Source organism: Somniosus microcephalus, unplaced genomic scaffold (genome assembly GCF_052327205.1).
Source record: "Somniosus microcephalus isolate GS21.2 unplaced genomic scaffold, FLI_Smic_1.0 unresolved_chr4, whole genome shotgun sequence".
NCBI lineage: Eukaryota > Metazoa > Chordata > Chondrichthyes > Squaliformes > Somniosidae > Somniosus > Somniosus microcephalus.
Genome location: NW_028225182.1, coordinates 11051522 through 11123610, shown reverse-complemented (window position 1 = coordinate 11123610; position 72089 = coordinate 11051522). Strand labels below are relative to the sequence as shown.

Sequence of the window (72089 nt, the reverse complement as noted above, 5' to 3'; positions counted from 1 at the left end):
TTATCTCCAATACAAGTTCGAGGTGAAGGGAAACAGTGAAAAAACCTTTGACTTCGTTCAATAAAGTTATAATCAATCAGATACTGAAATATAACCCCTTCCATGCAGTGTATATGAGATATCGGTACCAATAAAACTCACACACCCCAGAGATACCGGCTTTGCTCCTCAAAGAGTCGATTTGAAGAGTTCCCCTTTTTTTATTACTCTGAGCTTCAGATTGCTGTATTCTTATATTTTTCATATTGGGACACGTGTGGGAATCATAAACCATCACTCCCTCCCTGTGTGTATCCTGATGATACAGGGGTTCTCATTTGTTCGGGAAGCCTTGGATGTTTGATCGCTTCCAACCTTTATTACAAAGACAACGTTTGTCTCTTCTCCACACGAGCAGTCGAAATTCCTGCTTCACACTCCCCCCTGCTGTGATAAAAGTCTGTCTCTTTCAGTGTGTGTCTTTCTCTCGTGTGTTTTAAACTTGCTCCATCCGGAGGGACCACCCGGCATCGAACTCGGCACCAGCTAAGAACACGGCAACGGCACACACAGCCCCGTCGACCCTGCAAAGTCCTCCTCACCAACATCTGGGCAATTGTGCCAGAATTGGGAGAGCTGTGACACAGACTAGTCAAGCAACAGCCTGACATAGTCATAGTCACAGAATCTTACCTTTCAGCCAATGCCCCAAACTCCTCCATCACTATCCCTGGGTATGTCCTGTCTCACTGGCAGGACAGACCCACCAGGGGTGGCGGCACTGTGGTATACAGTCGGGAGGGAGTGGCCCTGGGAGTCCTCAACATTGACTCTGGACCCCATAAAAGTCTCGTTGCTTAAGGTCAAGCATGGGCAAGGAAACCTCCTGCTGATTACCACCTCCCTCCCACCCTCAGCTGATGAAACACTGCTCCTCCATGTTGAACACCACTTGGAAGAAGCACTGAGAGTAGCAAGGGCACAGAATGTACTCTGGGTGGGGGACTTCAATGTCCATCACCATGAGTGGTTCGGTAGCACCACTACTGACCGAGCTGGCTGAGTCCGGAAAGACATATCTGCCAGTCTGGGCCTCCGGCAGGTGGTGAGAGAACCAACATGAGGGAAAAACCTACTTGACCTCGTCCTCACCAATCTACCTGTCGCAGATGGATCTTTCCATGACAGCATTGGCAGCAGTGACCACCGCACAGTCACTGAGGAGACGAAGGCCCGTCTTCACACCAAGAACACCCTCCATCATGTTGTGTGGCACTACCACCGTGCTAATTGGGACAGATTCAGAACAGATCTAGCAGCTCAAAACTGGGCATCCATGCGGCGCTGTGGGCCATCAGCAGCAGCAGAATAGTATTCAACCACAATCTGTACCACCAAGGCCTGGCCTGGTTCAATAAGGAGTGCAGAAAACCATGCCAGGAGTAGCAGCAGGCATACCAAAAATGAAGTGCTAAAAAGCGGAAGCAGCATGCTAAAGACAGGGTGAAGTGATCCCACAATCAACGGATCAGATCAAAGCTCTGCAGTCCTGCCACATTCAGTCGCGAATGGTGGTGGACAATTAAACAACTAACGGGAGGAGGAGGCACCATGAATATCCCCATCCTCAATGATGGCGGAGCCCAGCACGTGAGTGCAAAAACACGGCTGAAGCATTTACCACCACGTTTATCACCATCTCACCCCCTCTCACTCTCTCTTCGCCCTCTCTCTCTCCCTCCCCTCTCTCTCCCTCCCCTCTCTCTCCCGCCCCCTCTCTCTCCCGCCCCCTCTCTCTCTCCCGCCCCCTCTCTCTCCCGCCCCCTCTCTCTCCCGCCCCCTCTCTCTCCCGCCCCCCCTCTCTCCCGCCCCCCCTCTGTCCCGCCCCCCCTCTCTCCCGCCCCCCCTCTCTCCCGCCCCCCCTCTCTCCCGCCCCCCCCTCTCTCCCGCCCCCCCCTCTCCCGCCCCCCCCTCTCTCCCGCCCCCCTCTCTCCCGCCACCCCTCTCTCCCGCCCCACCTCTCTCCCGCCCCCCCTCTCTCCCGCCCCCCTCTCTCCCGCCCCCCTCTCTCCCGCCCCCTTCTCTCCCGCCCCCCCTCTCTCCCGCCCCCTCTCCCTCTCTTTCTCTCTCTCCCTCGCTCCCCCCCTCTCCCACCCTACGATTCACACTGTTGGCTCCCTATTAATGTGTCCAGTTTTAGATGTGGCCGTGTAATAATACTGTGTAATGTCGATGTAATGAGTACAGACTCTGAACACAGAGCTTCCTGTGGGGAATTGGGAAGAGGAACACCAGCAGACTCTGCATGAATTCCCACTGGGAGCACAAATTCATAACATCAACTAGTTTATGTCGATTAGATTTGATTGGCTTTCAGGGAAATATTTTTACATCAATTTAAACATCAACCCACAGCTGTACGATGGGGTTAATTATGAGGTCATTGTGATGAAATATTCCATTCATCACTGCCTGTGACTGTGGTTGGTTTCAGGTTCCCCCTTACCATTGTATTGCCTGTGACTGTGGTTGGTTTCAGGTTTCTCCTCACCATTGTATTGTGTATTGGAATGTATTGAATGTGTTGTGTGTAGGGCTCCGCCCATACCTGGCCTCTATGTAAGCCAGCTCAGTCTGGCCTCACAGCCAGTACTGCAGACCTCCAGGTAAGATACCTCTCTCCACTGCGTGTTATCTTCTAAGTTAATAAAAGCCTTGTTTTGTTTCGCTAACATCGAGTCTCGGAATAATTGAGGCACATCAATTTTATTAACTTATTTTTCAACACAATGGATCAACTCCTGAAACCCGAACGTTTGGATTTGGATCAGCATGCTCCGGACGCATCAGCACGCTTCGGACACTGGTTTATGTGTATGGAATTCTTCCTGGACAATTCCGCACCCGTCAAAGACGCTACGGACGCTGCGAGTATGAAACTCGGAATTCTGCGGAATTGGGTAAGCCACCGGGATTACCCCCTCATCCAAGACGCCGACACGTACCTGGCCGCCTGCGACATCTTAAAGGCGCATTACCAGCAGCCTACGAATGAGGTGTATGCTAGGCATCTGCTCGCCACTCGCGCACAGCGACCTGGGGAATCGGTGGAGGAGTTCCTAGGCACCCTGAAAATGCTTGGCAAAGACTGCAAGTGCCGAGATGTAAAAGCCGCAGTGTACACCGACGAGCTTGTTCGTGATGCCTTTATCACAGGCCTCAGCTCCACTTACATCCGGCAAAGACTGCTGGAAAAAACGGGATTGGACCTGAAACAGGCTGCGGACACCGCGCGATCACTGGATGTGGCCCAGAGAAACTCGGACGCCTACTCTTCAGCCCGTGCCGTCCACGCCGCCACGTGTGCGCCAAGGGCGCCGCCATCTTGGAAGGCATCTTCCCCGCCCGGCAGCCCAACACCGTCGGGGCCCCGCTCTCCCCCCCAGAAGCCCTACGACAGCCACGACGCGTCGGGGACCCAACTGCTACTTCTGCGGGCAGCCAAAGCACACCAGAAACCTGTGCCCGGCGAAAGGCATCACCTGCTTTAAGTGCAGTAAGAAGGGGCACTTTGGGAAGGTGTGCAGAGGGAACCCCGCTGGAAAACCAAAACCCGCCACCGCCGCGTGTGCGCCGTGGGAGCGGCCAACTTGGACGCCATCTTGCCCGACCTCGTGGGGTCGCCATCTTGTGAGCAGACAGCGCGGACGCCATCTTGTCTCGATCAGGGCCCTACAGTGGCATCGGTCACAGTGGACCAGACCAGGCCCCACCCGCTATCCAAATCAATGGTGGACATCGAGGTAAATGGGTGCGGGGTTAAATGTTTAATTGACAGTGGAAGCACGGAGAGTTTTATCCACCCGGAACTGGCACGACAACTCTCCCTAAAGGTGGTCCCTACTCGGGGTACCATCTCTATGGCTGATAAAACCCAGACATCGACCATTCTGGGTTACTGCACGGTACAATTGTCCGTTAACGGGACTGTATATGATAATTTTAAAGTATTAATCATGAAGAATCTATGCGCGAGCGTGATCTTGGGCCTGGATTTCCAGTGCAACCACCAAAGCATCACACTCCAGTATGGTGGGTCCCAGCCGCCCCTCACAGTGTGCGGCCTGGCTACCCTGAAGGTAAAGCCGCCTTCGCTATTCGCGAACCTCACCCCTAACTGCCGGCCAATAGCGACCAAAAGCAGGAGGTACAGCTGGGAGGACAGGCGGTTTATCGCAACCGAGGTAGACAGGCTCCTGAAAGAGCGCATTATTGAATGCAGCAATAGCCCGTGGCGCGCCCAAGTGGTGGTGGTAAGGGGTAGCGAGAAGAAATGGATGGTGATCGACTATAGCCAAACGATCAACAGGTACACCCAACTAGACGCCTACCCGCTACCCCGCATATCAGAAATGGTGAACCAAATCGCCCAATACCGGGTGTTCTTCACCATCGACCTCAAGTCAGCGTACCACCAGCTCCCTATCAGACCAGAGGACTGCCCGTACACCGCCTTCGAGGCGAACAGACGCCTCTACCAATTCCTCAGAGTCCCCTTTGGGGTGACGAAAGGGGTCTCGGTCTACCAGAGGGAGATGGATCGCATGGTCGATGACCACCACTTGCAGGCAACCTTCCCCTACCTCGACAACGTCACCATCTGCGGTCACAACCAGCAGGATCACGACTCGAACCTCGAGAGGTTCCTGAAAACCGCACAAAAACTCAACCTCACCTACAACGAGGACAAGTGCGTTTTCAACACCACGCGCCTCTGCATACTAGGCAGCGTGGTGGAGAATGGGGAAATCGGACCAGACCCCGACCGATTGCGCCCCCTACGGGAGCTGCCCCTGCCCAACACTCCCAAAGCCCTGAAAAGGTGCCTGGGGTTATTTTCTTATTATTCCCAATGGGTCCCCAACTACTCCGACAAAGCCCGCCCCCTCTTGAAAGCATCCTCTTTTCCGCTCTCTGCTGATGCCCACGCCGCCTTCAAAAGCATTAAGCAGGATATTGAGCGGGCCACGCTACAGGCAGTGGATGAGAACACTCCATTTCAAGTGGAAAGTGATGCGTCTGACTTTGCCTTGGCGGCCACCCTCAACCAGGCGGGGCGGCCCGTAGCTTTCTTCTCGAGGACCCTGCAAGGGCCCGAGATCAGACACTCCTCCGTGGAAAAGGAGGCCCAAGCCATCGTGGAGGCAGTGCGCCACTGGCGCCACTACCTAGCCGGCAAACGCTTCACCCTACTTACCGACCAGTGGTCGGTAGCGTTTATGTTCAATAACAAACAGAGGGGGAAGATCAAAAATGATAAGATTCTTAGGTGGCGGATCGAGCTCTCCACCTTCGAGTATGACATCATTTACCGGCCAGGGGCCCTTAACGAATCCCCAGATGCCCTCTCACGAGGGATGTGTGCCAGCGCCACCGGGGATCGGCTACAGACCCTCCACAACGACCTCTGCCACCCAGGGGTCACGCGGCTGTTCCACTTCATAAAGTCCCGCAACTTACCCTACTCGATTGAGGAAGTTCGGTCTCTGACCAGGAACTGCCGCACTTGCCCTGAGTGCAAGCCTCGGTTCTACCACCCTGATAGAGCCCACTTAATCAAAGCTACACGGCCCTTTGAGCGGCTCAGCTTAGATTTCAAGGGCCCCCTCCTGTCAGTCGACCGCAATGTTTACTTCCTGAACACTGGACGAATACTCCCGGTTCCCATTCGCCTTCCCCTGCCCAGACATGACCAGCGCCACGGTCATTAAATGCCTCAACAGCCTGTTCTGCCTGTTCGGTATGCCGAGCTACATCCACACGGATAGGGGGGCGTCCTTCATGAGTGAAGAGCTACGCCAGTACATGCTGTCCAGGGGTATCGCCACGAGCCATACCACCAGCTACAACCCCCGGGGTAACGGTCAAGTGGAGCGAGAGAACGGGACAGTATGGAAAGCAGTCACTCTAGCTCTAAGGACCAAGGGCCTCCCTATCTCCCGCTGGCAGGAAGTCCTCTCAGATGTGCTCCATTCGATACGGTCGCTATTGTGTACTGCCACGCCTCATGAACGAATGTTTAGCTTCCCCCGGAAATCCACCTCAGGCGTATCCATGCCGTCATGGCTCTCCACCCCGGGTCCGGTATTCGTGCGAAGGCATGTGAGGGGCCATAAGACGGACCCTCTCGTGGAGCCAGTGCACCTACTCCACACCAACCCCCAATACGCGTATGTCTGGCACGCCGACGGAAGGGAGGACACCGTGTCAATAAAAGATGTCGCCCCAGCCGGTAACGACAACAACCACGGCAATAGCAGCAACAACGACCACAGCAACTCTTACCCACCCACTACTCTTTCATCACCCCCGGAAGAACATCGACCAACGGCACGCCCACCAACTACCCCTTCAACAACCCTGGCGGCACCCCCGGCAGAGACGCAGGAGGCCACCGGGGACACCCAGCCGACACCCGCGACACCACAACAGCCACATCGGTCGCAGAGGACTACCAAACCCCCGAACAGACTAAATCTATAGAAGGGGTGAATGTGATGAAATATTCCATTCATCACTGTCTGTGACTGTGGTTGGTTTCAGGTTCCCCCTTACCATTGTATTGCCTGTGACTGTGGTTTCTTTCAGGTTTCTCCTCACCATTGTATTGTGTATTGGAATGTATGGAATGTGTTGTGTGTAGGGCTCCGCCCATACCTGGCCTCTATGTAAGCCAGCTCAGTCTGGCCTCACAGCCAGTACTGCAGACCTCCAGGGAAGATACCTCTCTCCACTGCGTGTTATCTTCTAAGTTAATAAAAGCCTTGTTTTGTTTCGCTAACATCGAGTCTCGGGATTATTGAGGCACATCAGTCATCATCAGCAGTGAGATCATCAGCTGGCAGGTCAGGTGACCGTTTGAGCCACAAGGCATCACAACCCGATCTGTGACTGGATTCAGAGCCCAAACCCTGTCACAATGGCCTTTTCAAATCAACTTACTGGCTGCTGGAAAACACAGCAGGTAAACTTTGTGTTTGACCGCGAGGAGAGCGAGTGAGAGATTTACAAAACACAATCAACTCTTGTGAAGATCAGTGAGTAAAGGCTGAGAGCTCTGTGCTCGAGCAGACCGTGAGTTTATCAATAGGAGATAGGCCGAGAAATTCCTTTCCCCGAGAATGGGTGCGGGGATCGGGATGGGCTCGCAACACAGGCCCGTTCGGAGGACTGCAGGCTGTTTGCCAACTTCGTGCTGCCGACTCTGCTGAGCACTGAGCACGGGGGGGTGAATAACGCCAAGGGCGCGGGTCCGATCCCCGTACGGGTCATCAGCCTAATTTTATGGTCTTTCCGAAAACATAAAATACACACTTTAGAAGGAAGCCAATGCAGACAGAATCTCACGGGGGATTTATTTGGATTAACATCCACTGCACCTTTGCCACCGGGGCTGAGAGACACATCTTTCTGTTTATTTGTCTTTCTGGGTTTGCTGATGAAAGTTGAACAGGCGGCCTGTTCCCGATAATGGTCACAAGCAGGTAAGAGACAGACAGAGCGGCTCTGACCCCGCGAGATGGGCAAAAGGCTTCAGTTCAGGAGAAATGCATCAATGAATTGTTCGCCCTGCACCGAGAGAGACAACATCCAGAGAAAAACACAGGAGGAAATCGATTTCAAGTGGATGCCTACCCGCACTTGGTGCCGTGCTTTCGCGAACACGTCCTTTCTGTGCTCGTCTAAAAAATGTCATTTTGTCCGAACAGTTTGCCTGTCGCGAAAGGATCTGAATTGCAAAGGAGCAGGCAGGAACAACTGCATTGCTGTGCTTGCTGGCAGGAGGTTTGCTGCAGCTTACCTGGTGGTCTACTGGTTAGGATTCGGCGCTCTCATCGCCGCGGCCCGGGTTCGATTCCCGGTCAGGGAACAGTGCGTTTTGGGGCTGTTTGAATTGCTCGATTTGTAGATCCTCTCAATCGAGCTTGAGCGCACCACAGTCCGGAAGGGTCAGCGCGCTACCTGCTTCCAGCACGATTCGCTGGAACCACAGTCTCTCCCGCAATTCTCCAAACACCGATGGATTCTTTGGCCGGTTGCCCTCGGTCGGCGCCCGTTGCTCAGACTACGACCTTCCTTTCAGGCGAGATCCCCGTGAGATGATGCCACACTTGCAGGTGAGTTCGAACTTACTCGTCGCCACTGTAAAGTCTGCACTTCAATAATACACGCACTTCGGGAGAACGGTTTAACAGGTACTTTACTGAACAAGAGGCAGCTTGAAACTGAAACTACAGAAGCCTGCTAGGGCCTTTTATACAGGGGTGGTCACTGCCAGTACTGCAGTCTAAGACCAGTTATTCCCTTAAAGGTACATACACAACAGAGAACAATAAATCAACCGTCATTGATCCAGGCAGCAAACGGTCCCGTAACCGTGGTTGTTATGAAGATGCCAAGCTTGCATGTCCCAAATTTCCAGCAGCTGGGACAACAAGAATTCAGGTTCCACCGAGATTTGAACTTGGATCGCCGGATTCAGAGTCCAGAGTGCTTACCATTACACCATGGAACCTTTGCTGAACAGTTCCCTAGATTCTTTTCTCAAAATCAACAACATTACCATCTCCACCATTATACTTTGTCTCGGCCTGGTCTCATCCTTAACTTCAGCTTGCCCACTTGTCCCTCTGCAAAGCTTCGGTTCTGAGCAAATCGCACAGCTGCCTTGATGGCTATCGGTTCACAAATCTCAGCTTTTTTTTCACACTGCTCATGGCAGATTGCATTGCAGTCCTGCCAGGTAAAATGAGTATAATCTTTGCAAGGCACTGCTGCACGAAAGATAAGCAATTGTTAACTTTTTTCGAGAATACGAAGTGCAATGCCGACGTTTCAAGAAGCACTGCTTTTAATTTCAACAAGTATGCCAGCCGAATGCAGCTTGCAAAGAAAATGTTGAGCAATCTGCTGTGCAGTCAAACGAAGCACTGGACAACACACATCTTTCTCCCCCGCTTATTTGGAACTGGGAATGAGAGGTTGAGCCTATCATCTGATGTCCAGAACAATAAATCAACCGTCATCGATTCAGGCAGCAAACAGTCCCATAACCGTGGTTGGTATGCAGATGCCAAGTTTGCATATCCCAAATTTCCAGCAGCTGGGACAACAAGAATTCAGGTTCCACCGAAATTTGAACTCGGATCGCTGGATTCAGAGTCCAGAGTGCTTACCATTACACCATGGAACCTTTGCTGATAAATTTATTTGAATCTTTTCTTAAAATCAACAACATTACCGTCTCCACCATTATACTTTGTCTCGGCCAGGTCTCATCCTTAACTTCAGCTTGCCCACTTGCCCCTCTGCTAAGCCTCGGTTCTGAGTAAATCACACAGCTGCCTTGATGGCTATCGGTTCACAAATCTCTGTTTCTTTTTCACACTGCTCATAGCATCTTGTATTGCAGTCCTGCCAGGTAAAATGTGAATAATCTTTGCAAGGCACTGCTGCACGATAGATAAGCAATTGTTAACTTTTTTCGAGAATACGAAGTGCAATGTCTACGTTTCAAGAAGCACTGCTTTCAATTTCAACAAGTATGCCAGCCGAATGCAGCTTGCAAAGAAAATGTTGAGCAATCTGCTGTGCAGTGAAACGAAGCACTGGACAATACACTTCTTTCTCCCCCGCTTATTTGGAACTGGGAATGAGAGGTTGAGCCTATCATCTGATGTCCAGAACAATAAATCAACCGTCATCGATTCAGGCAGCAAACGGTCCAGTAACCGTGGTTGGTATGCAGATGCCAATCTTGTATGTCCCAAATTTCCAGCAGCTGCGACAACAATAATTCAGGTTTCACCGAGATTTGAACTTGGATCGCTGGATTCAGAGTCCAGAGTGCTTACCATTACACCATGGAACCTTTGCTGAACAGTTCCCTAGATTATTTTCTCAAAATCAACAACATTACCATCTCCACCATTATACTTTGTCTCGGCCTGGTCTCATCCTTAACTTCAGCTTGCCCCTCTGCTAAGCTTCGGTTCTGAGCAAATCACACAGCTGCCTTGATGGCTATCGGTTCACAAATCTCAGCTTCTTTTTCACACTGCTCATGGCAGATTGCATTGCAGTCCTGCCAGGTAAAATGAGTATAATCTTTGCAAGGCACAGCTGCACGAAAGATAAGCAATTGTTAAGTTTTTTCAAAGAATACGAAGTGCAATGCCTACCTTTCAAGAAGCACTGCTTTCAATTTCAGCAAGTATGCCAGCCGAATGCAGCTTGCAAAGAAAATGTTGAGCATTCTGCTGTGCAGTCAAACGAAGCACTGGACAACACACATCTTTCTCCCCCTCTTATTTGGAACTGGAAATGAGAGGTTGAGCCTGTCATCTGATGTCGAGAACAATAAATCAACCGTCATTGATTCAGGCAGCAAACGGTCCCGCAATCGTGGTTGGTATGCAGATACCAAGCTTGTATGTCCGAAATGTCAGCAGCTGGGACAACAAGAATGCAGGTTCCACCGAGATTTGAACTCGGATCGCTGGATTCAGAGCCCAGAGTGCTTACCATTACACCATGGAACCTTTGCTGATAAATTTATTTGAATCTTTTCTTAAAATCAACAACATTACCGTCTCCACCATTATACTTTGTCTCGGCCAGGTCTCATCCTTAACTTCAGCTTGCCCACTTGCCCCTCTGCTAAGCTTCGGTTCTGAGTAAATCACACAGCTGCCTTGATGGCTATCGGTTCACAAATCTCTGTTTCTTTTTCACACTGCTCATAGCATCTTGTATTGCAGTCCTGCCAGGTAAAATGTGAATAATCTTTGCAAGGCACTGCTGCACGATAGATAAGCAATTGTTAACTTTTTTCGAGAATACGAAGTGCAATGTCTACGTTTCAAGAAGCACTGCTTTCAATTTCAACAAGTATGTCAGCCGAATGCAGCTTGCAAAGAAAATGTTGAGCAATCTGCTGTGCAGTGAAACGAAGCACTGGACAATACACATCTTTCTCCCCCGCTTATTTGGAACTGGGAATGAGAAATTGAGCCTATCATCTGATGTCCAGAACAATAAATCAACCGTCATCGATTCATGCAGCAAACAGTCCCGTAACCGTGGTTGGTATGCAGATGCCAATCTTGTGTGTCCCAAATTTCAGCAGCTGGGACAACAAGAATTCAGGTTCCACGGGGATTTGAACTCGGATCGCTGGATTCAGAGCCCAGAGTGCTTACCATTACACCATGGAACCTTCGCTGAACAATCCCTAGATTCTTTTCTCAAAATCAACAACATTACCATCTCCACCATTATACTTTGTCTCGGCCTGGTCTCATCCTTAACGTCAGCTTGCCCACTTGCCCCTCTGCTAAGCTTCGGTTCTGAGCAAATCACACAGCTGCCTTGATGGCTATCGGTTCACAAATCTCAGCTTCTTTTTCACACTGCTCATGGCAGATTGCATTGCAGTCCTGCCAGGTAAAATGAGTATAATCTTTGCAAGGCACTGCTGCACGAAAGATAAGCAATTGTTAACTTTTTTCGAGAATACGAAGTGCAATGCCTACGTTTCAAGAAGCACTGCTTTCAATTTCAGCAAGTATGCCAGCCGAATGCAGCTTGGAAAGGAAATGTTGAGCAATCTGCTGTGCAGTCAAACGAAGCACTGGACAACACACATCTTTCTCCTCCTCTTATTTGGAACTGGGAATGAGAGGTTGAGCCTATCATCTGATGTCGAGAACAATAAATCAACCGTCATCGATTCAGGCAGCAAACGGTCCCGTAACCGTGGTTGGTATACAAGATGCCAATCTTGTATGTCCCAAATTTCCAGCAGCTGCGACAACAATAATTCAGGTTTCACCGAGAATTTGAACTTGGATCGCTGGATTCAGAGTCCAGAGTGCTTACCATTACACCATGGAACCTTTGCTGAACAGTTCCCTAGATTCTTTTCTCAAAATCAACAACATTACCATCTCCACCATTATACTTTGTCTCGGCCTGGTCTCATCCTTAACTTCAGCTTGCCCCTCTGCTAAGCTTCGGTTCTGAGCAAATCACACAGCTGCCTTGATGGCTGTCGTTTCACAAATCTCAGCTTCTTTTTCACACTGCTCATGGCAGATTGCATTGCAGTCCTGCCAGGTAAAATGAGTATAATCTTTGCAAGGCACTGCTGCACGAAAGATGAGCAATTGCTAACTTATTCGAGAATATGAAGTGCAATGCCTACGTTTCAAGAAGCACTGCTTTAAATTTCTGCAAGTATGCCAGCCGAATGCAGCTTGCAAAGAAAATGTTGAGCATTCTGCTGTGCAGTCAAACGATGCACTGGACAACACACATCTTTCTCCCCCTCTTATTTGGAACTGGGAATAAGAGGTTGAGCCTATCATCTGATGTCGAGAACAAAAAATCAACCGTCATTGATCCAGGCAGCAAACGGTCCCATAACCGTGGTTGTTATGAAGATGCCAAGCTTGTGTGTCCCAAATTTCCAGCAGCTGGGACAACAAGAATTCAGGTTCCACCGAGATTTGAACTCGGATCGCTGGATTCAGAGTCCAGAGTGCTTACCATTACACCATGGAACCTTTGCTGAGCAGTTCCTTAGATTCTTTTCTCAAAATCAACAACATTACCATCTCCACCATTATACTTTGTCTCGGCCTGGTCTCATCCTTAACTTCAGCTTGCCCACTTGCCCCTCTGCTCAGCTTCGGTTCTGAGCAAATCACACAGCTGCCTTGATGGCTATCGGTTCACAAATCTCAGCTTCTTTTTCACACTGCTCATGGCAGATTGCTTTGCTGTCCTGCCAGGTAAAATGAGTATAATCTTTGCAAGGCACAGCTGCACGAAAGATAAGCAATTGTTAGCTTTTTCGAAGAATACGAAGTGCAATGCCTACCTTTCAAGAAGCACTGCTTTCAATTTCAGCAAGTATGCCAGCCGAATGCAGCTTGCAAAGAAAATGTTGAGCATTCTGCTGTGCAGTCAAACGAAGCACTGGACAACACATATCTTTCTCCCCCTCTTATTTGGAACTGGGAATGAGAGGTTGAGCCGATCATCTGATGTCGATAACAATAAATCAACCGTCATTGATTCAGGCAGCAAACGGTCCCGTAACCGTGGTTGGTATGCAGATACCAAGCTTGTATGTCCCAAATTTCAGCAGTTGGGACAACAAGAATTCAAGTTCCACCGAGATTTGAACTCGGATCGCTGGATTCAAAGCCCAGAGTGCTTACCATTACACCATGGAACCTTTGCTGAACAGTCTTTAGATTCTTTTCTCAAAATCAACAGCATTACCATCTCCACCATTATACTTTGTCTCGGCCTGGTCTCATCCTTAACGTCAGCTTGCCCACTTGCCCCTCTGCTAAGCTTCGGTTCTGAGCAAATCGCACAGCTGCCTTGATGGCTATCGGTTCACAAATCTCAGCTTCTTTTTCACACTGCTCATGGCAGATTGCATTGCAGTTCTGCCAGGTAAAATGAGTATAATCTTTGCAAGGCACTGCTGCACGAAAGATAAGCAATTGTTAACTTTTTTCGAGAATACGAAGTGCAATGCCTACGTTTCAAGAAGCACTGCTTTCAATTTCAGCAAGTATGCCAGCCGAATGCAGCTTGGAAAGGAAATGATGAGCATTCTGCTGTGCAGTCAAACGAAGCACTGGACAACACACATCTTTCTCCTCCTTTTATTTCTGACTGGGAATGACAGGTTGAGCCCATCATCTGATGTCGATAACAATAAATCAACCGTCATTGACCAAGGCAGCAAACGGTCCCGTAACCGTGGTTGTTATGAAGATGCCAAGCTTGTATGTCCCAAATTTCCAGCAGCTGGGACAACAAGAATTCAGGTTTTACCGACATTTGAACTCGGATCGCTGGATTCAAAGTCCAGAGTGCTCACCATTACACCATGGAACCTTTGCTGATAAATTTATTTGAATCTTTTCTTAAAATCAACAACATTACCGTCTCCACCATTATACTTTGTCTCGGCCAGGTCTCATCCTTAACTTCAGCTTGCCCACTTGCCCCTCTGCTAAGCCTCGGTTATGAGTAAATCACACAGCTGCCTTGATGGCTATCGGTTCACAAATCTCTGTTTCTTTTTCACACTGCTCATAGCATCTTGTATTGCAGTCCTGCCAGGTAAAATGTGAATAATCTTTGCAAGGCACTGCTGCACGATAGATAAGCAATTGTTAACTTCTTTCGAGAATACGAAGTGCAATGTCTACGTTTCAAGAAGCACTGCTTTCAATTTCAACAAGTATGCCAGCCGTATGTTGCTTGCAAAGAAAATGTTGAGCAATCTGCTGTGCAGTGAAACGAAGCACTGGACAATACACATATTTCTCCCCCGCTTATTTGGAACTGGGAATGAGAGGTTGAGCCTATCATCTGATGTCCAGAACAATAAATCAACCGTCATTGATCCAGGCAGCAAACGGTCCCATAACCGTGGTTGTTATGAAGATGCCAAGCTTGTATGTCCCAAATTTCCAGCAGCTGGGACAACAAGAATTCAGGTTCTACCGAGATTTGAACTCAGATCGCTGGATTCAAACCCCAGAGTGCTTACCATTACACCATGGAACCTTCGCTGAACAGTCTCTCGATTCTTTTCTCAAAATCAACAACATTACCATCTCCACCATTTTCCTTTGTCTCGGCCTGGTCTCATCCTTAACGTCAGCTTGCCCACTTGCCCCTCTGCGAAGCTTCGGTTCTGAGCAAATCGCACAGCTGCCTTGATGGCTATCGGTTCACAAATCTCAGCTTCTTTTTCACACTGCTCATGGCAGATTGCATTGCAGTCCTGCCAGGTAAAATGAGTATAATCTTTGCAAGGCACTGCTGCACGAAAGATAAGCAATTGTTAACTTTTTTCGAGAATACAAAGTGCAATGCCTACGTTTCAAGAAGCACTGCTTTCAATTTCAGCAAGTATGCCAGCCGAATGCAGCTTGGAAAGGAAATGATGAGCATTCTGCTGTGCATTCAAACGAAGCACTGGACAACACACATCTTTCTCCTCCTCTTATTTGGAACTGGGAATGAGAGGTTGAGCCGATCATCTGATGTCGAGAACAATAAATCAACCGTCATTGACCCAGGCAGCAAACGGTCCCATAACCGTATTTGTTATGAAAATGCCAAGCTTGTCTGTCCCAAATTTCAGCAGCTGGCACAACAAGAATTCAGGTTCCACCGAGATTTGAACTCGGATCGACTTGATTCAGAGCCCAGAGTGCTTACCATTACACCATGGAACCTTTGCTGATAAATTTATTTGAATCTTTTCTTAAAATCAACAACATTACCGTCTCCACCATTATACTTTGTCTCGGCCAGGTCTCATCCTGAACTTCAGCTTGCCCACTTACCCCTCTGCTAAGCATCGGTTCTGAGTAAATCACACAGCTGCCTTGATGGCTATCGGTTCACAAATCTCTGTTTATTTTCACACTGCTCATAGCATCTTGTATTGCAGTCCTGCCAGGTAAAATGTGAATAATCTTTGCAAGGCACTGCTGCACGATAGATAAGCAATTGTTAACTTTTTTCGAGAATACGAAGTGCAATGTCTACGTTTCAAGAAGCACTGCTTTCAATTTCAACAAGTATGCCAGCCGAATGCAGCTTGGAAAGGAAATGATGAGCATTCTGCTGTGCAGTCAAACGAAGCACTGGACAACACACATCTTTCTCCTCCTCTTATTTGGAACTGGGAATGAGAGGTTGAGCCTCTCATCTGATGTCGAGATCAATAAATCAACCGTCATTGACCCAGGCAGCAAACGGTCCCGTAACCGTGGTTGTTATGAAGATGCCAAGCTTGTATGTCCCAAATTTCCAGCAGCTGGGACAACAAGAATTCAGGTTTCACCGACATTTGAACTCGGATTGCTGGATTCAAAGTCCAGAGTGCTCACCATTACACCATGGAACCTTTGCTGATAAATTTATTTGAATCTTCTTAAAATCAACAACATTACCGTCTCCACCATTATACTTTGTCTCGGCCAGGTCTCATCCTTAACTTCAGCTTGCCCACTTGCCCCTCTGCTAAGCCTCGGTTCTGAGTAAATCACACAGCTGCCTTGATGGCTATCGGTTCACAAATCTCTGTTTCTTTTTCACACTGCTCATAGCATCTTGTATTGCAGTCCTGCCAGGTAAAATGTGAATAAACTTTGCAAGGCACTGCTGCACGATAGATAAGCAATTGTTAACTTTTTTCGAGAATACGAAGTGCAATGTCTACGTTTCAAGAAGCACTGCTTTCAATTTCAGCAAGTATGCCAGCCGAATGCAGCTTGCAAAGAAAATGTTGAGCAATCTGCTGTGCAGTGAAACGAAGCACTGGACAATACACATCTTTCTCCCCCGCTTATTTGGAACTGGGAATGAGAGGTTGAGCCTATCATCTGATGTCCAGAACAATAAATCAACCGTCATCGATTCAGGCAGCAAACGGTTCCGTTACCGTGGTTGGTATGCAGATGCCAATCTTGTATGTCCCAAATTTCCAGCAGCTGGGACAACAATAATTCAGGTTCCACCGAGATTTGAACTTGGATCGCTGGATTCAAAGCCCAGAGTGCTTACCATTACACCATGTAACCTTCGCTGAACAGTCCCTAGATTCTTTTCTCAAAATCAACAACATTACCATCTCCACCATTATATTTTGTCTCGGCCTGGTCTCATCCTTACCTTCAGCTTGCCCCTCTGCTAAGCTTCGGTTCTGAGCAAATCACACAGCTGCCTTGATGGTTATCGGTTCACAAATCTCAGCTTATTTTTCACACTGCTCATGGCAGATTGCATTGCAGTCCTGCCAGGTAAAATGAGTATAATCTTTGCAAGGCACTGCTGCACGAAAGATGAGCAATTGTTAACTTTTTTCGAGAATATGAAGTGCAATGCCTACGTTTCAAGAAGCACTGCTTTCAATTTCAGCAAGTATGCCAGCCGAATGCAGCTTGCAAAGAAAATGTTGAGCATTCTGCTGTGCAGTCAAACGATGCACTGGACAACACACATCTTTCTCCCCCTCTTATTTGGAACTGGGAATGAGAGGTTGAGCCTATCATCTGATGTCGAGAACAATAAATCAACCGTCATTGATTCAGGCAGCAAACGGTACCGTAACCATGGTTGGTATGCAGATACCAAGCTTGTGTGTCCCAAATTTCAGCAGCTGGGACAACAAAAATTCAGGTTCCACCGAGATTTGAATTCGGATCGCTGGATTCAAAGCCCAGAGTGCTTACCATTACACCATGTAACCTTCGCTGAACAGTCCCTAGATTCTTTTCTCAAAATCAACAACATTACCATCTCCACCATTATATTTTGTCTCGGCCTGGTCTCATCCTTACCTTCAGCTTGCCCCTCTGCTAAGCTTCGGTTCTGAGCAAATCACACAGCTGCCTTGATGGCTATCGGTTCACAAATCTCAGCTTATTTTTCACACTGCTCATGGCAGATTGCATTGCAGTCCTGCCAGGTAAAATGAGTATAATCTTTGCAAGGCACTGCTGCACGAAAGATGAGCAATTGTTAACTTTTTTCGAGAATATGAAGTGCAATGCCTACGTTTCAAGAAGCACTGCTTTCAATTTCAGCAAGTATGCCAGCCGAATGCAGCTTGCAAAGAAAATGTTGAGCATTCTGCTGTGCAGTCAAACGATGCACTGGACAACACACATCTTTCTCCCCCTCTTATTTGGAACTGGGAATAAGAGGTTGAGCCGATCATCTGATGTCGAGAACAAAAAATCAACCATCATTGATCCAGGCAGCAAACGGTCCCATAACCATGGTTGTTATGAAGATGCCAAGCTTGTGTGTCCCAAATTTCCAGCAGCTGGGACAACAAGAATTCAGGTTCCACCGAGATTTGAACTCGGATCGCTGGACTCAGAGGCCAGAGTGCTTACCATTACACCATGGAACCTTTGCTGAATAGTTCTTTAGATTCTTTTCTCAAAATCAACAACATTACCATCTCCACCATTATACTTTGTCTCTGCCTGGTCTCATCCTTAACTTCAGCTTGCCCACTTGCCCCTCTGCTAAGCTTCGGTTCTGAGCAAATCACACAGCTGCCTTGATGGCTATCGGTTCACAAATCTCAGCTTCTTTTTCACACAGCTCATGGCAGATTGCATTGCAGTCCTGCCAGGTAAAATGAGTATAATCTTTGCAAGGCACTGCTGCACGAAAGATGAGCAATTGTTAACTTTTTTCGAGAATATGAAGTGCAATGCCTACCTTTCAAGAAGCACTGCTTTCAATTTCAGCAAGTATGCCAGCCGAATGCAGCTTGCAAAGAAAATGTTGAGCATTCTGCTGTGCAGTCAAACGAAGCACTGGACAACACACATCTTTCTCCCCCTCTTATTTGGAACTGGGAATGAGAGGTTGAGCCTATCATCTGATGTCGAGAACAATAAATCAACCGTCATTGATTCAGGCAGCAAACGGTCCCGTAACCGTGGTTGGGATGCAGATACCAAGCTTTTATGTCCCAAATTTCAGCAGCTGGGACAACAAGAATTCAGGTTCCACCGAGATTTGAACTCGGATCGGTGGATTCAAAGCCCAGAGTGCTTACCATTACACCATGGAACCTTCGCTGAACAGTCCCTAGATTCTTTTCTCAAAATCAACAACATTACCATCTCCACCATTATACTTTGTCTCGGCCTGGTCTCATCCTTAACGTCAGCTTGCCCACTTGTCCCTCTGCTAAGCTTCGTTTCTGAGCAAATCGCACAGCTGCCTTGATGGCTATAGGTTCACAAATCCCAGCTTCTTTTTCACACTGCTCATGGCAGATTGCATTGCAGTCCTGCCAGGTAAAATGAGTATAATCTTTGCAAGGCACTGCTGCAAGAAAGATAAGCAATTGTTAACTTTTTTCGAGAATACGAAGTGCAATGCCTACGTTTCAAGAAGCACTGCTTTCAATTTCAGCAAGTATGCCAGCCGAATGCAGCATGGAAAGGAAATGATGAGCATTCTGCTGTGCAGTCAAACGAAGCACTGGACAACACACATCTTTCTCCTCCTCTTATTTGGAACTGGGAATGAGAGGTTGAGCCTATCATCTGATGTCGAGAACAATAAATCAACCGTCAATGACCCAGGCAGCAAACGGTCCCGTAACCGTGGTTGTTATGAAGATGCCAAGCTTGTATGTCCCAAATTTGCAGCAGCTGGGACAACAAGAATTCAGTTTTCACCGACATTTGAACTCGGATCGTTGGATTCAAAGTCCAGAGTGCTCACCATTACACCATGGAACCTTTGCTGATAAATTTATTTGAATCTTTTCTTAAAATCAACAACATTACCGTCTCCACCATTATACTTTGTCTCGGCCAGGTCTCATCCTTAACTTCAGCTTGCCCACTTGCCCCTCTGCTAAGCCTCGGTTCTGAGTAAATCACACAGCTGCCTTGATGGCTATCGGTTCACAAATCTCTGTTTCTTTTTCACACTGCTCATAGCATCTTGTATTGCAGTCCTGCCAGGTAAAATGTGAATAATCTTTGCAAGGCACTGCTGCACGATAGATAAGCAATTGTTAACTTTTTTCGAGAATACGAAGTGCAATGTCTACGTTTCAAGAAGCACTGCTTTCAATTTCAACAAGTATGCCAGCCGAATGCAGCTTGCAAAGAAAATGTTGAGCAATCTGCTGTGCAGTGAAACGAAGCACTGGACAACACACATCTTTCTCCCCCGCTTATTTGGAACTGGGAATAAGAGGTTGAGCCTATCATATGATGTCCAGAACAATAAATCAACCGTCATCGATTCAGGCAGCAAACGGTCCCGTAACCGTGGTTGGTATGCAGATGCCAATCTTGTGTGTCCCAAATTTCCAGCAGCTCGGACAACAATAATTCAGGTTTCACCGAGATTTGAACTTGGATCGCTGGATTCAGAGTCCAGAGTGCTTACCATTACACCATAGAACCTTTGCTAAACAGTTCCCTAGATTCTTTTCTCAAAATCAACAACATTACCATCTCCACCATTGTACTTTGTCTCGGCCTGGTCTCATCCTTAACTTCAGCTTGCCCCTCTGCTAAGCTTCGGTTCTGAGCAAATCACACAGCTGCCTTGATGGCTATCGGTTCACAAATCTCAGCTTCTTTTTCACACTGCTCATAGCAGCTTGTATTGCAGTCCTGCCAGGTAAAATGAGTATATTCTTTGCAAGGCACTGCTGCACGAAAGATGAGCAATTGTTAACTTTTTTCGAGAATATGAAGTGCAATGCCTCCGTTTCCAGAAGCACTGCTTTCAATTTCAGCAAGTATGCCAGCCGAATGCAGCTTGCAAAGAAAATGTTGAGCAATCTGCTGTGCAGTCAAACGAAGCACTGGAGAACACACATCTTTCTCCCCCTCTTATTTGGAACTGGGAATAAGAGGTTGAGCCGATCATCTGATGTCGAGAACAATAAATCAACCGTCATTGATTCAGGCAGCAAACGGTCCCGTTATCGTGGTTGGTATGCAGATGCCAAGCTTGTTTGTCCCAAATTTCCAGCAGCTGGGACAACAAGAATTCAGGTTCCACCGAGATTTGATCTCGGGATCGCCTGGATTCAGAGCCCCGAGTGCTTACCATTACACCATGGAACCTTTGCTAAACAGTTCACTAGATTCTTTTCTCAAAATCAACAACATTACCATCTCCACCATTATATTTTGTCTCGGCCTGGTCTCATCCTTAACTTTAGCTTGCCCACTTGCCCCTCTGCTAAGCTTCGGTTCTGAGCAAATCACACAGCTGCCTTGATGGCTATCGGTTCACAAATCTCAGCTTCTTTTTCACACTGCTCATAGCAGTTTGTATTGCAGTACTGCCAGGTAAAATGTGTATAATCTTTGCAAGGCACTGCTGCACGAAAGATAAGCAATTGTTAACTTTTTTCGAGAATACGAAGTGCAATGCCTACGTTTCAAGAAGCACTGCTTTCAATTTCAACAAGTATGCCAGCCGAATGCAGCTTGCAAAGAAAATGTTGAGCAATCTGCTGTGCAGTCAAACGAAGCTGCTGATTCTTATGTAAATTATGTAACAGGTTACGGAGTTGGAGATAATTGGTGTAGGGCTTCCAGACATCATTGGGTCCCCATTTTAAAGTCCCCACATTGTGGTTTACAACAAAGCTTAGAGTAATATGCCAGGTAGCTACAGTGGGTTGAACCAGAGAATGGTGGGCAATGAGAAGCTGGGGCAGGTAAATCTGGACGGCTGCAGTGGCACCAACTGGTGAGATAGAGAGTTGCCTTTATCATTATTATTATTGACAGAGCAATTTATTGCAGAAAAGTTGGCACAGAAGTGTGACAAAATATGGACAGGAGGTTTTGTAATCAGGAACTGGCGCAGATGAAATGTTTTTATTCCATTTTATTGAACCGATACATATATGGAATGAGTGATACAGTAATTTGATACATTTGAACATATATAAAGTGCACGTGGGGATATTGAGAGTATTTGGATATAATCATTCTTGCATATTATGGACATTGTGCCCGGGTACGAGAACTAAATCAAGCAGGTTATCGTTCCTCAACATGTAAAGGAAATCAAATGTAATTAGTCCTGCCTCTCGTCAGAAGTCAATTCAAAGTGGATTTGTGTCATACATATGTGTGTATATATAAATCAATTTAATATTTACTTAATAGTTGTTTCAAGACCAGCAAAACACAGAACACTGGGCATAACGGCATGAGATCATGGGGCAACCGTAACTTACAGGATATAATAGTTAATCCATCCTAGGATCACAGCCATCTAACAACTCTGCCCAGAACTGAATACAATACTCCAACTGAGGCCTAAACAGGGCTTTGTATAGCTGCAGCATAACTTCTGCCCCGTTGTATTCTAGCTTTCTAGATATTAAGGCCAGCATTCCATTTGCCTTTTTGATTATTTTCCATACCTGTTCATGAGATTTTATTGATCTATGTACATGGAACCTCGAGTCTCTTTGGACAGCAAAGGGGTGCAAAAACACTGTAGAAAGGGAATGCAAGAATAAACCTGTGAAAAGTTTTTACTGGTATAGTATGATAAAGAGGGAGGCGAAGGAGAATGTGGGCCCCTTAAAGACAGAGTCCTTTCTACAAAACTTCCTATCACTTTTTTGTCACACTTCTGTGCCAACTTTTCTGCAATAAATTGCTCTGTCCATAAGAATAATGGCAACTCTCTATGTCACCACTTGGTGCCGCTGCAGCAGCACAGATTTACCAGCCCAGCTTCTCAGTGTGCACTCGTCTCTGGTTCAACCCACTGTAGCTACCTTGCATATTACTCTAAGCTTTGTTGCAAACCACAATGTGGGGACTTTAAAATGGAGAACCAATGAAGTCTGGAAGCCCTACTCCAATTAACCCCAACTCCCTAACCCTGTCATGTAAGAAACATAAGAATCAGGAGCAGGATTAGGCCTTTCAGCCCCTCAAGCCTGCTCCGCCATTCAATTAGATCATGGCTGATCTTCGACCTCAACTACACTTTCCCACCCGATCCCCATATTTCCTGATTCCCTCAGGGCCCAAAAGCACTGACAATTGCAGGGATGAGAGACTTACTCCTCACTTTTATATTCCAAACCCCTTGCAATAAAGGCCAAAATGCATCCACCTTCCTAATTTTTTGGTGTACCTTCATATTGTAGGCGGGCATCCTTTACCTGCTTTATGGCAATTTACCTTCCTTTACCTGGTTTACGGTACTTTACCTGGTCAGACAGCCTTTTTGCCACTGCACTTTGACCAGCTCCAAACAGCGGTCTCGAATCGCTATAGACCTCCTTCGAGTTCTGACGGGAGGAACTTATAATTAATGATATATTAAAACGGACAAATGGTCTGGATGCAAGAAAGTCAAACTTTATTAAAACGAATAAACTACACCACACGATTTTGTAATCACGCTAAAATTGCTTAAAGAGGGGAGGAAAAAAACGGACACAACGAGGGAAATCGACTAAAATACAATTATAATGAAATCCCCACTTTACTCCCACCCCTAAGCCTATCCTAAGTTGCCTTGTGGAAGACCAGAAAAATATATGCTCACCACTGCAGTGCCAGCTGCGTGTCCCACGAGATCTTCACTGTCCTGAAGTAAAGAAACACCCCAGTGTTTTAAAAGCAAACTGCTGGTGTTACTTCTTCAGACAGACTGCCACACTGTAGAGAGCACATGGAGGCAAGCCAGAGAGAGAGAGATGCCTCTGAGAAGCTATCTCTTACACCCCAGTTTTGGGGCCGAAATGTTCCCGCCCAGATCCAGAAGTTTCTGGGCTAAAGCAAAAGGGATCCAACTGTCCCCATTGTCCAGAAATGGGTGCTTCAAACCCATTCATTTTAAACTGTTCCCTTCCTCAGTTTAAGTGTTTCTTTTCAAATGTCTGTGCTGAGCCTTTGAACCATCTCCATTCACCCTGATGGGTTTTGAATGGAGTTGTATTACTATGTAAACAGAAACCCATTATCTTGTGGTCACTGCAACCGCAGTCAATTGGTTTAATCCCTTGTGCAAATAGCCTTTTGCAGTTTCTGTAAACAAACATCGATTGTCTCTGCAGGGAGGGAACCTCCCCTTCTGATTGACAGAATTTGACTGCCGTTGCTTCACAGACACAGAAAGCTGCTTCCAGGCCCTTTGTCCTTGGCCACGCAGTCTGACGGCCATTTTATCCCTGGGCAATTTACCAAACTCAAGAGTACCTTTTTTTAATAAAAATGTGCTGTCTTAAGGTGTGCGATTTTTTTACAAAGTTCTTTGATTCCGGTGTTGTCCAAGTGCTGCCTAGCTTAACGCAGACTTCTTGCAGTTCTGGGTATGTTATAAAAAAAATCCAACCCAGAGACAATTTAAATCACGCAAACTCTTCGTCCACGATATGGGTTAATATTTCCCGATCTTCGGGGGCTGAGGGGATTTTGCAAACCCCTGCATTCGCACCTTGGATACTTCCAACTTGCTTGTAGTATCCTCTTGAAGAAGTGAGCAAAGATTTCTGACACCCGACAAACAACCATCCCCTGTATTTACCTATAGCTACCTATCACTGATTCCCCGACCCGTCTATTCCACTCAAATCCGAGAAAACCATGGTACGGTAGGCATCTACAGATACATCAATTACAAAATATTACAATAAGGGTCTCATACCCCTGCACCACTTGTTACATTATAACATGTTACAAAATGTTGCAATCTTGGTTATACAATGTAATCAGAATGATTTCAAGCACGTAGAGTGTCCTACGCCTCTGCAGCACTTGGAACTGTAAAACAAAATACAAAAATCTCCATTAAACATTTGAAACAAAATGCTGAAATAAACCCCGACCATCACGTGCCAATGAAGGGCCACGAAATTCGAGTGAGTATTGCTCCTCCCACCCGGGCAGTAAATGTTCCTTCCACCCCCCCTTTTAATGGTCTTAAACTTTTAAAACATACAGAATGGATTTTACAGAACAGTCTGCTCCGCCAGCCTCAAGCCATTCCCTTCTCCCTTTGTGGAGGCGGGGTACCCCTCATGTTTCACAGACCGAGACCGGGGAGTATGGGATCGCAACTCCCAGTCCCTCCCCCTCCCATCTTCCCTTGACTGGCTGCAGAAAATGATGGGTGCCTGTGTGGCGTCTCTCACTGGCCCCATACTCAAACTTGGATCCCAGACCCTGCCACTCACTCATCCTTCCCAGCCACAGTTAGACTCCAACTTTGCCTGTGGGCCCCAGGTGAGTTCCTCCCATCCCCGAATGCACCCATGCGACTCTTGAGTCTCCCCCTCCCCTTTACAATCTTTCCCGGGCCATCACCACCCAGTCCCCGGGGAACGCGTCCCTATCTGACAAGGCGCCTGTGCTTCCCCACCATGACTCCTCAATAGCGAGGTCTCCAGCAAGTGAAATTCGGTCAGGATAGTGCTGGGTTGCGGCTGTGCCCCACCTAGCTGGGGCCATCCCTACCACGTAGGATGAATCACACACAGAATCTACAGTGCAGATAGAGGCCATTTCAGCCCATCGAGCCTGCACCCACACATATCCCACCCTATCCCCGTAACCCCACGTATTTAATCCCCTAACACTAAGGGTCAATTTATCATAGCCAGATCAACCTAACCTGCACATCTTTGGACTGTGGGAGGAAACCGGAGCACCCAGAGGAAACCCACGCAGACACAGGGAGAATGTGCAAACTCCACACAGACAGTCGCCCGAGGCCAGATTTGAACCCGGGTCCCCAGCGCTGTGACGCAACAGTGCTAACCACTATGCCACCGTGCCCCCCTTGAGTAGGCAGGTTCCTCCGGACTCTGTCCGGTTTCTCCCGAAGGTCACTGTGGGGTCTCCTTCTGGATTTGTCCAATGGCGAGGTGATCACCAGCATTCTGTATAACCATATCTTCATTCGATGCCCAGCTCGGGCTGGGCGAACAGGTCTGCTCCTTTGTCCACTCTCCTGCAAAAGAACTTAAAAGGACATGCAGCCAAGTCTCTCACTGACCTGCTGCCTTAGGTAGAGACATGGTCGGGTCCCTTGACCTCGGACCAAAATACAAATATTTGGCACACTTACAAGCTTAAACTTTAAACTACTAGTTACATTCTAAACTTAAAATTTAAACACCTTAAAAGCAAGCTATAAGCACTGGTAACTTAACACAAAGCTATAATACAAATGCCGCCCGTCTCCGTTCGGCCAGGTTAATCTCTGGTGTCACTGTCACAGATTACTGCTGCCTGCAGTGAAGCTGGACTGCCTCCTGCTTCTGGTTCCTGGCAGCTTATGGCTGCTAGTTGGGGACCTCTGTGATCTGTTTCCTCCCGGCTCGGAAGATTGCTCTTTGTGACAGGTACCCTGGTGACCATCTTATATTAGGCTTGTGGACCCGCTGAGACTTTCTGAGGGTCGTCTCTGCGGGGAAACTTTGGCTGACAGACCCTGAGCCTGGGTCACAGCCCTAGCTGGCTAGGAACTTTCTCCCCCTGATGCAAACAGACCGCACTGTTTAATATACCTGGCAGCCTGCCAGTAATCCGGGTTTGTCTCCTTTTCCCTACCCACTCCTGTACTGGGGGCAGGCATCCCCTCACCACCCGCTGCTGGTGACTGAAAATCTTCCTCTCCAGGTCCAAAACCTGGTACCGGCTCCTTCCATATGTCCCCCACAAGAGGAATTTCAATCCTTTCCTCCCCAGAGTCCCACACCATAGGGGGAACCACTCTAGAAGCGGGCTGGGAAGTTTGTCCCTTGAAACAGGCAACTGCGCCTGCATGAACCTCCTCCCCTGAGTCCCCCGGCAGAGGCTGTGAAATCTCTGTATTCAAACAGGCGACAGCGCCTGCGCGGGAAAACTGAAGAGGAGCCGCTGGGGTCACAGGCTGGGGAACTGCACCTGTGCGAACCTGGAGTTGGGAAACCTCTCCCCGTGAACCTCCTGTTCAAAAGACTGGGGAATTCCTGCCTTCAGACCAGCGACTACACATGTGCGGGCAGTCTCTTCTGGGAATGAACTCGCAGCACCCTGCAGATTTTTACTCTCAGGCGGCTGTTTCTCTGTTTCTGAACTAGATAACTGGTTCAAATTTAAACTTAGGCCAAAACTTAGGTCCCACTGGGGCGGGGAAGTGTCCCAGTTGGTGGGCCGGACAACTTTTCCCTTGGAACAAGCCACAGTGCCTGTCTTTACAGCCTGTGAACTTGAACTTGTTACAATTTACATTGGTTGGCGTGGAACTACTTTGTGCACCGGGGTAGTTTTACTGCATTGACCATGGGGCTGTCCCTATCAACTATAATAGTATAGTTCCATGTAGAGTGGCTCTAAACTTCCCACCTGGGCATTGTATCTTACCATCACTAGGTCTCCTATCTCCCACTGGTGGCTCCTGCTAGGCTCCAGCAGCAGCCGGTTATTCCAATGCTGCTTCCTCATGCTGTCTGCTGCCTGCAGAAAAAATTCCCTTTTCCCATCTATCGCTCCTAGGGCTGCTGCGGTCTGCAGGTCTCCCATTAACTTAACAAATGCTGCCTGGCATCCCTCAACCCAGGACCACTCCACTCCCTTGTGTAGGAGACGGAGCAGAGGGGCCGCTGTGGCTGCATAGTCCTCTATAAATTCCCTGCAGTACCCCGTCAATCCCAGGAACGACCTCAGCCCTCTTACTGATTTGGGAATCGGTAACTCCTGGACCGCTTCCATCCTTGCCTTATCTATCGACCTCTCTCCTGTGCGGACAGTCAGACCCAGGAATTAAACTTCTTGCTGACCCATCTGCGCCTTCTTGGGGTTGACTTTAAACCACTTTCTCTGCAGCAGCTCAGCCAGCAGTGGGCCATGCTCCCCGACCGAGTCGGTAAATAAGAGCAGATCATCCACATACTGCAGTAATTGAGTGGTTTGACTGAACTCCTTTTAACTATCCTTCATGCATTGGTGGAAGATGCCGGGGCTGTTGTAGAAACCCTGTGGCAGACAGGTCCAGGTATACTGCTGTCCCTTAAAGGTGAAGGCAAACTTATATTGCACCTCCCATTTTAAAGGGATGGACCAGAACCCATTCGAAATTTCCAGCACCGTGAATGTGTTCGCGGATTCTGGAATACTGCTAATAATATTAGCCACTGCTTCTACTGTGGGGGCACACATGGGGATATTGCTGTTAAGCACCCGATAGTCCACCGTGGCTCTCCATGAATTATCCGGTTTCCTAACCGGCCAAAGTAGAGAATTAACATGAGTGGCTATGGGCCTCAACACTCCCTGTTTAACTAAGGAGGTGATGGCTGCCTCCATGACGGGTTCTGCCTCCTTGGGGAAATTGTACTGCTTCTGTGGTCGGGTCATGGGTTCCCCATTTATTTTAAACTCAAACCCTGTGATCCTTCCGCAGACGTGTTTATGGGTGGCAAAGGCTGTGAGGTTTGCCTGCACGACTGCCTGCAGTGCCTCCGGGACACCATTTACCATGAGCCTGAGGTCGTAACCTTCTTTGGGCTTCACAGTACACAAGGTCCCCTTACCCTCCTTGGCCGGGATGACCACTACACCTTCTTCCCTGTCTGTGCTAGCCCCCCAAAGGCAACGGTTGCGGAGATCCACGAGGATCCCGTGGCCCACCAGGAAGTCGGCTCCTTGGATCCCGTTTCCTTCCTCCTTATTCCACTTTGCCAGGATGCACGTCCACTTAGTTAGGAGCGTGCCCAGATGGACGGAGAGGGATCTGGAGTATACCCCCGCCTGCTACTGACTGGTAAATTCCGATAGCATGTATGGAACCCCATCAAACAGAGGTGTGGTGGTGGGATTATCCATATGGATCACGATGCATGATGCCCCCGTATCCAATAGATAAGTCCCTGTAACCTTCTCTGTCTCCATCTGTACGAGCGGTCTCTTCCATTCATCTTACCGGAGATTACACAGACGGACAGGCTGCGCGTGCTCCAGTCATTGTGGGGAGGCAAAGGTGGGCAAGGGGTTTGCAGCACCACTGATGGCTGCTACCTTTCCCTGATTGGCCCTGAGGAACGGTTTTATCGACTCCATGATGGACTCGACTGTATCGGGAGGAGTTTCTGTCTCTGCCTTCTGAGTTGGGGCTGCGGGGGTGCTGGCTTTATCGTCTCTCCAGGCTTTTTACAAACCCTGCACTAGTGGCCATCCTCCCCGCTCCTGTAACAAGTGACCTTGTTCTTGGAGGGTCGGCTCCCCTCCTGGCGACGCTATTTCTTGAATTGAGTCCCAGGTTTAACCTCGTGGAACTTACCCTTTTGCTGGGGCTCCCACTATTCCTACTGTTCCTGTATGCTACTGTGAGCTGCCGGATTACAGTCTCTTCGGTTGCTAGGGGGTCTCGGTGGTCAAACCAAGTATCAGCCTTTGCTTTTATCTGGGGCAGACAATTGGACACCAGGCAACAAAGCCATTGGGTCCGCTGCTGCGGGTTCAGGCGTGCCCTATTTTGTCCCCCTGTACATGCACTGTTGTAGACTGGCTACCGCCTGTCTGCAAATGTCTGTGGGGTCTCCCCTTCCTTCTGTGGTGTTTTTCCTATGCGATCGAATGGACTGTCGTCGTTCGCACCCATGGCTTCCAGTATTTCCTCCTTTAGGTCATCAAAACCATTCTACCTTCTCTTAGCCTCATCTGAAAGGGTCTGATAGAGCTTAGTATCTACAGAGAAAAGGAACATTTTGGCTTTCTCTTCATCATCACAGCCATTAACACAGGCTGCCTGTTCTATCCCTTGCAAGTGCACTGAGGGGTCTCTCTTTTCGGAGAGCAGGGGAATATGTTTCACCAGGCCTCTGAGCTGTGGGGTATCATAGGGCACCAGATAGGTATGCTGAGCAGTCCCTGGGTCTTTATCGTTCACGGGCGGCCCGTACCTCCGTTGTGGGAGGGGGTACACTGGTCCTGATCCCCGCCTGCCTAGCGGGACCTGCTGGCGTTCTCCTACCACCCCATTGTCCACCCCTTCTTGCTGCCAGAGCTCCTCAAAACTCGGTGCCGTGGGCTGCTGTCTTGGGATCTCTAATTCCCTCGCAAGCTCTGTTCTGGGTGCTGCCTGTGGGGCGGTTTTATTTGGGCTGCTGGTACTGTCCGATGGACTTCCCTTCGGACTTATGAGACATTCCATCCCTTCAGTCCTTAATAACTCCATACCCAAACTCTCAATCATTCTGTTACATGGGGTATGATCTGCTCCACTAAACCTTTGGTCGCAGGCCAGCTTATAAGCTGCCTTTACCTCCTTAACCTTTTCCTCCTGCTCTGTTACTTCTGAGGTGAGGTGGGTATTCTCTTCCCGCAGTCTCATCTCGTTCCTCCTTGCTTCTGTAATTTGGCACTTTAGGAACTCTATCTTGTGCCTCGCGTGGCTTTTGCCATCACTAGTTTCTTGGGTGAGGTGTGCGTTTTCCTCCTGTAGCTTCATCTCACTGTCCCTAGCCACTGTGGCTTCCTGCACAAGGCGCTCTATCTCAGCCTGGTATTTCATGACCTCTAGTGTAAGGCGTGCATTTTCTTCCCGCACCCTCATCCCACTATCTCTGGCCTTATTCACCTCTCTTATGAGGCATTCTACCTCCGCCTGGCATTTTTCAAACTCTGACTCCCGATTCTTGGCCTCTTTAACCTCCTCCCGCACCCTCATCTCACCCTTCTTAACCCAGCCACCTATACCATAAACGGTGAGCTTACACACTGCCGCTAACTTCTGCAGGGCTACCCACAGACTAAAAGCAAGAAAAGCAAGAGCTGGTGCTTTCTCCAGATCCAGACCACTTATCATATCAAAAACTGCCTCCAGTCCTGCCACGGTCGCAAATTTGAAGGGGGCATTCTTTGCCTGGTTTACGGTAATTTACCTTCCTTTACCTGGTTTACGGTAATTTACCTGGTCAGGCAGCGTTTTTGCCACTGCACTTTTTGCACTGCACAGCGGTTTCAAATCACAAAACCCCTCCTTCCAGTTCTGACTGGAGGAACTTATAATTAATGATATATTAAAATGGACAAATGGTCTGGATGCAAGAAAGTCAAACTTTACTAAAACTAAGAAACTACAACACACGATCTTGTAATCACGGTAAAATTGCTTAAATAGGGAAGGAAAAAAACGGACACAACGAGGGAAATCGACTAAAATACAATTCTAACGAAATCCCCACTTTACTCCCACCCCTAAACCTATCATAAGTTGCCTTGTGGAAGGCCAGAAAAATATATGCTCACCACTGCAGTGCCAGCTCCATGTCCAACGAGATCTTCACTGTCCTGAAGTAAAGAAACACCGCAATGTTTTAAAAGTAAACTGCTGGTGTTCTTACTTCTTCAGACAGACTCCCACGCTGCAGAGGGCACACGGAGGCAAGCCAGGGAGAGAGAGATGCCTCTGAGAAGCAATCTCTTATACCCCAGTTTTGGTGCCGAAATGTGCCCGCCCAGATCCGGAAGTTTCTGGGCTAAAACAAAAGGGATCCAACTGTCCCCATTTTCCAGTAATGGGTGGTTCAAACCCATTCATTTTAAACTGTTCCCTTCCTCAGTTTAAGTGTTTCTTTTCAAATGTCTGTGCTGAGCCTTCGAACCATCTCCATTCAACCTGATGGGTTTTGAATGGAGTTGTATTACTATGTAAACAGAAACCCATTATCTTGTAGTCACTGAAACCGCAGTCAATTGGTTTAATCCCTTGTGCAAATATCCTTGTCGCAGTTTCTGTAAACAAACATCGATTGTCTCTGCAGTGAGGGGAAACTCCCCTTTTGATTGACAGAATTTGACTGCCGTTGCTTCACAGACACAGAAAGCTGCTTCCATGCCCTTTGTCCTTGGCCACGCAGTTTGACAGCCATTTTATCCCTTGGCAATTTACCAAACTCAAGAGTTCCTTTTTTTAATAAAAATGTACTGTCTTAAGGTGTGCGATTTTTTTACAAAGTTCTTTGAATCCGGTGTTGTCCAAGTGCTGCCTAGCTTAACGCAGCCTTCTTGCGGTTCTGGGTATGTTTAAAACATTGTCCAACCCAGAGGCAATTTAAATCACGCAACGTCTTCGTCCACGATGTGGGTTAATATTTCCCGATGTTTGGGGGCTGAGGGGATTTTGCGAACCCCTACAATGTTACCTCTCTGTGTTTCGTGTACAAGGCAGACAAAGCCCTCTGAGCACCAACATTTAACAGTTCCTCGCCGTTTAAAAAAATGTTCTGTTTTCTGATTTTTCCTACCAAAGTGAATAACCTTACATTTCCCCACAGTATACTCCGTCTGCCACCTTATTGCACACTCACTTAACCTGTCTATATCCCTTTGCAGGTTCTTTGTGTCCTCCTCACAGCTTACTGTCCCACCTATCTTTGTATCGTCAGCAACTTGGGCACATTACACTCGCTCCCTTCATCTAACTTATTGCAAAAGAGTGTTTCGCCTTAATACCACACCTAGGGGGGAAATTCAGTTGTTTGCACCTCCCGTTAGCGCTTTAAGAGGGCACTAAATGGGCGTAAAGCAACTAGTGCCCGGGCGCGGCGATGCTTGCGCCACTCGCGAAATTAACTAAACTTTTGCGGTGGCACTAAACACTACCGCCACGATCTCTTGGGCCGGCAGATCGTGACGTCAGTCAAGTGCACAATGCCCCGGTAGTGCCCCGGACCAGATATTTAGTGGCGCCCCCTGCCTTACCGCCTGCCGCTAGCAACAACAGTTTGAGGAGAGCATTATGCAGTCAGAAAGGGACTGGGGGAGCGCTACTTAAAGGCGACCGCTTCCTGCCTTTTTTTGTTGGTGACATTTTTGCACCACGCATTCTGAGAGAGAGAGCGAGAGAGACTTCTGGAGAGATTCAATGCTGTGTGAAGGAGTTTTGGGTATAGAGCAGCACTTTGCAGGTTTATTTTGGTTTGCCCTCCCTTGCTTCGCCAGCGCTCTGAGGTATCGCATCACTCCTCGGACTTTTTGCCTTAAGACTGGTGTGAAGCACCTGATTTAGCGCTCCAATCACCTCCAGGGGCAATAAAAGCCACGTTTGCCGTCGGAGGCGATAATTAGTGCGCCAGGCACTAAATTTTGTGCATGGCCGATAATGCCGCCCCAAACGGGGCGATACTGAACTTTTCCCCCCTAGTCACAGTGCCCCGTGTGTGGCACTAATGGAGATTAACTGATAATAATAGAATGCTATTGAAAGATATAAATATAGTCAGTATCCTAAGGTACTGCACATGGCAAGGTTCCTCTTCGCTGTTTGTGCTATTTCTCTCTGTCTCCTCCTTTGCTTCTTTCTCCCTATTTCCCTTCTCTTCAATCCTCAGTTCCTATGTTCGCTTCTCTTTTTCTCCTTTTCTCCCCTACACTTTTTCTTTTTTCCTTTCGCATGGGAGCTGCTGGTTTGCATTGTGTGGTGGTGCACAATAAGCAGCCGCCAATGTCTTCCCGAAGCAAGTTGTGGGTAGGACTTGGCCGGAATTCCCTCTCGACCCATCCCCAAACACTCACGCCTCCCACCCCTCATTCCTATTGCATCCCCTGTACCATTACCTTCCCACTGACCCCGCCCATTATCTTCCCCTCTCAAGAACATGAGAAATAGTAGCAGGAGTCAGCCATATGGTCCCTCAAGCCAGCTCCGCCATTTAATAAGATCATGGCTGATCTTCGACCTCAACTCCACTTTCCCACCTGATCCCCATATCCCTTGATTCCCCTAGAGTCTAAACAGCTATTGATCTCAGCCTTGAATATACTCAACGATTCAGCATTCACAGCCCTCTGTGGTAGAGAATTCCAAAGATTCACCACCCTCAATGAAGAAATATCTCCTCATCTCAGTCGCCCCCTCCTTCTGGACTCTCCAGCCAGGGGAAACAGCTTCTCAGCATCTACCCTGCCAAGCCCCTTAAGAATTTTACACGTTTCAATGAGATCACCTCTCATTCTTCCAAACCCCAGAGCGCATAGTCCCAATCTACTCAATCTCTCCTCATAGGACAGCCCTCTCACCCCAGGAATCAGTCTGCTGAACCTTCATTGCACTCCCTCTAAGGCAAGTATATCCTGCCTTAGGAAAGGAGACCATAACTCTGCACAGTACTCCAGGTGTGGTCTCAGCAAGGCCCTCTACAATCGCAGCGACACTTTCCTCACTCTTACATTCAAACCCATTGAATTTCGTCTGCCTTGTGCTCGCCCATTCCACCAGCCTGTCAATGACCTCCGTGTACACAGGGAAAAATAAACATAGAAACATAGAAGATAGGAACAGGAGTAGGCCATTCGCCCCCTCGAGCCTACTCCACCATTCAATGAGATCATGGCTGATCATCCAAACGCAGTACCCTGTCCCTGCCCTCTCCCCATATCCCTTGATACCTTTAGCCTTAAGAAATATGTCTAACTCCTTCTTGAATATATTTAATGAATTGGCCTCAACTGCCTTCTGTGGTAGAGAATTCCACAGGTTCACCACTCTCTGGGTGAATAAATTCCTCCTCATCTCAGTCCTAAATGGCTTACCCCTTATCGTTAGACTGTGACACCTGGGCCTGGACCGCCCCGCCATCGGGAACAGCCTTCCTGCATCTAGTCTGTCTAGTCCTGTTAGAATTTTATAAGTTTCAATGAGATCACCTCTCATTCTTCTGAACTCCAGCGAGTATAAGTCCAATATAACTCATACGTCATTCCTGCCATCCCAGGTATCAGTCTGGTGACTCTTCGCTGCACTCCCTCCATGGCAAGAACATCCTTCCTCAGATAAGGCGACCAAAACTGCACACAATACTCAAGGTGTGGTCTCACCAAGGCCCTGTACAACTGCAGCAAGACATCCTTGTTCCTGTACTCAAACCCTCTCGATATGAAGGCTAACATACCATTTGCTTTCTTAACCGCCTGCTGCACCTGCGTGCTTACCTTCAGCGACTGGTGCACAAGGGCACTCAGGTCTCGTTGCACTTACCCTTCTCCTAATCTATTGCCGTTCAGATAATAATCTGCCTTCATGTTTTTGCCAGCAAAGTGGATAACCTCAAATTTATTCACATTATACTGCGTATGCCATGCATCTGCCCAATCAGCCAACCTGTCCAAATCATCCTGGAGTTTCTCGGTATCCTCCTCACAGCACACACACCCACCCAGCTTTGTGTCGTCTGCAGACTTGGAGGTGTTGGTTGAAGGATAAACATTTGTCCAGGAGAATACCCCGGTGTTCTTCCAAATACAACTGTGGAATCTTTTACGTCCACCTGAGATGGAAAACAGAGCCTCGGTTTAACATCTCATCCAAAAGGCGACACCTCCGACAGTGCTGCGCTCCCTCAGTACTATTTCACAGGAATTTGTGCTTCAGTCAAGTGGAGCTTGCACCTACGACTCACGCGAGCACGCGAACAACTGAGCCAAGGCTGACACCCAACTTGAACCAGAAAGCCACCTTAGAACAGAATAACCTAAGAATTAGGAGCAGGAGTCAGCCATATGGCCCCTCGAGCCTGCTCCACTATTCAATGAGATCATAGCTGATCATCGAGCTCAACTCCACTTTTCCGCCCGATCACCATGTCCCTTGATTCCCCTACAGTCCAAAAATTATATCTATCTCAGTCTTGACTATGCACAAAGACTCAGCATCCACAGCCCTCTGGGGCAGAGAATTCCAAAGATTCACCACACTCTGAGTGAAGAAATTCCTTCTCATCTCAGTCTTAAATGGCCGACCCCGTTTCCTGAGACTATGCCGAGTTCTATACACTCCAGCCAGGGGAAACAACCTCTCAGTGTCTACCCTGTCAATCCCCATGGAACATAGGAACAGGAGGAGGCTATTCAGCCCCTCGAGCCTGTTCCGCCATTCAATGAGATTATGGCTGATCTGTGATCTAACTCCATCTATCCGCCTTTGCCCATACCCCTTATTACCTTTGGTTAACAATTATCGATCAATCGCAGATTTAATTTTAACAATGGACCCAGCATCAGTTGCTGTTTGTGGAAGAGAGTTCCAAACTTCTACCACCCTTTGTGTGTAGAAATGTTTCCTAACTACACTCCTGAAAGGCCTGGATCTAATTTTTAAGCTATGTTCCCTAACCCTAGACTCCCCAACTGGGGGAAATAGTTTCTCTCTACCTACCCGATCAGTTCCCCCTTAAATATCAAACCAAACTTGGGGGTGTGGCAAACATTGAGGTTGATACCAATCGACGGCAACAGGAAATAGAAAGGCTAGCAGAATGGGCAGATGGAATTTAATACAGAGAAGTGTGAGGTGATGCATTTTGGCAGAAGGAACAGGGAGAGGCAATATACACTTAATGGCACAGTCTTAAAGAGTTTTCAGGGACAGAGGTACCTGGGAGTTAATGTACATAGGACACTATGGAGGGATTTTCTAGATTTAATATGATAATTTCTAGCAGGCATTTGAGAAGATTTCACACAAGCGACTGTTAGCAAAAATTTAATTCTACGTTAAATTAGTAACTGTTAATAATATATTGCATTGATAACTTTAATTAGGTACATCTTAGTCTTAATATTCTTTAAAGTTAGTTAATAGTCGAATAAATAAAGGCAGGGCAGCTCAGTCCCACGGAATGTGCATCCTGTGCCATGTGGGAAATCCAGGACGTATCCCATGTCCTGGACAACCACGTGTGCAGGTCGTGTCGTCAGCTGGAGGAGCTCGCGGTTTCGGAGCTTGATCAGCAGCTGGCATCACTGCAGTGCATCCGCGAGGCTGAGAGCTACGTGGACAGCACGTTTCAGGAGGTGGTCACCCCGCAGCTAAGGAGTGTACAGGCAGAGAGGGAATGGGTGACCGTTAGACAGACGAGGAGAACAGACATGACTCCAGGATGGGGAGACAGGGACTGAATTTATATGGCTAGAGTTAAGATATAATAGAGGGGCCGTTACACTACTAGATGTATTCTATAGGCCACCAACTAGTGAGAAAATATGGAGAAGCAAATTTGCAGAGAAATTACAGAGAGATTTAAGAACTATTCAAGAAAGGCTGTAAGGATAATTCTAGTAACTGCAGGCTGGTCAGTTTAACATCAATGGTGGGTAAAGTTCTAGAAACAATAATCAAGGAAAATATTAACGGCCAGTTGGAGAGGTTTAAGCTAATTAAGGAGAGCCAACATGGATTTGTAAAAGGCAGATCGTGTTTGACTAATATAATTGAATTTTTTGATGAAGTAACAGGGAACATTGATCAAGAGAATGCAATGGATGTTGTCTGCATGGATTTTAGGAAGGCGTTTGATAAGGTACCACGTAGAAGGCTGGATAACCAAATTGAGGCTCATGGAATAGATGGGTCAGTGGCAGCTTGGAGAAGGAATTGGCTTAAGGATAGAAAACAGCGAGTTCTGGTAAATGTGTGTTTTTTCAGACTGGAGGATGGTAGACAGTGGTGTTCCCCAAGGGACAGTGCTGGGGCCACTGCTTTTTATGATATATATGTAATTGACCTGGATATTGGAATACAGAGTAGAATTTCTAAATTTACCGATGACAACAAACTTTGGGGTGTGGCAAACAGTGAGGATGATACCAGTCAAATACAGCAGGATATAGAAAGGCTAGCAGAATGGGCAGACAAATGGCAGATGGAATTTAATACAGAGATGTGTGAAGTGATGCATTTTGGTAGAAGGAACAGGGTGAGGCAATATACACTTAATGGGACAGTTTTAAAGAGTGTGCAGGGACAGAGGGACCTGGGAGTTAATGTACATAGGTCTCTGAAGGTGGCAGGACATATTGAGAGAGTGGTTAGCAAAGCATATGGGATCTTGGGCTTCATAAATAGAGGTACTGCGTACAAAAGTAGAGAAGTTATGCTGAACCTTTATAAAGTGCTGTTTAGGCCACGACTGGAGTATTGCATCCAGTTCTGTTCACCACACTTTAGGAAGGATGTGAAGGCCCTTGAGAGGGTGCAGAGCAGATTTACCAGAATGGTTCTGGGGATGGGGCATCTTAGCTACAAGGACAGGTTGGAGAAGCTGGATTTGTTTTCATTACCACAACAACAACAACAACAACCTCTATTTATATAGCACCTTTAACGTAGTAAAACGTCCCAAGGCGCTGGACAGGATGATTTTAAGGCAAAGGAGGTTAAGGGGTGATTTGATAGACGTGTACAAGATTATGGCGGGTTTGGATACACGAGACGGGAAAAGGCTGTTCCCACTAGTTCATTGTACAAGGACTGGTGGACACAGATTTAAGGTTTTGGGCAAGAGATACAGGAGGGATGTGAGGAAAACTTTTTTACGCAGTGAGTGGTGAGGACTTGGGACTCGCTGCCAACGGAAGTCGTAGAAGCAGAGACACTCAATGTTTTCAAGGGGAGACTGGATAGAAACTTGAGGGAAATAAACTTGCAGGGCTATGGGGATAGAGTGGGGGAATGGGACTGAATGGATTGCTCCACAGAGAGCTGGAACAGAATCAATGGGCCGAATGACCTCCTTCTGTGCCGTTATGACTCTATGACAATGAAGTATAGATTAGTGATAATGGGGGCTTCAACTATCCTAATATATCTGACTATAGAGAGTTCAGATGAGAAGTGAAAAGGAAAATAAGAGGGGCAAAGAGAGGGTCTGAGAATAGAATGGCAGCTAACATAAAAGGTAATCCCAAAGTCTTCTGTAGGCATATATTACCAAGTTTAATGACACTAAGTTAGTGGCAGAGTAAGTAGTGCGGAAGGGAGCAGAAAATTGCAAAGGGACATTGGCTGAGTGCGCAAAACTAGAGGCATCAGATTCAGAGGGAAGGAAATTCGGGAGTTTAATGAGTTTGAATGGAACTTTTTTGACTTGTGCAGTTCGGTCAGAGAAATGCCAGTGAAAGGAAATCATTGCAGAAAGAGCGATTCTGTTGTGTCCCTTCTGTCTGAACAGTGCTTTGTCGATAGTTAAATAAGCAGAGGTCTCCATAGTGTAGCGGTTATCAGGTTTGCCTCACATGTGAAAAGTCCTGGTTCGAGCCTGTGCGGAAACATTATGTTCCTGATGATTTTTTCTCTGTAATAAATTTAATCGGTTTCTTGTGTCAGGAAAAATGAACAATTTTAAACAGACTCCGAAAATGCAGAGTGCGTAAATTCTGATAGGGTATAAATCTTCGTCAATGAATAAACTTTCACAAATTAATAAAGTTAAATTACTCAACTTTTGACTGTCCCTTACTGTGAGCATTTCTTTCATTCAGCAAAACAACGCTTTCGGTTAATGAATGTTGATTAAAACAATTAAACCACTAAACTGCCAGAACACACATTAAAGAGTTGAACACAATTGCTGATATTTCTTATCTTTTTTCTTGTGTTTTTTCAGCTCTTGGTCCTTTTCAGCTCCTGACTGCGGATATTCCTCTGATTAAACGTGAACAAAATGAAATATCTCGCAGCCCCGGCCTCGGTTAATACCAACAGATGTAAGCCACATTTCAGGCCCGAAAACAAACCCATTAATTATTCGCTCTTCCCCAGCTCCAGAGTTCAGATTGTTACTGCCCATCCCTGGAGCTGCAAGATACCAAGGACCCAGGGCAAACCTCCCCATGCACCGAGCACAGGCTCAGGAAAACCCCGGGGGAGAAGATATCCCGGTCACTGAGCCTTCAACATCATTGAACAAGCACCTGGACTGAAACGTTCTTCATGTGGAAGTGATAAGATGCAAAAGTTAATCCAACAAGTGAGGATGACCGAGCGGTCTAAGGTGCTGCGTTCAGGTCGCAGTCTCCTCTTAGAAGCGTGGGTTCGAATCCCACTTCTGACAGTCTTTACTTTTAATTACGAAGCGGAACTCATTTATTTTCACACCACTGTCAAGCACTTTGGGACATCCCTTAAAAGTGGGATTCAGCGGTTCACCTGCTCCATTCACATAGAAACATAGAAGATAGGAGCAGGAGTAGGCCATTCGGCCCCTCGAGCCTACTCCGCCATTTAATGAGATCATGGCTGATCATCCACATTCAGTACCCTGTCCCTGCTTTCTCCCCATATCCCTTTATCTCTTTAGCCTTAAGAAATATATCTAACTCCTTCTTGAATATATTTAATGAATTGGCCTCAACTGCCTTCTGTGGTACAGAATTCAACAGGTTCACCACTCTCTGGGTGAAGAAATTCCTCCTCATCTCAGCCCTAAATGGCTTACCCCTTATCCTTAGACTGTGACCGCTGGTTCTGGATTCCCGCACCATCGGGATCATTCTTCCTGAATCTCGTGTGTCAAGTCCTGTTAGAATTTTGTAAGTTTCAATTTGATCTCCTCTCGTTCTTCTAAACTCTAGCGAATATAAGCCTAATCATCTCAATCTGTCTTCATACGTCATTCCTGCCATCCCACGTACCAGTCTGGTGAATCTTCGCTGCACTCCCTCCATGGCAAGAACATCCTTCCTCAGATAAGGTGACCAAAGCTGCACACAATACTCAAGTTGTGGTCTCACCAAGGCCTTGTCCAACTGCAGCAAGACATGCTTGCTCCTGTACTCGAATCCGCTCACTATAAAGGCCAACATTTGCCTTCTTAACCACCTGCTGCACTTGCATGCTTACCTTCAGCGATTGGTGCACAAGGACACCCAGGTCTCATTGCAGTGCCCCTTTTCCTAATCTATTGATGTTCTGATAATAAGCTGTCTTCCTGTTTTTGCCACCAAAGTTGATAACCTCACATTTATCCACATTATACTGCATCTGCCATGCATCTGCTAAATCACCTAACCTGTCCATATCATATTGAAGTTTCTCTGCATCCTCCTCACAGCACACATGCCCACCCAGCTTTGTGTCGTCTGCAAACTTGGAGTTATTACATCTAGTTCAACATTCTACATCATTAATATATATTGTGAGTACCTGAGGTCCTAGCACTTATCCCTGCCCTAGCCCACTAGTAACTGCCTGCCACTTGGAAAAAGACCCGTTTAGACATACTCTTTGCTTCCTGTCTGCCAACCAGTTCTCTATCCAAGTCAGTACCTTACTCCCGATCCCATGTGCTTTAACTTTGCACGCCAATCTCTTATCTGGGACCTTATCGAAAACCTTCTGAAAGTCCAAATACACCACACCCACTGGTGCTCCCTTATCTATTCTACCAGTTACATCCTCCAAATTTTTTAACATTTCCATCTCACCTGATGATGCGCTATCAATTACTCAAAAGACTGAGGTTAAGCGAGTAACTAACAGGCTTTTATTAACAAGAGAATGAAGGTGTGCCTCGAGTGGTCGACCAGTCCAGAATACAGAGGGACTGTGGAGCAGTCACCTTTATACCTGGACTCGTGGGAGGAGTCAGCCGAGGCATGTACAGACATGTACACAGTGGAATACAAACACCCACACAGTCAGGTACAACTGTGGTTTACCACATTCACCCCTTGTTTAAGAATGAGTCCGGCGGGGTGAAGTGTACTAAAAGTTTGTGTATTGGAGTCTCTCCGGAGGTCTTGTCTGCCGCTGTGATCGACGTGGCGACGGCAGGGGTAGTGAAGCTTCCGGCGTCGAGTCCCGCGTAGGCTGGGGCAATGGTGTGTAGTCCTCGTGGGTGTCGAGCGGGTCGCGGGGCCCAGGCATGCTATCTGCTGGGGGGGTGGTAGTGGGTAGTGGGTTACTGGGGCGACCGAGGGTGCGAAGTCTCGTATGGAGACTGTGTCTTCCCGCCCGTCCGGGTACGCAATGTATGCATACTAGGGGTTGGCGTGGAGGAGGTCGACCCTCTCGACCAGGGTGTCCGTTTTATGGATCCTCACGTGTCTTCTCAGTAGGACCGGCCCTGGGGACGTCAGCCATGGCGGTCGTGATGTTCCCGATGTGGACTTCCTTGGGAAGACAAACATTTTCTCATGAGGGGTGGCATTAGTGGCAGTGCAGAGCAGTGACCGAATAGAGTGGAGCACATCGGGGAGCACATCCTGCCAGCGGGAGGTCGGAAGGCCCCTAGACTTTAAGGCTAGCAGGGCGGCCTTCCCAACTGTCGCATTCTCTCTTTCCACCTGTCTGTTCCGCCGGGGGTTGTAACTGGTGGTCCTGCTTGTGGCAATACCCCTAGCCAACAGGTACTGGTGGAGTTCGTTGCTCATAAACGATGAGCCCAGGTCGCTATGGATATAGCTGGGGAAACTGAACAGGGTGAAGAGGTCGTTCAGACATTTAATGACCGTGGCACTGGTCATGTCCGGGCAGGGGATGGTGAACGGGAAACTGGAGTGCTCATCAATAATGTTGAGGAAGTACACATTGCAGTCGGAGGAGGTGAGAGGCCCTTTAAAATCAACGCTCAGGCACTCGAAGGGGCGAGTGGCTTTTATTAGGTGAGCCCTGTCTGGTCTATAAAAGTGCGGTTTGCACTCAGCACAGACTTGGCAGTTCCTGGTCATGGTCCTTACCTCCTCAATGGAGTAAGGCAGGTTGCGGGCCTTGATGAAGTGGAAGAACCTGGTGACCCCCGGGTGGCAGATGTCATTGTGGAGGGCCCGCAGTCTATCGATCTGCGTGCTGGCGCAGGTGCCACGCGATAGAGCATCCGAGGGTTCATTGAGCTTCCCGGGCCGGTACAAGATCTCGTAATTGTAGGTGGAAAGTTCGATTCTCCACCTCAAGATCTTGTCGTTTTTGATTTTGCCCCTCTGCTTGTTGTTTAACAGAAAAGCAACTGAACGCTGGTCAGTGAGCAGGGTAAATCGTTTTCCGGCCAGGTAGTGCCTCCAATGATGCACAGCCTCCACAATAGCCTGTGCCTCCTTCTCAACAGCGGAGTGTCTGGTCTCTGGGCCCTGGAGGGTTCGTGAAAAGAAGGCCACGGGTCTCCCCGCCTGATTAAGGGTAGCGGCCAGGGCAAAGTCGGACGCATCGCTTTCCACCTGGAAGGGGATGGATTCATCCACTGCGTGCATGGTGGCTTTGGCAATGTCTTCCTTGATATGGTGGAAGGCTAAGCGGGCCTCTGCCATCAAGGGGAAAGAGGTGGACTTGATCAGCAGACGGGCCTTGTCCACATAGTAGGGCACCCACTGGGCGTAATAGGAGAAAAACCCTAGGCACCTCTTCAGGGCCTTGAGGCAGTGGGGCAGTGGGAGTTCCAGAAGGGGACGCATCCGGTCGGGGTCGGGACCGATGACTCCGTGTTCCACAACACAGCCAAGGATGGCGAGGCGGATTGTGCGGAATATGCACTTCTCCTTGTTATGCATCAGGTTCAGGAGTTCGGCGGTGCAGAGGAATTTTTGGAGGTTTGCGTCATGGTCCTGCAAGTCTTGGCCGCAGATGGTCACATTGTCCAGATATGGGAAAGTGGCCTGCAACGCATTTTGATCGACCATCCGGTCCATCTCCCTTTGGAAGACGGAGACCCCATTGGTGACGCCAAAGGGAACCCTAAGGAAGTGATAGAGGCGGCCGTTTGCCTCAAAGGCAGTATACTGGCGGTCCTCAGGGCGGATAGGGAGCTGGTGGTACGCTGATTTCAGGTCAATGGTCGAGAAGACGTGGTACTGCGCGATCTGGTTGACCATATCAGCTATGTGGGGGAGTGGGTAAGCCTCCAGCAGGGTGTAGCGATTTATTGTCTGGCTGTAGTCGATGACCAGGCGCTGCTTCTCGCCAGTCTTAACGACCACAACCTGGGCTCGCCAGGGGCTGATGTTGCCCTCAATAATCCCCTCCTTCAGGAGCTGCTCCACTTCGGTTTTAATGAAAACCCTGTCCCCGGCACTGTATCGCCTGCTCTTTGTGGCGATGGGCTTACAGTCGGGGGTGAGGTTAGCAAACAGCGGGGGTGGGGGCGACTCTGAGTGTGGAGAGGTTGCACCTGGTGCGCAGCGGGCAGTTTGGAAGCTGCTGGCTGCGGACTGTGAGTGGGGGGAGGGGTCCACCGTACGCCATCGTAACACTTCTAAGGTGGCACTGAAAATCTAGCCCCAGTAGAACGGCAGTGCAGAGGTGGGGCAGGACCAGAAGTTTAAAATGATCATACACAGTCCCGTCTACTAAGAGTGTCACCATGCAGTAGATGCCAATGTCCGCCGACTGGGACTCGGAGGCCATAGAAATCCGCTGGTGCGCAGGCAGGCCTGGGAGAGAGCAACGCCGCACCGTGTCGGGGTGGATGAAGCTCTCCGTGCTCCCAGAGTCAAAAAGGCAGGTTGTTTAGTGACCATTTACCTTAATGTCCATTGTGGGCCGGGCCAGTTGGTGCGGTCTCGCTTGGTCCAGCGTAACGGAGGCCAGCGTAGGGGTCGGTGTGTCGCTGCGGGTATCAGATGAGGCGGTGTTGGGGGCCTGCTGCATCCCGGCTGGCATCCAAGATGGCGGCGTCCATGATCCCCATGTGGCTCGAGGTGTCCAAAATGGCTGCTGTTCTGGTGGTTCGCACATGGCTGGGGAGGCCCAAGATGGTGGCCCGCACGGCCCACACACGGCGCTGCTGGGGTTCGGGGTGGCTTTGGCCCTGCAGACACTGGCGTAGTGTCCCTTCTTCCCGCAGCCCGAGCAGATCGCATTTTTTGTCGGGCAGCGCGCTCTGGGATGTTTGGCCTGGCCACTGAAGTAGCATTTCTGGCCTTGGGACACTGCTGCGGTAGTTGGGCCGTTGCTGGAATGTGGCTGGCGTGGCACGGCGCTATGAGACGGTCCTACCATGTCCCAGACTGTCGTTCCCCGCGGCATCCACGGTGCAGAGGAGTAGGCATCCATGCCCCGTTAGGCTGCGTCCAATGATAGTGCGAGTTCGGAGGCCTTGTTGAGGTCGAGGTCACTCTGCTCCAACAGTCGCTGTCGGGTGTAATTGGACCTGTGGCCCACTACAAAAGCGTCCCGGATACGTTCCTCTGTGTACACGGTGGCCTTTACATCCTTACAACCACAGGCCCGGCCAAGCACAGACGGTGCCTGAAGGTATTCCTCGGTCGATTCCCCAGGTTGTTGTTTACGACTCCCCAAGAGGTGCCTGGCGCACAGCTCGTTCACTGGGCACGTGTACTGGTCCTTGAGGAGCTTGAGAGCAGCCGTGTATGAGGTCGCATCCTGGATGACCGATTACGCTCGGTGGTTCACTTTGGAGGTCAGGACATCCAGTTTGTCCTCATCCGATTTGACCATTGCAGCGGAGACGATCAGGAATCTTTCAAAGCACCTAAGCCAGTGAGCAAACTTGGTGGATGCGTCCGCCTTCCGATGGTCTAAGTCCAGGCATGCGGGTGTGAGGGTCTCCTCCATTATAAAAAATCTTGTTAATAAAATTGATGCGCTATCAATTACACAAAAGACTGAGGTTAAGCGAGTAACTAACAGGCTTTTATTAACAAGAGAATGAAGGTGTGCCTCGAGTGGTCGACCAGTCCAGAATACAGGGGGATTGTGGAGAAGTCACCTTTAAACCTGGACTCGTGGGAGGAATCAGCCGAGGCATGTACAGAGATGTACACAGTGGAATACAAACACCCACACTGGCAGGTATAACAGTGGTTTACCACACCTGGTACTGAAAGTGGAGACGGTTCCACAATGTAGCAGTTATCACGTTTGCAGAATCATTTTGTTGGAACTTGCTCCTTCTGCTTGTCCAGGGGCGAGATTGCTCTCCTGTGTGAGGAAATAACAACTAAGAACAAAAGAATTAGGAGCTGGAGTAGCCCATATATTGTGTAAAATGAGATATGGGTAACAGTTAACAGTTAACATGCAAAGCACAAAACATGCTGACAAGGGTGGTGCTGTTGCTGTTTGGCGAACCGACCTCTACCTAGTGGAAGCTGTACGCCAACTCTCCAACACATCCTCCTACCTCCGCCTGGACCATGACCCCACTACCGAATATCAAGCCACCATTTGCAAGACTGTCACTGACCTCGTATGAGAAGAGATTGAGTAAACTAGGTCTGCAATCTATTGAATTCGGAAGAATGAGAGGGGATCTCATTAAGCATGCAAAATTATTACATGGTTTGATCGGTTGGATGCTGGGAGAATGTTTCCCTTGGCTGGGGAGTCTAGAACCAGGGGCCACAGCCTCAGGATAAAGGTTAGGCCATTCAGGACTGAGAGGAGAATAAATTTCTGCACACAGAGGGTGGTGAATATTTGGAATTCTCTACCCCAGAGGGCTGTGGAGGGGTATGTTCAAAACAGAAGTCGGTAGATTTCTGACTGGTAAGGGCATCAATGGATATGGCGATAGGGCCAGTGAATGGAATTGAGGCAGGAGATCAGCCATGATCTCATAGAATCCCCTACACTTGCTTAAACATCTGTTCCATTACCTCTTTTTTCCAGTTCTGACGAAAGGTTATCGACCTGAAACGTTAACTCTGTTTCTCTCTTCGCAGAAGCTACCTGACCTGCTGAGTACCTCCAGCATTTTCTGTTTCAATTCAGATTTCCAGCATCTGCAGTATTTTCTCAGTTCGCATTTCTTTCATTGTGCAAAACAAGGTTATCGCTCAGTTAATGGGCCAGAAATTCGTGAGCAAATGCGTGAATGCGGTTGGGGTACTCACGCATCTGGCCGTTGGAAATGCTGGCGTTCAGCATGCACAGCGCATGCGGGGAACGCCGGCATTTCCAGTCCTCAGAACGAAGGGGTTGATAGGCACAGCGCGTGCGACTGCACAGGCAGCGCTTGCGCAGTGAATTTCGTAGATTTCATTCATGGATTCAGTGAGGGTAAGTCCTTACAAGTTACACTTGAAAAAAGCAGGTGTAAAGTTGTTCCAAGGCTGCGGAGGAAGATATATTTTATCGTGGAGCTTCTGAAAGGCAATATTTTTGTTTGGGAAAGGGAGGGAAGTTATTTTAAGAAATTTTAAGTAAGTTTCAAAGTTAAAAATTTTTTTTTAAACAGGTTTTCAGAACAGTAGGTAAAAGGAGCAATTGTGGCTGTGTGAATGGAATGTGAAAATGAGTGTTCTAAAATGAGTAATGTGACATTTCCAGCACTTTTAAGAAAGAAACTTTTCATCAGTAATAAGTAATTCTGTATGTATGTCCGCATATATTCCTTTACGTATATGTATGTATGTTTTATATTCCTTTACTTATGTGTATGAATGTATGTTTTTAATTATGATTTTCCAATAAGTTACTTTCTCTGAAAGTCATAATTAAATAATACATTCATACACATAAGTAAAGGAATATATACAAAACACGCAAAGGAATATATACAGACATACATACTTTCAGAAGCTCCACAATAAGAAATATCTTCCTCCGCAGCCTCTGGAGCAACTGTACCCATGCTTTTTTCATGTGTAAGTTGTAAGGACTTGACCTCACTGAAAGCATGAATGAAAGCGGCGAATTTTACTGCGCACGCGTTCTGCCTCTGAACCCCTTCGTTCAGAGGACAGGAAATGCCGGTTTTCCCCGCATGCGCTGTGCATGCTGAAAACCGGCATTTCCTCCGGCCAGACGCGTAAGTACCCCGACCGTACTCGCGCATTTGGAAGGGAATTACTGGGCCAACATTTTACATGTAAATAAAATGAAAAATTTAACAATTGCACGATTTGCCCCCTCGCATCTGCGACTGAGGGTCCAAGGAGGTGCATTGCGCAAGAGGTCATCGTCGTACGTATCCTCACACTGTTCCCTTTCGGGAACTGTATGAAGTGGTGGAAGGATTTATGGCCGTGATTAACGCTCATTCCGTGACCGTAACCATCTTTGAACCAGCCATTAGGGTGGTTAGTCATATGGCGTGAGGGTTTTACAGGCTCCCACAACCCATCTGAGGTGGGGGGGGGACCCACACGCACGGACGCAAGTATCCCGCTGGATGTCCACCCAGAATTTATAGTTGGAGCTCCGACTCCACTTGCCGGGACTGTCTGGAGTGGGGTTCGAAACCCTACTCCTTCTGGCCCAGCGGCGGGGATGCATACTGCTATGCAAAAGGCCCACTCCGCACAAAAGGTGACACCCATACGTTTCCTGCGCCTTTTCCCTCCCCGTGACTGGAGCCCTATGCTGCCACTTGAAAGACCAAGCTATCATCTGCCCTTTTTGCGGTGCCTTTGACTTCTCATTACCAATGATGAGCAGGCGCTGCGCCTCCACCTCCTTGAGGAGATTGCTGAGGTCATCATCAGTTCAATTGTGAGTTCTTTTAATGCCGTGAATTGTGCTCATTCCAGCCATTTCACATTGTTAATTGGATTGGGCCTTTGGCATAGCGGTAAGAATCCCCGCCGCTGGGCCTAGATCTGGAAGAGGAATTTCTGAACCCCGCTCCAAACAGTCCCGGCAAGTGAAGTCGGAGCTCCGGCTCTAAATTCTGGGCTTGACACATCCAGTGGGATATTTGCGTGTGTGGGTGGCCCCCCCTCGTTGTATAGCTTGTGGGAGCCTGTAAAACCCTCCCACCATAGGATTAACCGCCCTAATGGCTGGTTCAAACATGGTTACTGTCACAGAATGAGCGTTAATCATGGCCATAAATCCTTCCACCACTTCATACAGTTCCCCAAAGGGAACAGTGTGAAGACACGTATGACGACGACATTGCTAAATAAATATATGGAATTAAAAAAATTCTTTTAGGGCTTTTAAAAGTCTTTAAATTGCTTTAATTCTGTTTAAACCTACTTCAGATTCTTCAAAATAATGTAAACATTTTTAAAAGTTTATAAAAGTTACCAAAATCTTCAAAAAACTTCCAAAAACCTATTAAAACTGCTGCTTTGCATGTAAAAATGCTTAGCAGCTTGGCAGAAACATTGGGGGCGTGTCCTGTGAAACTGAGACCTCAAGGGGCGTGTCTCAGTTGCACTGCGCGCTCCAGGCTTCGCGCTGGCTGCACACCTGGGCGGCGTGACGTCATACGCTGCCCGAGATTCTTCTTTTTGAAACACGAATTCCAGGCGTCCCTGGAGGTGATCGGCAGGAGCGTCGGTTAAGTGCATATACGGGGCTTGCACGCGCGGCAAGCCCCGTTCACGAATTTCTGGCCCAATGACGCTTTGAAAGCAACATAAAAGTTTAACAAAATAAATACCGCCCAACGTGGGGCTCGAACCCACGACACTGAGATTAAGAGTCTCATGCTCGACCGACTGAGCTAGCCGGGCCCGTTAGAACTACATTTCTTTGTCGCTGATTGCAGTCAGGTACCTGGTGGCTCCGGCCCGGTCACAACTGCATGTCTGTGCCGCGTTTCTGCAAACTACAAAACAAGTTCTCCACAAGCCCAAGGCGTATAAGGAACTCAAGCAGCATAATCCCTTTCATTAACCACAGGGGTTCAGGCAATTTTCTGATCGCAAAGCGCTTTAGTCCTTGTCAATATCTCTTGTCTATTTCCCGGAGATTCCCGGTTCTGTCTTTCTCTCTGGCTCTGTTTAATGTGTCTGTGGCCACCTGCGGGTTGATTTTGAAGGAATACCTGTGTTTGTGTCTGCTTGTTACGTTAAACAAATGAGGGCATCAGGCACTTCTGTGCATGACACTGAGGAATCAGGAGAAGGCAGGAGGAATGAAAAAGTGTTTGTGGAATGTTTACATTGTAGGACCTCGTGGCGCAACGGTAGCGCGTCTGACTCCAAATCTGAAGACTGCGTGTTCAAATCACGTACAAGGTCACTGTTCTTCCTGGTAATTCCAGAATTGTTGTTTTCTTTGCCGTTTCACAATAACCAGGCACTTGCTCCAAAGACTGTCTCACTCTTTCCCCAGTGTCAGGGAGAGAAGCGCCACAATTCCTCATTTATTTAAAGTGACAAGACACAAGCACAGGTATTCGCTAAAAATCAACCTGCAGGCGGTCACACAGAATAAGCAGAGCCAGAGAGACAGGCAGAATCGGGAAACACCGGCAAATAGACGAGAGATATTGAGAAGGTGAGAAAGCGCTTTGCGATCAGAAAATTGCCTGAATCCCTGTGGTTAATGAAAGGGCTTTTGATGCTTGATTTCCTTACACACCTTGGAATTCAGGTGAACCTGGTTCATGGTTTGCAGAACAATTTAAACCCCTGGGTTAAACCTGAGGGAAGGAAATTCGGCAGTTTAATGAGTTTGAAAGGAACATTTTTGACTTGTGCAGTTCGGTCAGAGCCAGTGAAAGGAAATCAAAGCAGAAAAAGCGATTCTGTAGTGTCCCTTCTGTCTGAACAGTGCTTTCTCGAGCGTATTTAAGCAGAGGTTTCCGTAGTGTAGCGGTTATCACGTTTGCCTTACACGCGAAATAGTTTCTGGTTCGAGCCCAGGCGGAAGCATTATTTTTCTGTGAAATAAATTTAACAGGTTTCTTGTGTCAGAAGCAACGAACAGTTTAAAGCAGACTCCTAAAATAGACAGTGCGTAAATTCTGACAGAGTATAAATCTTCGTCAATGAATAAACTTTCACAAATTATTAAAGTTAAATTACTCAACTTTCGACTGTCCCTTACTGTGAGCATTTCTTTCATTCTGCAAAACAACGCTTTCGGTTAATGAATGTTGATTAAAACAATTAAACCACTAAAATACCAGAACACACATTAAAGAGTTGATCACAATTGCTGATATTTCTTACCTTTTTTCTGGTATTTTTTTAGCTCTTGGTCCTTTTCAGCTCCTGACTGCGGATATTCCTCTGATTAAACGTGAACAAACTGAAATATCCCGCAGCCCCGGCCTCGGTTATTACCAACAGATCTAAGCCGCATTTCATGCCCGAAAACAAACACATTAATTATTCGCTTTTCCCCAGCTCCAAAGCTCAGATTGTTACTGCCCATCCCTGGAGCTGCAAGATACCAGGGACCCGGGACAAACCTCCCCATACACCGAGCACAAGCTCAGGAAATCCCCAGGGGGAGATGATATCCCGCTCACTGTGCCTTCAACAGCATTGAACAAGCACCCGGACGGAAACGTTCTTCATGCGGAAGTGATGAGATGTAGAAATTAACGGAACAAGTCAGGATGGCCGAGCGGTCTAAGGCGCTGCGTTCAGGTCGCAGTCTCCTCTGGAGGCGTGGGTTCGAATCCCACTTCTGACAGTCTTTACTTTTAATTACGAAGCGGAACTCATTTATTTTCACACCACTGTCAAGCACTTTGGGACATCCCTTAAAAGTGGGATTCAGCGGTTCACCTGCTCCATTCACATAGAAACAGAGAAGATAGGAGCAGGAGTAGGCCATTCGGCCCCTCGAGCCTGCTCTGTCATTTAATGAGATCATGGCTGATCATCCACATTCAGTACCCTGTCCCTGCTTTCTCCCCATATCCCTTTATCTCTTTAGCCTTAATAAATATATCTAACCCCTTCTTGAATATATTTAATGAACTGGCCTCAACTGCCTTCTGTGGTACAGAAGTCAACAGGTTCACCACTCTCTGGGTAAAGACATTCCTCCTCATCTCAGCCCGAGGTGGCTTACCCCTTATCCTAAGACTGTGACCGCTGGTTCTGGATTCCCGCACCATCGGGACCATTCTTCCTGCATCTAGTGTGTCTAGTCTTGTTAGAATTTTGTAAGTTTCAATGAGATCTCCTCTCGTTCTTCTAAATTCTAGCGAATATAAGTCTAATCATCTCAACCTGTCTTCATACGTCATTCCTGCCATCCCATGTATCAGTCTGGTGAATCTTCGCAGCACTCCCTCCATGACAAGAACATCCTTCCTCGGATAAGGTGACCAAAGCTGCACACAATACTCAAGGTATGGTCTCACCAAGGCCTTGTACAACTGCAGCAAGACATCCTTGCTCATGTTCTCGAAACCTCTCACTATAAAGGGCAAGATTTGCCTTCTTAACCACCTGCTGCACCTGCATGCTTTCCTTCAGCGATTGGTGCAAACGGACACCCAGGTCTCATTGCAGTTCCCATTTTCCCAATCTATTGTCATTCTGATAATTAGCTGTCTTCCTGTTTTTGCCACCAAAGTTGATAACCTCACATTTATCCACATTATACTGCATCTGCCATGCTTCTGCTAAATCACCTAATCTGTCCATATCATACTGGAGTTTCTCTGCATCCTCCTCACAACACACATGCCCACCCAGCTTTGTGTCATCTGCAAACTTGGAGTTATTACATCTAGTTCAACCTTCTAGATCATTAATATATATTGTAAGTAGCTGGGGTCCTAGCACTTATCCCTGCCATACCACACTAGTAAATGCCTGCCACTTGGAAAAAGTCCCGTTTAGACATACTCTTTGCTTCCTGTCTGCCAACCAGTTCTCTATCCAAGTCAGTACCTTACCCCCGATCCCATGTGCTTTAACTTTGCACGCCAATCTCTTATGTGGGACATTATCGAAAGCCTTCTGAAAGTCCAAATACACCACATCCACTGGTTCTCCCTTATCTTTTCTACCAGTTACATCCTCAAAAATGTTTAACATTTCCATCTGACCTGGTACTGAAAGTGGAGACGGTTCCACAGTGTAGCAGTTATCACGTTTGCGGAATCATTTTGTTGGAATTTGCTCCTTCTGCTTGTCCAGGGGCGAGATTGCTCTCCTGTGTGAGGAAATAACAACTAAGAACAAAAGAATTAGGAGCTGGAGTAGCCCATATATTGTGTAAAATGAGATATGGGTAACAGTTAACAGTTAACATGCAAAGCACAAAACCTGCTGACAAGGGTGGTTCTGTTGCTGTTTGGCGAACCGACCTCTACCTAGCGGAAGCTGTACGCCAACTCTCCAACAGCTCCTCCTACCTCCGCCTGGACCATGACCCCACTACCGAATATGAAGTCACCATTTGCAAGACTGTCACTGACCTCGTATGAGAAGAGATTGAGTAAACTAGGCCTGCAATCTCTTGAATTCAGAAGAATGAGAGGGGATCTCATTAAGCATGCAAAATTATTACAGGGATTGATCGGTTGGATGCTGGGAGAATGTTTCCCTTAGCTGGGGAGTCTAGAACCAGGGGCCACAGCCTCAGGATAAAGGTTAGGCCATTCAGGACTGAGAGGAGAAGAAATTTCTTCACACAGAGGGTGGTGAATCTTTGGAATTCTCTACCCCAGAGGACTGTGGAGGCTCAGTCATTGGGTATGTTCAAAACAGAAGTCAGTAGATTTCTGACTGGTAAGGGCATCAAGGGATATGGCGATAGGGCCGGTGAATGGAATTGAGGCACGAGATCAGCCATGATCTCATAGAATCCCCTACACTTGCTTAAAAATCTGTTCCATTACATCTTTTTTCCAGTTCTGACGGAAGGTTATCGACCTGAAACGTTAACTCTGTTTCTGTCTTCGCAGAAGCTGCCTGACCTGCTGAGTATCTCCAGCATTTTCTGTTTCAATTTAGATTTCCAGCATCTGCAGTATTTTCTCAGTTCGCATTTCTTTCATTGTGCAAAACAAGGTTATCGCTCAATTAATGACGCTTTGACAGCAACATAAAAGTTTAAGAAGAAAAATACCGCCCAACGTGGGGCTCGAACCCACGACTTTGAGATTAAGAGTCTCGTACGCTACCGCCTGATCTAGCCGGACCTGTTAAAAGTGCTTTTCATTGTCGCTGATTGCAGTCAGGTACCTGGTGGCTCCGGCCCGGTCACAGCAGCATGCCTGAGCCGCGTTTCTGCAAACTACGAAACAAGTTCTCCAGAAGCCCAAGGTGTATAAGGAACTCAAGCAGCAAAATCCCTTTCATTAACCATAGGGGTTCAGGCAATTTTCTGATAGCAAAGCTCTTTAGTCCTTGTCAATATCTCTTGTCTATATCCTGGAGATTCCCGATTCTGTGTTTCTCTCTGGCTCTGTTTATTGTGTCTGTGGCCACCTGCGGGTTGATTTTGAAGGAATATCTGTGTTTGTGTCTGCTTGTTACGTTAAACAAAGAGGGCATCAGGCGCTTTTGTGCATGACACTGAGGAATCAGGAGAAGGCAGGAGGAATGAAACAGTGTTTGTGAAACGTGTGTATATAAAAACAGCGTGGTTTAAACTGTAGGAACGACTGGCGCAACGGTAGCGTGTCTGACTCCAGATCAGAAGGCTGCATGTTCAAATCATGTCGGGGTCACTGTTTTTCCGGGTAATTCCAGAATTATTGTTTTCTTTGCCGTTTCACAATAACCAGACACTTGCTCCAAAGACTGTCTCACTCTTTCACCAGTGTCAGGGAGAGAAGCGCCACAATTCCTCATTTATTTAATGTGACAAGACACAAGCCCAGGTATTCGCTCAAAATGAACCTGCAGGTGGTCACACAGAATAAACAGAGCCAGAGAGACAGGCAGAATCGGGAAACACCGGCAAATAGACGAGAGATATTGGCCCAGTAATTCGGGTCGGGGGCTTGCCGCGCGTGCAAGCCCCGGATCTGCACTTACCCGACGCGCTGACATTTCAGCTCCAGGGATGCCTGGAATTCCTGTTTGAAAGAGAAGAATCCCGGGCAGCGTCTGACGTCACGCCGCCCAGGAGTGCAGCCAGCGCGAAGCCTGGAGCGCGCTGTGCAAGTGAGATACGCCCCTTAAGGTCTCATTGTATAGGACACGCCCCCAATCTCTCCAAGACGCTGCAGAGGACTTTGTAGTTACACAGTTGCAGGGAAAGTAAGGTATCTGCTATTTTATGAACGTTTTGTGAATTTTTATAAAATTTTAAAAACGTTTAAATGATTTTGATGACTCTTAGAAAGTTTTAAAGAGAATTGAAGCTATTTAAGCATTTTTTAAAGCCTTGAAAACATTCTATTAATTCTTTTCAGTTAATTAGCAAAGTGAAATGGCTGGAATTCGCACATTTCACGTGATTAAAAGAACTCAGAACTTCACTGATGATGACCTCAGCAATCTCCTCAACGAGGTGGAGGCGAGGCACCTGCGCATCATGGGGAATGAGCAGTCGAGAGCTCCACGAAAATGTCAGATGGCAGCGTGGTCTGAAGTTGCACTAGCTGTCAGCGCGACCTCCACCATTCCACGTACAGCGGAACAATGCCGCAAGAAATTCAGTGACTTACTCCGATCTGTCAGGGTTTGTACAGTTATTACTAAAGTGTACTGTAACATTGCTTAGAATTTAAGTTAGCAAGATTTATAAAGGCTTTCTCAATGCATTTACTGCAGTCAATTTACTTCTTGGTAAAGTCACCTGAGGTAGCGATAAAACTTTATGGCTTTGGGGCCAGCTCAGGGATACCTACTGTTCTCTTATCTTGATTCCATTGCTTGGAGCTGTAAAACTTCAATCAAAGATGTAAAGAAACACCCAACCCAGTCTTCAAAGCCTTCGCTGTCCATGTCAGAAATGCAGCTGTGTGATTCTCTTATTTCTGCTGCAATTTCAGAGTAAAAGTGCTCACAACTCCAGGGAACGCACACTCACAGGCGGTGGTGTTGCCATGCTGAGGTTTTTGACCGAACATGAGGAACGGGTCCAGCAAATGTACGAATTTGCTAGCAATCGCCCGGCGGATGCATCTGAAACAGACATTGCTGACCCTCAATGTGAGTTGGCCTGGGCAGCTATATGTTAAATAAGGTTAGGTGTGTGCTGAATATCTGTGATGTGGCACATCGTGCTTTACCTTAGCAAATGTTTTCTGCCTCCTTCCCACAGCTGGACAGAGTACCTCTCACACACGGGATGAGCAGTGCGTGGAGTCAGCGGCCACAGAGGGCATTGGGGAAGGTTTTTCTGATGCAATGGCAGCAATTACTGAAGAGGCTGAGGTGGTTGAGGAACAGGAGCAAACTGTCCTATGTCAGCAAGTGCAGCAGGAGTGTATAGACCCTGTGTCGCTGGCCACTATCTCACCATCTCCTGGCCCTTGTGGCTCTGTGCTAGACACTGATGACGGTAGCTCCACAGGCAGACACCATATGGACAATTCAGTGCAGGTGGGAGTAGCAGAAGTACAGCAGCACCTACAAGATGAGCAGCAAGATATTGCAGGTTTCAGGCAATTGCTGAGCTCTCTCACTGAGAAGGAAGTAGACGCTAGAGACTATCAGGCAGGGAATGGAGAATATTGTCATTACACTAAATCAGATATCATCGCAGTTAGGGGTGCTTAATGATAATTCTCTTAATCAGATATCATCGCAGCTGGTGATGCTTAATGAAACTATGATTGTACTACTTAATTCGCTTGTATCTATCACTACTGGCATAACGCTGACTCCAGCACAAATGCCCTCCCCAGGTCACAGTGCAGAGCCACTTTGGTCCCAGGAGCCAGCAGCTGCGCCAGTCATGATGCAGGACAGCATAGAATTGCCTCAACAACAACCCTTTCCTCAAGCCGCTGCTGAAGAGCAGGAACAATCTGACAGGGCCCTTGCAAATAGATCTGGAGGGCTCCAGTCACGGGTAGTGAAAAGGCGCAGGAAGCGTTAGAGTGTCATCGTCAGCTCACTCCGCCACCTTCAACCCTCAGTCACACAGGCCAGTTGGCAAATCGTTAAATTGTTATATTTTTCACTTTATTTAAATGTTAAATGTTTTCTTACATATTTAAATTCAAGTGTTTATTTATGAAGGAAAGGATAGGTAACCTTATCGTTTCAGCAGTACACCCAGTAATCAATGTTTAAAGAATTTAAACTTTTATTTAACTTCAAAAACTTTTACAACAAATGTTACAAAATTGTAAAATAGCTAGTTTGCACTTTGAATGTCTGTATTGCAGTAAGAAAGTAAAAATTACTGTAAAATGTTTACACTTTCTTTTCTAACAGTCACCATTTTGCACATGTTTCAAAACGTTAAAAGAGGTAGTTAGCATCTTATTTTTTTTAATTTCACTAAGAATCAAACACAAATTAGTTAAACCTGTTTACAAAGTGATTTCAAAACTGTTAACGTTAACATTTTTAAATTGCATAAAATAGGTCATTAACATCCTTGAACGAAGAAAGAAAGACAAGTAAAGACGAACTCTTTCCAATAACACTTCCTCACTGTTCCTGTCCATAAATTTTTTAAAAGTTCATAACTGTTACTTGAAATTTACAAGTTATTCACTTTAAACATTGAAACTGAATCTGAAAAGTGTTTGATTATGCAATAAAAGGTAACTGTTTCACTTCAATATGTGTCTGCTTCTGTCTTTGCCTTGCGGGGGGGAGGGGTAGGTACAGGGCGTAACTACTTGGCTACCAGCAGTTCGCGAGCAGCCTTAGATTCGGCGGCACTTGGCTCCTCCCCATGAGGCCTGGCAACATGTACAATGCCATCGTCTTCATCCTCCACTTCAACAGGCAGCTGTTCCTCATTGTTAAGGGTCAGTCCTTCCTGCAGGGCAAGGTTGTGCAAAGCACAACAGGCCAGCACAATCCTTGCCACTTTCTGGTGAGAGTACTGCAAGGTCCCCACTGACCTATCCAGGCACCGGAAGCGTGATTTCAGAACTCCTATTGTCCTCTCCACCACTTGACGTGTAGACACGTGTGCATGGTTGTATCTCTCCTGAGGCTCATTAATGGTATTGCGGTAGGGGGTCATCAGCCATGGTTTTAGCGGGTAGCCCTTGTCGCCCAATATCCATGCGGATCCTGTAGGCAATTTGCTGAGAGAATCATACAATTTAGAGTTACGGAGGACGAAGGAGTCATGATTACTCCCCCGGTGTCCTGAATTAACGTTTAGGATCCTCAGGTGCGCATCACATAATATCATTACATTCAATGAATGATACCCCTTCCTGTTAATGAATGTCACAGGTGCATCCTTGGGTGTCTTCAATGCAATATGTGTTCCATCGACGGCCCCAATCACTTTGGGGAATCCAGCAATGCGATGAAATGCTAAGGCCATCTCCTTCTGATGACGAGCGGACAAGTCATACATAATGAAATCAGAAATCCTACGGCAAATGGCTGCTGTGACCTGGTGAATGCAGACCCTCGCAGCATTCTTAGAGATGTTGGTTATGTCACCGGTGCCTGCTTGAAATGATCCACTTGCAAAGAAGTTCAATGCTGTGGTTACCTTCATGTTCACTGACAAGGCAGTACGGGTCTTTGAGCGTGGCTCCAAGGTTTGCCTTCAACATGTCACATAGTCGTCCAATTGCCTCTTTACTGAAGCGCAGCCGCCTGATACACAACTCCTTGGACAGCATTTCAAATGATCGCCCCTCCCTGTAAACTCTGTGGGGTGGGTAGTTGTTCCTTCTGATCAGGAGAGGTTCATGGTTCCTAAATCTTCTACGTTGCTCCCTGGCATTCCTATTTCTTTGAAGCAAATATACAAATAGCATCACGGCAAAATTTCTACACCAGGGCATGTTCCTCGCTCACAGGACTACTCCTCACACAGACGTACCTGTACGGAGTAAATGGAAATAGTTGTTACACTTATTTTAATAAACTGAGTGCCTATAACATCAACTCGGCCTATGACAGGAAGCATGCTTTAACGGCTTGCAAACACATCCTTCCCGCCTGATGAATATCACAGGCCTACATATTTTTCGTAAATTGCATACATAAATACATTCATCCACGTACTGAAAGGAATACATACATAAATGCACATCCTAAATGGAAAATATAAATACATACATACAATCATACATACATACTTACTAAATATTACCGATGACAATAACATTTTGTAAGCATTTTATTATTTATAAAACATTAAATTTCACATTTTATAAAAATAAATTCAACGAGGCCTTGGCCACAGCCGCAGTTGCTCCTTCTAACTACAGTTCTGAAAACCCGTTTTAAACAAAAATTTTTTTTTAAACTTACCTCAGCCTTTCTTAAAATTACTTTCCTCCCTTTCCCAAACAGAAATTGAAGACTTTCAGAAGCTCCACGATGACAGACTTCGTCCTCCGCAGCTTCTCGATAGCTTTACTCCTGCTTTTTTCATGTGTAAGTTGTCAGGACTTACCCTCACTGAATCCATGAATGAAATCGACGAAGTTCACTGCGCACGCGCTGCCTGTGCAGTCGCACGCGCTGTGCCTCTGAACCCCTTCGTTCAGAGGACTGGAAATGCCGGTTTTCCCCGCATGCGCTGTGCATGCTGAACACGAGCAGTTCCTCCGGCCAGACGCGTGAGTACCCCGACCGTACTCACGCGTTCAGAGACGAATTACTGGGCCATTGACAAGGTGAGAAAGCGCTTTGCGATCAGAAAATTGCCTGAATCCCTGTGGTTACGGAAAGGGCTTTTGATGCTTGATTTCCTTACACACCTTGGAATTCAGGTGAACCTGGTTCATGGTTTGCAGAACAATTTAAACCCCTGGGTTAAACCAGAGGGAAGGAAATTCGGCTGTTTAATGAGTTTGAAAGGAACATTTTTGACTTGTGCATTTCGGTCAGAGAAATGCCAGTGAAAGGAAATCATTGCAGAAAGAACGATTCTGTAGTGTCCCTTCTGTCTGAACAGTGCTTTCTCGATGCTTAATTACGCAGAGGTTTCCGTAGTGTAGCGGTTATCACTGTTCGCCTCACACGCGAAATGTCCCCAATTCGAGACTGCACGGGAACATTATTTTTCTGTGAAATAAATTTAACAGGTTTCTTGTGTCAGAAGCAACGAATAATTTAAAGCAGACTCCTAAAATACACAGTGTGTAAATTCTGATAGGATATAAATCTTCGTCAATGAATAAACTTTCACACATTATTAAAGTTAAATTACTCAACTTTCGACTGTCCCTTACTGTGAGCATTTCTTTCATTCTGCAAAACAACGCTTTCGGTTAATGAATGTTGATTAAAACAATTAAACCACTAAACTACCAGAACACACATTAAAGAGTTGATGACAATTGCTGATATTTCTTATCTTTTTTCTGGTGCTTTTTCAGCTCTTGGTCCTTTTCAGCTCCTGACTGCGGATATTCCTCTGATTAAACGTGAACAAACTGAAATATCTCGCAGCCCCGGCCTCGGTTAATACCAACAGATCTAAGCCGCATTTCAGGCCCGAAAACAAACCCATTAATTATTCGCTTCTCCCCAGCTCCAGAGTTCAGACTGTTACTGCCCATCCCTGGAGCTGCAAGATACCAGGGACATGGGACAAACCTCCCCATACACGGAGCACAAGCGCAGGAAAACCCCAGGGGAGATGATATCCCGGTCACTGAGCCTTCAACAGCATTGAACAAGCACCCGGACGGAAACGTTCTTCATGCGGAAGCGATGAGATGCAGAAATTATCGGAACAAGCCAGGATGGCCGAGCGTTCTAAGGCGCTGCGTTTATGTCACAGCCTCCTTCTGGAGGTGTCGTTCGAATCCCACTTCCGACAGTCTTCGCTTTTAACTACCAAGCGGAACTCATTTATTTTCACACCACTGTCAAGCACTTTGGGTCTTCCCTTAAAAGTGGGATTCAGCAGTTCACCTGCTCCATTCACATAGAAACATAGAAGATAGGAGCAGGAGTGGCTCCAGCCCGGTCACAACAGCATGTCTGAGCCGCGTTTCTGCAAACTACACAAAGCATAAAACCTGCTGACAAGGGTGGTGCTGTTGCTGTTTGGCGAACCGACCTCGAGCTAGCGGAAGCTGTACGCCAATTCTCCAACACCTCCTCCTACCTCCGCCTGGACCATGACCCCACTACCGAATATCAAGTCACCATTTGAAAGACTGTCACTGACCTCGTATGAGAAGAGATTGAGTAAACTAGGCCTGCAATCTCTTGAATTCGGAAGGATGAGAGGGGATCTCATTAACCATGCAAAATTATTACAGGGTTTGATCGGTTGGATGCTGGGAGAATGTTTCCCTTGGCTGGGGAATCACAGATTCACAGAACCCCCACAGTGCAGATAGAGGCCATTTCGGCCCATCGAGCCTGCACCGACACAGATCCCACCCTATCCCTGTAACCCCACACAGATCCCACCCAATCCCTGTAACCCCACGTATTTAATCCCCTAACACTAAGGGTCAATTTATCATAGCCAAATCAACCTAACCCGCAGATCTTTGGAGTCTAGAACCAAGGGCCACAGCCTCAGGATAAAGGTTAGGCCATTCAGGACTGAGAGGAGAAGAAATTTCTTCACACAGAGGGAGTTGAATCTTTGGAATTCTCTACCCCAGAGGGCTGTGGAGGCTCAGTCATTGGGTATGTTCAAAACAGAAGTCGGTAGATTTCTGACTGGTAAGGGCATCAAGGGATATGGCGATAGGGCCGGTGAATGGAATTGAGGCAGGAGGTAAGCCATGATCTCATAGAATCCCCTACACTTGCTTAAAAATCTGTTCCATTACCTCTTTTTTCCAAATCTGACGAAAGGTTATCGACCTGAAACGTTGACTCTGTTTCTCTCTTCGCAGAAGCTGCCTGACCTGCTAAGTATCTCCAGCATTTTCTGTTTCAATTCAGATTTCCAGCATCTGCAGTATTTTCTCACTTCGCATTTCTTTCATTGTGCAAAACAAGGTTATCGCTCAATTAATGATGCTTTGCAAGCAACATAAAAGTTTAACCAAATAAATACCGCCCAACGTGGGGCTCAAAGCCACGACCCTGAAATTAAGAGTTCCATGCTCTACCGACTGAGCTAGCCGGGCCTGTTGAAAATATATTTCATTGTCGCTGATTGCAGTCAGGTACCTGGTGGCTCCGGCTCGGTCACAACAGCATGTCTGAGCTGCGTTTCTGCAAACTACGAAACAAGTTCTCCAGAAGCCCAAGACGTATAAGGAACTCAAGCAGCAAAATCCCTTTCATTAACCACAGGGGTTCAGGCAATTTTCTGATCGCAAAGCGCTTTAGTCCTTGTCAATATCTCTTGTCTATTTCCCGGAGATTCCCGATTCTGTCTTTCTCTCTGGATCTGTTTATTGTGTCTGTGGCCACCTGCGGGTTGATTTTAAAGGAATACCTGTGTTTGTGTCTGCTTGTTACGTTAAACAAATGAGGGCATCAGGCGCTTCTGTGCATGACACTGAGGAATCAGGAGAAGGCAGGAGGAATGAAACAGTGTTTGTGGAACGTGTATATATAAAAACAGCGCAACTGCTGTTGTAGGACTTCTTTGTGTAACGGTAGCGTGTCTGACTCCAGATTAGAAGGCTGCGTGTTCAAATCACTTCGGGGTCACTGTTCTTCTGAATAATTCCAGAATTATTGTTTTCTTTGCCGTTTCACAGTAACCAGACACTTGCTCCAAAGACTGTGTCACTCTTTCCCCAGTGTCAGGGAGAGAAGCGCCACAATTCCTCATTTATTTAATGTGTCAAGACACAAGCACAGGTATTCGCTCAAAATCAACCTGCAGGTGGTCACACAGAATAAACACAGCCAGAGAGACAGGCAGAATCGGGAAACACCGGCAAATGGAAGAGAGATATTGACAAGGTGAGAAAGCGCTTTGCGATCAGAAAATTGCTTGAATCTCTGTGGTTAATGAAAGGGCTTTTGATGCTTGATTTCCTTACGCACCTTGGAATTCTGGTGAACCTGGTTCGTGGTTTGCAGAACAATTTAAACCCCTGGGTTAAACCAGAGGGAAGGAAATTCGGCAGTTTAATGAGTTTGAAAGGAACATTTTTGACTTGTGCAGTTCGGTCAGAGAAATGCCAGTGAAAGGAAATCATTGCAGAAAGAGCGATTCTGTAGTGTCCCTTCTGTCTGAACAGTGCATTCTCGATGCTTAATTAAGCAGAGGTTTCCGTAGTGCAGCGGTTCCCACGTTCGCCTCGCACGCAAAAGGTCCCTGGTTTGAGCCCGGGCGGAAACATTATTTTTCTGTTAAATAAATTTAACAGGTTTCTTGTGTCAGAAGCAACGAACAATTTAAAGCAGACTCCTAAAATAAACAGTGCGTAAATTCTGATAGGGTATAAATCTTCGTCAATGAATAAACTTTCACACATTATTAAAGTTAAATTACTCAACTTTCGACTGTCCCTTACTGTGAGCATTTCTTTCATTCTGCAAAACAACGCTTTCGGTTAATGAATGTTGATTAAAACAATTAAACCACTAAACTACCAGAACACACATTAAAGTGTTGATCACAATTCTGATATTTCTTATCTTTTTTCTGGTGTTTTTTCAGCTCTTGGTCCTTTTCAGCTCCTGACTGCGGATATTCCTCTGATTAAACGTGAGCAAACTGAAATATCTCGCAGCCCCGGCCTCAGTTAATACCAATAGATCTAAGCCGCATTTCAGGCCCGAAAACAAATCCATTAATTATTCGCTTTTCCCCAGCTCCAGAGCGCAGATTGTTACTGCCCATCCCTGGAGCTGCAAGATACCAGGGACTCGGGACAAACCTCCCCATACACCGAGCACAAGCTCAGGAAAACCCCGGGGGAGATGATATCCCGGTCACTGAACCTTCAACAGCATTGAACAAGCACCCGGACGGAAACGTTCATCATCCGGAAGTGATGAGAGGCAGAAATTAATGAAGCAAGTCAGGATGGCTGAGCGGTCTAAGCCGCTGCGTTCAGATCGCAGTCTTTTCTGGAAATAAGGGTTCAAATCTCACTTCTGACAGGCTTTAGTTTTAATTACCAAGCGGAACTCATTTATTTTCACACCACTCTCAAGCACTTTGGGACATCCCTTAAAAGTGGGATTCAGCAGTTCACCTGCTCCATTCACATAAAAACATGGAAGATAGGAGCAGCAGTACGCCATTCGGCCCCTCGAGCCTGCTCCGCCATTTAATGAGATCATGGTTGATCATCCACATTCAGTACCCTGTCCCTGCTTTCTCCCCATATCCCTTTATCTCTTTAGCCTTAAGAAATATATCTAACACCTTCTTGAATATATTTAATGAATTGGCCTCAACTGCCTTCTGTGGTACAGAATTCAACAGGTTCACCACTCTCTGGGTGAAGAAATTTCTCCTCATCTCAGCCCTAAGTGGCTTACCCCTATCCTTAGACTGTGACCGCTGGTTCTGGATTCCCGCACCATCGGGATCATTCTTCCTGCATCTAGTGTGTCTAGTCCTGTTAGAATTTTGTAAGTTTCAATGACATCCCCTCTCGTTCTTCTAAACTCTAGCGAATATAAGACTAATCATCTCAATCTGTCTTCATATGTCATTCCTGCCATCCCATGTATCAAACTGGTGAATCTTCGCTGCACTCCCTCCATGGCAAGAACATCCATAAGGTGACCAAAGCTGCACACAATGCTCAAGGTATGGTCTCACCAAGGCCTTGTACAACTGCAGCAAGACATCCTTGCTCCTGTTCTCGAAACCTCTCACTATAAAGGCCAACATTTGCCTTCTTAACCACCTGCCGCACCTGCATGCTTACCTTCAGCGATTGGTGCACACGGACACCCAGGTCTCATTGCAGTTCCCCTTTTCCCAATCTATTGACATTCTGATAATAAGCTGTCTTCCTGTTTTTGCTACCAAAGTTGATAACCTCACATTTATCCACATTATACTGCATCTGCCTTGCTTCTGCTAAATCACCTAACCTGTCCATATCATACTGGAGTTACTCTGTATCCTCATCACAGCACACATGCCCACCCAGCTTTGTGTCGTCTGCAAACTTGGAGTTATTACATCCAGTTCAACCTTCTAGATCATTAATATATATTGTGAGTAGCTGGAGTCCTAGCACTTATCCCTGCCCTACCCCACTAGTAACTGCCTGCCACTTGGAAAAAGACCCGTTTAGACATACTCTTTGCTTCCTGTCTGCCAACCAGTTCTCTATCCAAGTCAGTACCTTACCCCCGATCCCATGTGCTTTAACTTTGCACGCCAATCTCTTATTTGGGACCTTATCGAAAGCCTTCTGAAAGTCCAAATACACCACATCCACTGGTTCTCCCTTATCTATTCCACTAGTTATATCCTCAAAATTTTTTAACATTTCCATCTGACCTGGTACTGAAAGTGGAGACGGTTCCACAGTGTAGCAGTTATCACGTTTGCGGAATCATTTTGTTGGAACTTGCTCCTTCTGCTTTTCCAGGGGCGAGATTGCTCTCCTGTGTGAGGAAATAACAACTAAGAACAAAAGAATTAGGAGCTGGAGTAGCCCATATATTGTGTAAAATGAGATATGGTTAACAGTTAACAGTTAACATGCAAAGCACAAAACCTGCTGACAAGGGTGGTGCTGTTGCTGTTTGGTGAACCGACCTCTACCTAGCAGAAGCTGTACGCCAACTCTCCAACACCTCCTCCTACCTCCGCCTGGACCATGACCCAACTACCGAATATCAAGTCACCATTTGCAAGACTGTCACTGACCTCGTATGAGAAGAGTTTGTGTAAACTAGGCCTGCAATCTCTTGAATTCGGAAGAATGAGAGGGGATCTCATTAAGCATGCAAAATTATTACAGGGTTTGATCGGTTGGATGCTGGGAGAATGTTTCCCTTGGCTAGGGTGTCTAGAACCAGGGGCCACAGCCTCAGGATAAAGGTTAGGCCATTCAGGACTGAGAGGAGATGAAATTTCTTCACACAGAGGGTGGTGAATTTTTGGAATTCCCTACCCCAGAGGTCTGTGGAGGCTCAGTCATTGGTTATGTTCAAAACAGAAGTCGGTAGATTTCTGACTGGTAAGGGCATCAAGGGATATGGCGATAGGGCCGGTGAATGGAATTGAGGCAAAAGATCAGCCATGGTCTCATAGAATCCCCTACACTTGCTTAAAAACCTGTTCCATTACCTCTTTTTTCTCGTTCTGACGAAAGGTTATCGACCTGAAACGTTACCTCTGTTTCTCTCTTCGCAGAAGCTGCCTGACCTGCTGAGTATCTCCAGCATTTTATGCTCAATTCAGATTTCCAGCATCTGCAGTATTTCCTCAGTTCGCATTTCTTTCATTGTGCAAAACAAGGTTATCGCTCAATTAATGACGCTTTGAAAGCAACATAAAAGTTAATGAAATAAATACCGCCCAACGTGGGACTCGACCCCACGACCCTGAAATTAAGAGTCTCATGCTCTACCAACTGAACTAGCCGGGCCTGTTGAAAATGTACTTCATTGTCGCTGATTGCAGTCATGCACCTGGTGGCTCCGGCCCGGTCACAACAGCATGTCTGAGCTGCGTTTCTGCAAACTACGAAACAAGTTCTCCAGAAGCCCAAGGCGTATAAGGAACTGAAGCAGCAAAATCCCTTTCATTAACCACAGGGGTTCAGGCAATTTTCGGATCGCAAAGCGCTTTATTCCTTGTCAATATCTCTTGTCTATTTCCCGGAGATTCCTGATTCTGTCGTTCTCTCTGGCTCTGTTTATTGTGTCTGTGGCCACCTGCGGGTTGATTTTGAAGGAATACCTGTGTTTGTGTCTGCTTGTTACGTTAAACAAATGAGGGCATCAGGCGCTTCTGTGCATGACACTGAGGAATCAGGAGAAGGCAGGAGGAATGAAACAGTGTTTGTGGAACGTGTGTATATAAAAACAGCGCAGGCTATATTGTAGCGCAACGGTAGCGCGTCTGACTCCAGATCTAGAAAGCTGCGTGTTCCAATCACGTCGGAGTCACTGTTCTTTCGGGTAATTCTAGAATTATTGTTTTCTTTGCCGTTTCACAATAACCAGACACTTGCTCCAAAGACTGTGTCACTCTTTCCCCAGTGTCAGGGAGAGAAGCGCCACAATTCCTCATTTATTTAATGTGACTAGACACAAGCACAGGTATTCGTTCAAAATCAACCTGCAGGTGGTCACACAGAATGAACAGAGCCAGCGAGACAGGCAGAATCGGGAAACACCGGCAAATAGACGAGAGATATTGAGAAGGTGAGAAAGCGCTTTCCGATCAGAAAATTGCCTGAATCCCTGTGGTTAAAGAAAGGGCTTTTGATGCTTGATTTCCTTACACACCTTGGAATTAAGAAGAACCTGGTTCGTGGTTTACCCTGGGGCCGAGCCACTCGGCGCCTGGCTGCAATCAAAGACAAAAACGTATCAGCTTCTCCGGCCTGGCAAGCTCAGTCGGTCGGGACTTTTAATTGTAGGGTCGTGGGTTCGAGCCCCATGTTGGGAGAATTATTTTTGTTCAACTTTTATATTGCTTTCACGGAAAAGCATAATTAATTATCCGATAATATTCTTTTGCCCAATGAAAGAAATGATAACTGAGCGAGAGTCGATACTTCAATCACTTTATTTATGCTTTGCATGTTAACTGTTACCCATATTTCATTTTACACACTGTGCTTTAGGAGTCTGGGTTAAAGTGCTCATTGCTGATGACACCAGGAATCTGGGCCAACTTTTGTTATATTGAACAGGAAAATATAATCAGCAGTGAACATCAAATTCCATGGTGCTGATTTTCAGATTCTACGCAGCCCGAATAGGAAAAAAGTGATATCATTTTAACAGTGAAGATTTGGAAGTAAGTGTTGCTCGTATTTGTGCTTTTAATTAAAGTTTGTGGCGTCTGACTCCCGTTCATGCCTCTGAATAAGAAAGGAGGGGCTTGTCGTTGACCAGACTGCACTGCGCCTGGTGTTTGTGAGCTCATCCTTTATATTGAGTGGTTTCTTGTTCTTTAACCGGTGTCAGCTTTCGCTCAGCGTTTACTTCGTAGCACCACCTACTTTCTAAGTTTCGAACTCTGTCTCACTGCGGGCGCAGTATGGGCTTATTATTGTCATTTTCAATCCCCTTCTTCAACACCGAAACACATTATAGCAGTAATTTTAATTTAGCACTGTGACATTTTTCGAGGGCATCATAAAATTATTCAATAACGTATTCTTATCAGCGCTGCGAGATGGGTTCGATTCCCAGTTAGGGAAGAAATTTTGGTATCACCATTTTTTATTCATGAATGCGATGTAATTTTAGAAAATTAATTACATGCATCTAATGTGAATAAATAAGAACTGCTTTAATCACCATTAATTAACCGGTAACTTTATTTTGCAGAATGAAAGACATGATAATATGGTTACTGAGGAACAGTCGAAACTTCATTCATTTATTTTGCTCTTTGCATCTCCTGAACTGTTAACCCATATCTCATTTTACACATTGCATTTTAGGAGAATGGTTTAAAATGTTCATTGCTTGAGAGAGCAGCGATCTGGGGCAATATTTGTTCAATTTAACGGGACCGGCTATTTCACAGAATAAAAACCTATTCTCTCACATGATGTTTTCAGACCACACACTGACCCATCTTTGCTATGCACCAAGTGGATGATCTGACACTTGTCCGCGTTGAACTCCATGAATCACTGGTCAGGGTAGATTTAATAGAGGTGATCAAAATTATGGGGGATACTGTTTCCACTGGCAGGAGTGTCAGCAGGTCTATGGGGGAAGAGCAGCGGAGTGGGACTGATTGGATAGCTCTTTCAAAGATGCAACATGAATTGCTCATTTTAACCTGCGATTGATAGATTTTAGTTAACCAACGGTATTAAGGCCTCATTGAAGTCTGTGAGACACTTCATAATTGTTTCTATTATCATTAATCAACCCACAACATTTTGTTGCGCACTGCAGGAATTGCTAACATGTTTACCGGATGACAGTCAAACTTTAATAACTTTTTATAGAATCATAGAAAATTTCCTGAACTCCTGTGGTTAATGAAAGGGATTTTAATGGTTGAGTTCCTTATACACCTTGGAATTCTGGAAAACATGGTTCGTAGTTTGCAGAAACGTGGCTTAGATCTGCTGTTGTGAACTGAAGTAAAGCTGCAGGATCCTTGAATAATCTTTCACAATTCAACTGAAAGCAGCCGGAATGTGCAGCTTTGAGAGGGGCTGCCTGCACGGTCAGAGCTGGAAACGGGAGTGAGCGAGCGACAATGTAGTGCTTTGAGTGAGTGCAGACCTGTACAGAGAAACACAAATGTAGCAGGATTTTGTTACATTGCATTAGAAATGCGAATTGTTCCATTTTTTCTACTATTTAAATGAACACGATTTACATAATGTTTCCACCCGGTTTCGAACTGGGGACTTTTCGCATTAGGCGAACGTGATAACCACTACACTACGATAACACTAGACTGAATAATCGGCGTCTGTCATAAATCTCTGATTCTATAAAAAAGGTTATTAAAGTTTGACTGTCACCCAGCAAACATGTTAGCAATTCCTTCATTGTGCAACACAATTTTTGTCGGTCGATTAAAACATATTTTTATTAATGATACATACATTTAAAATTACTTTAGGTAAATTCTGGCCTGCTTTAAAATGTTCAAATTTATATTTCAAAAAATTAAATTATATTTTAAATCTTTAATTAATTTCATTACGTTTGAACAAGTGACCATTTATTTTTATTTCCGTGGTGTGAAATGTTCTTTATTTGGAGATTTCTAATATGCTTATGGGGATTCCGTACATAAATGGAATCCCAATTCGCCTCATAGGAATCCCCCTATTTGATTGGTTGGTCTGGCCCATGTGATCCCAGGGATGAAACATGGAAATACAGAAGATAGGAGCAGGAGTAGGCCATTCGGACCCTCGAGCCAGCTCCGCTATTCAATGCCATCATGGCTGATCAGCCAATTTCAGTACCTGGTCACTGCTTTCTCCCCATACACCTGGCTCCCTTTAGCCTTAAGAAATATATCCAACACCTTCTTGAATATATTTAATAAATTGGCTTCTACTGCCTTCTGTGGTAGAGAATTCCACAGGTTCACCACTCTCTGGGTGAAGAAATTACTTCTCATGTCTGTCCTAAATGGCCTACCCTTTATCCTTAGACTGTGACCCCTGGTTCTGGAGTCCCCGACCATCAGGAACATCCTTCCTGCATCTAGTCTTTCCAGTACTGTCAGAATTTTATAAGTTTCAATGAGATCCCCCCTCATTCTTCTAAACTCCAGCGAGTACGAGCCCAATCCTCCCAATCTCTCCTCATATGTCATTCCTGCCATCCCAGGTATCAGCCTGGTCAATATTCGCTGAACTCCTTCCATGGCAAGAACATCCTTCCTCAGATAAGGCGACCAAAACTGCACACTATACTCAAGATGTGGTCTCACCAAGGCCCTGTACAACTGCAGCAAGGCATCCTTGCTCCTGTACTCGAATCCTCTCGCTACGAAAACCAACATACCATTTGCCTTCTTAACCGCCTGCTGCACCTGCATGCATACCTTCAGCGACTGGTGCACAAGGACACCCAGGCTTGCGAACCGTGTGCGCACCTGGGATCCATGGGCCTTTATGGAGGTGTATGCCAGCAGGCCCAGGGCAGCAAGAGTCCGAAGCTCTGGAGACACCAGATAAGTCGTATTGGTTTTTAGATTTGGAGGCGTCAGCCAGCGGCGAGTTTCCGATCGCATTTTCCAGGCTGATTGAATTTCAGGAGTCTGGTTTAAAATATTCGTTGCTTATGTCACCAGGAATCTGGGGCAACTTTTGTTTAATTTAATGGGACCAGTTATTGCACGGGATAAAATTTTCTGCAACACATAATTTCTGCAGTTGTAGCCGAACCAGTGTTTTATAAAGGTTCATCATAACTTCCTTGCTTTTGTACTCTGCGCCTTTATTTATAAAGCCCCGGATTCTGCAAGCTTTTTAAACTGATTTCTCAACCTGTCCTGCCACATTGAACGATTTGTGTACATACACCCCCAGGTATCTCTGTTCCTGCAACCACTTTGGAAATGTATCCTTTAGTTTATATTGCCTCTCCTCATTCTTCCGACCAAAATGTATCAATTCGCACTTTTCTGTTTTTAACTTCATCTGCCACATGTCTGCCCATTCCACCAGCCGATCCATGTCCTCTTGAAGTCTATCACTATACTCCTCACTGCTCACTATACTTCCAAGTTTTGTATCATCTGCAAATTTTGAAATTGTGCCCTGGACACCTAACTCCAAATGATTAATATATGTCAAGAAGGGCCGTGGTCCTAGTACCGACCCCTGGGGAACACCACTGTGTACCTTCCTCCATTCAGAGAAACAACAGTTTAGCACGACTCTCTGTTTCCTGTCACTTAGCCAGTTTGACATCCATGCTGCCACTGTCCCTTTTATTCCATGGGCTTCAGCTTTGCTGGCAAGCCTGTTACGTGGCACTTTATCAAATGCCTTTTGGAAGTCCATGTCCACCACATCAACTGCATTTCCCTCATCAACCCTCTATTTCACCTCATCAAAAAATGCAATCAAGTTGGGAAAAGACGATTTGCGTTTAACAAATCCGAGCAGACTTTCCTTAATTAATCCACACTTGTCCAAGTGACTGGTCATTTTGTGCAGGGTTACCCTTTCTAAAAGCTTCCTCACTACCGACGTTAAGCTGACTGGCGTGTAGTTGCTGGGTTGAACCTTATACACTTTTTTCAACAAGTGTGTAACATTTGCGATTCTCCAGACGTCTGGCACCACCCCATATCCAATGAGTATTGGAAGATTATGGTCAGCACCTCCGTAATTCCCACCTTTACTCCCCTCAGCATCCTAGGATGCATTTCAACTGGTCCTGGTACAGCCAGCTTTCTAGTACCTCCTCTTTATCAATTTTTATCCCATCCAATATTCAACACAGCTCATTAACTGTAGCAGTGGGCCCGGGCAGCGCTTCAGCAGACAGTTCGAAAAGACAAAGTCAGTGTTTTGGTCTTAAGTGCTCTGCTCATCAAGAACAACCACACAAACAACCAGCGGGTTTATTTTAAGTGACAATAGAAAATTATTGCAAATGCTGGGAATCTCAAATAGAAATGGAAAATGGTGGAAATTCTTAAGAGGTCAGGCAGTATATTTGGATAAAGAAACAGAGTGAACGTTTCAATTCGATTACACTTCCGTTAGAATTGGGATACGTGAGAGATGTATGGCTAGTTTATTCTCCTGTCAATAGGGCTACCGCGGCTTCTCCCTTGTTCTTTATTTAACTTCACTAATCAGATACCTCTGAGTAAGAGAAAACTGATACACAATGAGGCCCAGTTCATCTTTTGTTCCCTTTTAAACCCTGGAATGTCCGAATTCCTGAAGTTCAGAAATGTAATTCATTGATCTGCAGGGTGCCCGTCAGTAAGAAGCCTTTTCTGTCTGGATCCGGGAGTGCAGCTGGATTCAGGCTGAAGATTGCCGCTACTGGCGATAGATTTTTGTTGGGTAAGGTTATTACGGGTTACGGAAACAAAGCGGGCAGATGAAATGAAGATACAGATCAACCCTGATCTAATTGAATGGCGCAACAGGATCGAGGGGCTGAATGGCCTCCTCCTGTTCCTATTGAGGCACTACAATGCAATGCACCCAAGTGGTGGAGGGTTTCCGGTGTGTACTGGTGATCGCTTTACGAAAACTCAACGGTTCGAAAGTGGGTAGAGGCAATTTAAGGTATTTTCTCCATTCAAGTTTAGTAAATATGAAAACGGGAATAAATTCATGTTTGGTTCAGTATAAATAAAACACGCATTGTCAGGCAAATTATGCCATTCAAATGGCAGCGTTACACTGAGTGAAGTAATTCTCAATGATATTTCCCATAAAGGACACAGTTTGGCTGGCGATACTGTAAAAAGGATTTGGGAAAAGTTGGCGCTGATTTAGG

The 72089-nt window shown here is 46.7% G+C and overlaps 9 non-coding genes across 9 annotated transcripts; 3 read left to right on the top strand and 6 right to left on the bottom strand.

Annotated features, from left to right (window-relative positions):
• Positions 1 to 10508: 10508 nt before the first annotated feature.
• trnaq-cug (transfer RNA glutamine (anticodon CUG)) lies at positions 10509 to 10580 on the bottom strand. The gene has a single exon. It is a non-coding gene; the product is annotated as a tRNA-Gln (tRNA).
• A 1953-nt stretch (positions 10581 to 12533) lies between these two features.
• Positions 12534 to 12605, bottom strand: trnaq-cug (transfer RNA glutamine (anticodon CUG)). Its single transcript has one exon. It is a non-coding gene; the product is annotated as a tRNA-Gln (tRNA).
• Positions 12606 to 13210: 605 nt separating this feature from the next.
• Positions 13211 to 13282, bottom strand: trnaq-uug (transfer RNA glutamine (anticodon UUG)). Its single transcript has one exon. It is a non-coding gene; the product is annotated as a tRNA-Gln (tRNA).
• A 26076-nt stretch (positions 13283 to 39358) lies between these two features.
• On the top strand, positions 39359 to 39442 carry trnal-cag (transfer RNA leucine (anticodon CAG)). The gene has a single exon. It is a non-coding gene; the product is annotated as a tRNA-Leu (tRNA).
• A 9231-nt stretch (positions 39443 to 48673) lies between these two features.
• trnak-cuu (transfer RNA lysine (anticodon CUU)) lies at positions 48674 to 48746 on the bottom strand. Its single transcript has one exon. It is a non-coding gene; the product is annotated as a tRNA-Lys (tRNA).
• A 1832-nt stretch (positions 48747 to 50578) lies between these two features.
• On the top strand, positions 50579 to 50661 carry trnal-cag (transfer RNA leucine (anticodon CAG)). The gene has a single exon. It is a non-coding gene; the product is annotated as a tRNA-Leu (tRNA).
• A 10410-nt stretch (positions 50662 to 61071) lies between these two features.
• Positions 61072 to 61144, bottom strand: trnak-cuu (transfer RNA lysine (anticodon CUU)). Its single transcript has one exon. It is a non-coding gene; the product is annotated as a tRNA-Lys (tRNA).
• A 1099-nt stretch (positions 61145 to 62243) lies between these two features.
• Positions 62244 to 62316, top strand: trnaa-cgc (transfer RNA alanine (anticodon CGC)). Its single transcript has one exon. It is a non-coding gene; the product is annotated as a tRNA-Ala (tRNA).
• A 3153-nt stretch (positions 62317 to 65469) lies between these two features.
• trnak-cuu (transfer RNA lysine (anticodon CUU)) lies at positions 65470 to 65542 on the bottom strand. Its single transcript has one exon. It is a non-coding gene; the product is annotated as a tRNA-Lys (tRNA).
• Positions 65543 to 72089: the final 6547 nt, after the last annotated feature.